At 42.9% G+C, this 71,498-nt stretch overlaps 2 protein-coding genes and 1 long non-coding RNA gene across 11 annotated transcripts in view; 1 reads left to right on the top strand and 2 right to left on the bottom strand.

The window, feature by feature from the left end:
• Nucleotides 1–23,322: 23,322 nt before the first annotated feature.
• On the top strand, nt 23,323–60,537 carry PWWP2A (PWWP domain containing 2A). Of its 8 annotated transcripts, XM_035013502.1 has the most exons (5): nt 23,323–24,134; nt 42,473–43,437; nt 54,199–54,258; nt 55,921–56,040; nt 58,371–60,537. In XM_035013502.1, the coding sequence occupies exons 1-5, from the start codon at nt 23,551–23,553 to the stop codon at nt 58,382–58,384; spliced, it is 1,743 nt and encodes a 580-aa protein (XP_034869393.1). In that variant the 5' UTR covers nt 23,323–23,550; the 3' UTR covers nt 58,385–60,537. The 8 variants fall into 8 exon arrangements, with proteins under 8 accessions (XP_034869393.1, XP_034869402.1, XP_034869429.1 ...); XM_035013511.1 differs by lacking the exon at nt 54,199–54,258 and having other exon boundaries at nt 23,326–24,134; XM_035013538.1 differs by lacking the exons at nt 54,199–54,258; nt 55,921–56,040 and having other exon boundaries at nt 23,326–24,134.
• LOC118016193 lies at nt 47,260–48,502 on the bottom strand. Its single transcript, XR_004680775.1, has 2 exons — nt 48,139–48,502; nt 47,260–47,358 (listed from the first exon to the last, which is right to left on the bottom strand). It is a non-coding gene; the product is annotated as an uncharacterized LOC118016193 (long non-coding RNA).
• Nucleotides 60,538–68,126: 7,589 nt separating the features above from the next.
• TTC1 (tetratricopeptide repeat domain 1) overlaps nt 68,127–71,498 on the bottom strand; it is a 51,004-nt gene continuing 47,632 nt past the window's right edge. The window contains exon 8 of one of the 2 annotated variants that reach the window (XM_035013561.1): nt 68,127–68,760. In XM_035013561.1, the coding sequence (XP_034869452.1) occupies nt 68,627–68,760 (134 nt within the window). In that variant the 3' untranslated portion in view covers nt 68,127–68,626. The remainder of the gene's footprint in view (nt 68,761–71,498) is intronic. The other variant, XM_035013550.1, reaches the window with a different exon arrangement.

Raw genomic sequence — 71,498 nt, 5'->3', positions numbered from 1 at the left:
CGGGATCCAACCGAGCCAGTCAGGCGCCCCTAAAACTATAAAACTTTTAGAACAAAAATAGGTGAAAATTCAGTATCTAGGGCCAGGCAAGGAGTTCTTGGACTTGACATAAAAAAGTGGGATTCAGGGCCACCTGGGTGGCTCGGTCGGTTAAATGTCTGCCTTCAGCTCAGGTCATGATCCCAGGGACCTCAAATAGAGTCCTGGAGTCCTGCATTGCAGCTCCCTGCTCAGCAGGGAGTCTGCTTCTCCCTCTCCCTCTGCCGCCCCCCTCACCCCCCGCCCGCTCCAGCACTCTAGTGCTCTCTCTCTCTCTCTCAAATAAATAAATAAAATCTTAAAAAAAAAAAAAAGCGGGATTCATAAAAAGAAAAACTGGAAAATTAGACCTTGTAAGAATATAGAACTTCTGATCTATAAAAGCCCATGCAAAGACAATGAAAAGACAAAACACCCAATGGAAGAAAAAAAAATTTTTTAAAGATTTTATTTATTTATTTGAGAGAGCGAGCGAGCACATGAGATGGGGGAGGGTCAGAGGGAGAAGCAGACTCCCTGCTGAGCAGGGAGCCCGAAATGGGACTCAATTCCGGGACTCCAGGATCATGACCTGAGCGGAAGGCAGTCACTTAACCAACTGAGCCACGCAGGCACCCTAGAAGAAAATATTTGCAAACCACATATTTGACAAAGGACTAGTATCTAAAATATAGAGAGAACTCTCAAACCCAGTAGTAAAAAAAAATAAGCAATCTGCCAATTAGAATCTAGCTAAAAGGGGCACCTGGGTGACTCAGTCATTGGGCGTCTGCCTTCGGCTCGGGTCGTGATCCCAGGACCCTGGGATCGAGCCCCGCATCGGGCTCCCTGCTCAGCAGGGAGCCTTCTTCTCCCTCTCCCACTCCCCCTGCTTGTGTTCCCTGTCTCTCTGTCAAATAAATAAATAAAAATCTTAAAAAAAAAAAAAAAAGAAAAGAAACTAGCTAAAAGCCATGAAGAATAATTTCATTAAAAAGGAATACAGATGACAAGCACATTTTATATCTAATATCATTAACTATTAAGAAATGCAAATTAAGGGGCACCTGGGTGGCTCAGTCGGCTAAGCGTCTGCCTTCGGCTCAGGTCATGATCCCAGGGTCCTGGGATTGAGCCCTGCATCAGGCTCCCTGCTCAGCAGGAAGCCTGCTTCTCCCTCTCCCACTCCCCCTGCTTGTGTTCCCTCTCTCGCTATGTCTCTCTCTGTCAAATAAATAAAATTTTTAAAAAAATGCAAATTAAAACTACAATGGATGGTTCAGTCAGTTAAGCACCAGACTCTTTTTTTTTTTTTTTCAAGATTTTATTTATTTATTTGACAGAGAGAGATACAGCGAGAGAAGGAACACAAGCACGGGGAGTGGGAGAGGGAGAAGCAGGCTTCCCGCCGAGCAGGAAGCCCGATGTGGGGCTCGATCCCAGGACCCTGGGATCATGACCTGAGCCGAAGGCAGACGCTTAACGACTGAGCCACCCAGGCACCCAAGCACCAGACTCTTGATTTAGGCTCAAGTCATGATCTCAGGGTCGTGAGAGTGAGCCCTACATCCAGCTCCATGCTGAGTGTGGAGCCTGCTTAAGATTCTCTCTCTCTCAAGGGAGACAAACCATAAGAGACTCTTAATCATAGGAAACAAACTGAGGGTTGCTGGAGGGGGGGAGGGTGGAGGGATGGGGTAAGTGGGTGATGGACATTAAGGAGGGTATGTGTTGTAATGAGCACTGGGTGTTATATAAGACTGATGAATCACAGACCTGTACCTCTGAAACCAATAATACATTATATGTTAATTAAAAAAACTCTCTCTCTCCCTCTGCTCCTCCACCTGCTCTCACTCTCTCTCTCTCAAAACAAAACAAAACAAAACAAAACTACAATGAGCTATCACTACACACCCATCAGAATGGCTACAATAAAAACTGGTGATGACCCCAGATGCTGGTGAGGATGCAGAGAATCCTCACTCTTGTATTAATGGTGGGAATGTAAATGGTATACCCACTGTGGAAAACAGTTTAGGGATTTCTTGAAAATATAATCTAAATATTCAACTACCATATAACCCAGCAGTGGCACTCCTAAGTATTTATCCCTAATAAATAAAAACTTATGTTTACACAAAAGCCAGTATACAAATGCTCAGGGCTTTTGTCTATTACGTGTAATAGACAAAAACTGGAACCCACCCTGATGTCTTTCAGTGGATGAACAGTCAAACAAACTGAAGTACATACCCCTCATGGAATACTACTTAATAACATAAAGAAATAAACTATTGATCCATGCAACAGCCTGGATGTATTCCAGGGAATTTAACACAATTCCAAAAGGTTGAATACTGTATGATTTGATTTATATAACATTTTGAAATGATAAAATTTTAGAAATGGAGGACAGATGCATTGTTGCAGGGGTGAGGGATGAAAAGCGGAGCGAGTGGGTGTAGTTACAACAGGGCAACACAAGGGATCCTTGTGGTGATGGAATGTTTTGTATCTTGGCTGTGGTGTGGACACAGGAATTTATATAAGTGATACATTGTATAGAATTAATACACACACACAAATAAGTACAAGTAAAACTGGGAAATCTAACCAAATTGAGTAGATTGTGTCACTGTCAGTATCCTGGTAGTGATATTACACTATAGGATTTTTTTTAATTATGGTAAAATACACATAAAATTTACCATGTTAACCATGTTTAAGCACACAGTTCAGTAATGTTAAGTACATTCATTCATGCTGTTATACAATCAATCTCCAGAGCTCTTTGTATCTTGCTGAATTGAAATTCTGTACCTATTAAACCTGTTTCCCCTCCCCTCCACCCTGCCCTGAGCCCCTGGCAACCACCATTCTACTTTCTGTCTCTCTCAATTTGACCACTCTAGATATCTCATATAAGTGGAATCATATGGTATTTGTCTTTTTGGGACTGGCTTATTTCACTTAGTATAATGCCCCTCATTTTTTTTTTTAAAGATTTTATTTATTTATTTGAGAGAGAGAGAGCACATGAGAGGGGGGAGGGTCAGAGGGAGAAGCAGACTCCCCTCCGTGCAGGGAGCCCGACGCATGGACTCGATCCAGGGACACCAGGATCATGACCCGAGCCGAAGGCAGATGCCAAATGACTGAGCCACCCAGGCGCCCCAATGCCCCTCATTTTTAAGGCCGAATAATATTCCACTGTGTGTGGATACCACATTTTGTTTATCCATTCATCCATCAGTGAACATTTGAATTGCTTCTATCTCTGGCCTACTGTGACTGATGTTCCTATGAACATGGGTGTACAAATACCTCTTTAAGACCCTTTTCAATAGACATCAATCGAAAATATCAATAGATAGAAGCACCGGGGTGGTGCAGTCGGTTAAACATTGGACTCAATTTCAGCTGAGATCATGATCTCAAGGTCATGAGATCTAGCCCTGCATCAGCGCTGAGTCTGCTTAAGACTCTCTCTGGGGGCTCCTGGGTGGCTCAGTGGGTTAAGCAACTGCCTTTGGCTCAGGTCATGATCTCAGGGTCCTGGGATCCAGCCTCACATCGGGCTCCCTGCTTGGCGGGGGGTCTACTTCTCTCCCTCCCTCTGCCTGCCTGCTTATGCTCTCTCACTCTCTCTGTGTCAAATAAATAAATTAAAAAAAAGAAAGACTCTCTCTGCCCATCACCCCCTATGCTTGCGCTCTCCCTTTCTCTCTCTCTAAAATAAAGAAATAAATCTTTAAAAAAGCATCAATAGATAAGGAATTGCTTATGCATAATTATTTAACTATAATTGTGAAAAGTGCCATAAAGGAAAATTATAGGCATATAACATGGCTGGCCAAGGAAATAACATTTGAGCTGGTATCTGAAGAATGAGTAGGAGTTAAAACAAGAGGGAGGGGCGCCTGGCTGGCTCAGTCAGTGGAGCACGCTACTCTTGATCTTGGGGTTGTAAGTTCGAGCCCCACATTGGATGTAGGCATTACTTAAAAAATAAAAAAAAATCTTAAAAAAGACAAGAGGGAAAAAGATTTTTGTGAGTTTTTCAATTCTTTTGGGTATATACACCTATACCACAGTTTTGTAACATGCTAACATTGAAGTGTACAAGGGATTTTTTCTGCATTATTTCTTTAAAAAAAATTTTTTTTTTAAGATTTTATTTATTTGCGAGAGAGAGAATGAGAGACAGAGAGCATGAGAGGGAGGAGGGTCAGAGGGAGAAGCAGACTCCCCGCTGAGCAGGGAGCCCCACGCGGGACTCGATCGCGGGACTCGATCCCGGAACTCCGGGATCATGACCTGAGCCGAAGGCAGTCGCTTAACCAACTGAGCCACCCAGGCGCCCCTTCTGTATTATTTCTTACAACTGCATGTGAATCTACAGTTTTCTCAAAATTTGAATTTAAAAAACCAAGCAAATAGTTCTCATCATGTTAGTCCCTATTCTGCTACCTCATAACCTCTTTGTGCTTAGATAAGGAACCCAAGATAGGGAGAAATTGTCAGCTTTCTTGAGGACCCACATTAGTAAGCATTTAATTCCAAACTACATTTCCTCCACTTCCAGCCTCATGAAACCTTCCAACCTGGCTCCTAACCCACCTGAGGACTCTTCTGCTCACCTGGCTTGAATTCCATGTGGTTAGTCCTTGTTTCATTTGTCTATAGTTTATTTTTTCAAGTAACTTCTGGAAGGTTTTTGATTTCTCCAAAGTGCTTGGTACAGGGCCTTGTTATGGTGACAATTCTGGAAAGCTTTGGGCTGGTTGCCAGATCTTCCAGATTGCTGGCTGAGTCAGCCTGCCTGCCCTTAAACCTTACCTCACAGCCCACTCTCACTCTGTGCTGTTATGCCTGCCTTCCCCCAATCCCTCCTGACAAACACCTTCCCTCTGCAGGACTTCTGCATATGCTGTTCCCCCTGGCAGAACACTTTTTCCCTTTTGTTTTTACTCCTACTCATTCTTCAGACACCAGCTTAAATGTTATTTCCTTGGCCAGCCATATTATGTGCCTATAATTTACCTTTATGGCACTTTTCACAATTATGGTTGAATAATTATGCATATGCAATTACTTGTCTATTATGCTGTTCCTACACAGCCTGTAGGCCCCTGAGGCCAGGGACTGTGTTTGCATGCTTATCATGGTATCCTCAGTGTCTAGTCCAGTGTCTGATACGTAGAGGCTCCATACGTATTTGGCAATTGACATAATTCATGAGAAGGGAAATGCTTGGACGAGGAGATCTGAAGGTATGTAATACACTGGCTGAAAGAAGACAATAATCCTGGGGCACCTGGCTGGCTCAGTTGGTAGAGCATGCGACTCTTGATATCTCGGGGTTGTGAGTTCGAGCCTTGAGTTGGGCGTAGAGATTACTTAAAAAAAAAAAAGAAGACAATAGTTGTTCCCAAGAACCTGAGGATTGGGAGGGAAAGAAGGCTTACCTTTCACTCTACTCTTCTGAGTGGTCTGAATTATTCATTATGTGCATGTGTTCATTAGAAAAAAATTTTTTTTTAAGATTTATTTATTTGAGAGCGAGCAGGGGAGGGGCAGAGGGTGAGACTCTTAAGCAGACTCTGTGCTGAGCTCAGAATCCTATGTGGGGCTTGATCTCACAATCCTGAGATCACGACCTGAGTCGAAACTAAGAGCTGGACACTCAACCAACTGCTCCACCCAGGTGCCCCAAGGAGGGGACATTTGAATTTAGATCTTTGCCTAGAATCTTTCCATGTGCCCATCCCCCTTGTTCTCACTGGAGCTCGGGAGGGACTTCAGAAATAAGTGGCCCTAGCGGGTGAGGTTCTGCCAGTTGCCTTCATTGCCAAGCAAACCAAAGACCCATGAGGAATTACTTTTTATTCTGATTTTTCCTTATGCTCAAACATGCCACAATAGCCTGCTCCTCCCAAGATACTGTTCTTCCTAGTTGTTCATGGGTCCTAGTCAATATCAGGTCATCTGGAGTCCCAAATCTCCAGTCCTTTTAAAAACACTGACTTTTATTTAGAAAGAAAGAAAGGGAGGAAGGGAGGGAGGAAGGAAAGAAGGGGGGGAGGAAGGAAGGGATGAATGGGAGGAAGGGAGGAAAGAAGGGAGGAAGAAAGGGAGGGAGGGAGGAAGGAAGGAACGGAGGAAGGGAAGGAAGAAGGTAGGAAGGAAGGATGGATGGAAGGGAAGAAGGAAGGGAGGAAAGAAGGAAGGGAGGGAGGAAGAGAGGGAAGGGAGGAAAGGAGGATGGGAGGAAGGGAGGAAAGGAGGAAGGGAGGAAGGGCGGGAGGAAGGGAAGAAGGAAGGAAGGGAGGAAGGAAGGAAGGAAAGGAGGAAGGGAGAAAGAAGACCCTCCCTTTTTCTCCCCTTTCTTATTCTGAGCTGCTGTCAGGGCAGAGGGCATGGTGGGCCTTGCCCTTATTCTCAGGACAAATTTGTTTCTACTGATGCTGTCATTTTCAGCTTCTCCAAGGGCCACCTGCCCAAGGCCCTGCTCTGGCCTCCACAGGGAATTCAAGGCCAGGCCTAACAAGTCTGTATCCTAGCTACCTTGGAAAATAGGAAAGGACCTTGATGAGAGAGGAGCTAGAAATAGCAGGGGAGTGTTCTGCGAGGGAGCAGGCAGACAGGAGCAGAGGACACAGCTGCCTCTGGATCTCAGCTGGAGAGTGTTTGTTGGAAAAAGCTACAGCCTTATTAGAATTGGCTTTAGACTGAGATGACAGAAAGACAGATTGATTAAAGAAAGGAAACAAACGTGTGGTGAACCCTCTGCCGGGTGTGATACATCATGTTAGATTGTTTCATCTACACTAGGTTGTCTCATCTTCCTAAGATTCTTGAGGGTAGCAATTACTAACCCATGCAGCGGATGGGAGAACTAAGGCCCAGAGAGGTAAATGATGGAACCAGGATATAATCTCAAGGCTGCACCCAAAGCCTGTTCTTTCCCAGGGCACGCTGCATCTCTGAGGGCTGGTACGCTGGACCTGTGGCTGGGATACTCTGATCAGCCCTCCAGCGTCAGGCATTAGCTCTGGTCTCCAGCAGGTGAACTGGGGGTGTGGCAGCTCCACAGGCCTTTAACTATCAATCAGTCAACCACCATAACATGAATTAATCAAGAGTTTCAGCTTTAGAGTTCAACTGCCTGGGTTTGAATCTGGGCTTTTCCATTGACTAGTTTGGTGTATTTGAGGCTTTTAGACATTGAAATGCCCACTTGGTCTTTCCATGCCTTCATGTGTTCATCTGTGCAATGGGCATCAGGGTGTTGTAAGGATTAAGTGAGTTCGTATATATGAAGTGCTCACTACAGACTTGGCACATGGTAGGAGACCTGTAAAGGTTAGCTGTTATTTATTAAGTGCCTACTACATGCTAGGGTTTGAAGATGAGCAAAACAAGGGCTGCTCCTTGCTTTCTTTGGTCGAATGCAAGGGGAAACAAGTAAATAGTCACCCAAATAAACAGAAAAGGCTGTGTGGGGGGAGCGGGGTACATAGTTCATAAGATTAGGCAGAAGTTGTGATCTGAGAGATGAATTGGGTGGATGCAAAGAGGCAGGGAAGAGGGCATAGGGTTCCATCCAGCCTGGGTGAAAGGCATGTACCTGGGCTCAGAAGATCGCCTTTTTGATTCCGTTAGAATCCTCTGAGCCCGAGTGCTTATGTCTATTACTCCAAGGACAAAGTCATGTCTGGAAAGCTGATCATTGGACCAAAGTCTTCACAAAGACCATCAGTGGTTCTCCCAAGCAAAGTTCTTCTGGGACAGTAAGAAAACATGATTAGTGCTGGGTCCAAGACATGTGAGAGGTTAAAAAGATGGGTTTGGGGTTAAGACTGAACTAGGTCTAGGTCTTCTACTTTTGGTGGGTTTCAGGTCACCTGTGGAGACATTTCAATACATCCCAGGGGCGTACTCTAGGGAGTCCTGAGTTGGTGACTTAAAGGAGGTCTGGAAATCTCCATTTTCTTATGCTTAGCCAGGAATGAAAACCATGGCACTGACTCTGAGTCCTGGCTCCACCACCCACCTTGGGTAAGTTATTTATTTATTTATTTTTAAGATTTTATCCATTTGTTTGAGAGAGAGAGAGAGAGAGACAGAGAGAGAGGGCAGGAGCAGGAGGGGAGGAGTAGAGGAAGAGGGAGAAGCAGGATCCCTGCCGAGCAGGGAACCCGACGCGGGACTTGATCCCAGGACCCGGAGATCACAACCTGAGCTGAAGGCAGACGCTTAACTGAGCCACCCAGGCGCCCTTGGATAAGTAAGTTATTTAACCTCTCTGAGACCTAGTTTCTTCAATGAAAATAATAGTATCTATCCACAGGGCCATTATGAAGATGAAATAATATTAATACATGAATCCTTGGCAAGTAAACATTCCAAATATGGTAATTATTTTTAGTAGCATTTTTGGCTAACAATGGAATAATCTTTTGGTAAGGTTGGCAATGGGAATGATTGATTATAGGTATCCTGACCCTTCGCAGGCTGGTAATGGTTCTTCTATGGGCTGCCAGGTGGATCAGGCATATTTTCAAATTAAGTTCTTGTCCTTCACTTCTCAATTTCTCTTTTTTGAACTGTTGATTTTAAGTGAACCTAGCAGCACTTTGACCTTAGGGGAATGTCAGGGTAAGAGTGAGTTCATTCCTCCTACAAATCTTTATTGAGGCCTACTGACTACCAGAGACTGTTATAGGTACAGGGGTGGGGGCAATGTGGGACTTGTACCAAAGGGACAACAATTAAGTAAGTGTATAAGTAAATAAGATCCACCATTTCATAGAGTGATCAGTGATGAAAAGGAAGGAACAGGTGAAGGGGTAGAAAGGAGAGGGGGAAGTGCAGAGTCTGGATAAATTATCATGTTCCCTTCAAATTACTCACTTTGAGCTGCTTTACACTCATTCCAAATATATTGACATTATTCTTTATGATTTTCCTTCTCCTGGAATAGCTTGCAGAGACCAGAGCACATACTTTTTTTTTTTTTTTTTAAGATTTTATTTATTTATTTGACAGAGAAAGACACAGCAAGAGAGGGAACACAAGCAGGGGGAGTGGGAGAAGGAGAAGCAGGCTTCCCGCAGAGCAGGGAGCCCGATGCGGGGCTCGATCCCAGGACCCTGGAATCACGACCTGAGCCGAAGGCAGACGCTTAACGACTGAGCCACCCAGGTGCCCCCAGAGCACATACTTTTGAATACTCTTTATAGTGGCCAATATTTACCCATTAAAGGAAAAATATCCTTATGGAAAATTTTAATCATGCAAAAATATAGAAGAAAAATAATAGTGGTTTTGATTTCTAACATTCAAACATGACCATTATTAATATTTTAGAGTATTTATTCCCAGGATTTTGTCTTTTTTATTTTTATTTTTTATTTTTTTAAGATTTTATTTATTTTTTTGACGGAGAAAGAGACAGCGAGAGAGGGAACACAAGCAGGGGGGAGTGGGAGAGGGAGAAGCAGGCTTCCCGCTGAGCAGGGAGCCCGATGTGGGGCTTGATCCCAGGACCCTGGGATCGCGACCTGAGCCAAAGGCAGACGCTTAACAACTGAGCCACCCAGGCGCCCCGTCTTTATCTTTTATAAAGATTTATTTATTTGAGAGAGAGAGAGAAGAGAGAGAGATCTTGAGTAGGGGGAGGGGCAGAGGGAGAGGGAGAAGCAGACTCCCCCACTGAGCAGAGAGCCCGATGCTGGGCTTGATCCCAGGGCCCCGAGATCATGACCTGAGCTGAAGGCAGACGTTTCACTGACTGAGCCACCCAGGTACTTTGTCTTTAATCATTGTTGTAATACTTTCTATCCTTTTAGACTAGGTCAAACATTTTTTACATTAATGCAAACCTTTACAAACACAACTTTTAAAGTTGTGTAATATACCATGGAACAGTCATATTATAATTTATTTACCAATCCTTGTTGGTGAAATTTAGATTGTTTCTACCCCTGCCCCTTAATAAAGTATGTAGTGAAAACTTCCTTATACATAAAGTTTTCAAAAAATTATTTCCCTAGAAATGGAATTGAAAAATTATCAAATTGCTTTTCTTTTTTTTAAGTGTTTTTTTAATTTTTTAATTTTTATTTTTTTAAGATTTTATTTATTTATTTGAGAGAGAGAGAATGAGAGAGAGCACATGAGAGGGGGGAGGGTCAGAGGGAGAAGCAGACTCCCTGCCAAGCAGGTAGCCCGATGTGGGACTCGATCCAGGGACTCCAGGATCATGACCTGAGCCGAAGGCAGTCGCTTAACCAACTGAGCCACCCAGGCGCCCTTAAGTGTTTTTTTTTTTAAGATTTTATTTATTTGAGAGAGAGAGTGTGGGCACATTATTTGAGAGAGAGAGTGTGGGCACACAAGCAGGGGGAGGGGCAGAGGGAGAAGTAGGGCTCCATCCCAGGACTCAGATCATGACCTGAGCTGAAGGCAGATGCTTAACCGACTGAGCCACCCAGGCGCCCCTCAAGTTGCTTTTGAAGTTGCTTTTCAGAAGGGAACTATCAAATTGCAGAGGTTTGAGTGCTTGAAAGAATGTTCATCTCTCCTCACCTTGACTCATTTTTGGTATTATCATTTTTAAATCTTTTTTTTTTTTTAAAGATTTTATTTATTTATTTGAGACAGAGAGAATGAGAGACAGAGAGCATGAGAGGGAGGAGGGTCAGAGGGAGAAGCAGACTCCCTGCCGAGCAGGGAGCCCGATGCGGGACTCGATCCCAGGACTCCAGGATCATGACCTGAGCCGAAGGCAGTCGCTTAACCAGCTGAGCCACCCAGGCGCCCTGTTTTTTTTTTAATAATTTTTTTTTTTTAAGATTTTATTTATTTGACAGAGAGATAGCGAGAGCAGGAACAGAAGCAGGGGGAGTGGGAGAGGGAGAAGCAGGCTTCCCGTGGAGCAGGGAGCCCGATGCGGGACTCGATCCCAGGACCCTGGGACCATGACCTGAGCCGAAGGCAGACGCTTAACGACTGAGCCACCCAGGCGCCCCTCTCATTTTTGTTTTAACTGGAATTTTGGCTCTATCATTTACCAGCTATGATGTGACCTTGAGCAAAGTAAGTCACAGTTCTAAGCTTTGGAGTCTGACAGTCTAGGTTTGGGGTCTTGGCTCAGCCATTAGCAGCTGTGTGACCTTGAGCAAATCATTTCACTTCCCTTAGCCTCAGTTTTCTCCTTTGTGTGATGAATGAGACCAACCTTGTAGGTTGCTATGAGGACTAAGTGATAACCATGTTTGCAAAGCTCCTAGCAAGTACTAGTCATTATAGTTACAAAGCCCAGCATGCCTGGAAAACATGATTATTATGGCCTCCTCTTATTCTGTAGCTTTAAAATGCCAGCTTCCCTAATCTTCCACCCTGCAAATCTGCAACTTCGGGATTTGAATTTGGACTTAGAGAAGGTTAATGCTGAGCAGGTTTCCCCTCGGCTTTAGAAGTCAGGCGTGATCTCTGGAAGCAGAAAGCTGGGAGGTGGCCAAGTCAGACATGAATTGGAACTCAGGCAGGGGAAACCTGGTTCTAAATCCCCTGTCAGGGGGAGAAGGGGCTGAGTAGAGTGATGTCCCCCTCGTAGCACCTGGTCTCCCACTGGGTGGAAGATGCCGATCAAGCTGTGGATGAGCAGGAGGCAAGCAGCCCAACTACATCCTGGTCCTCACTGGACCTGGGGCACCAGGGCTTTCCCAGCGGGCTCACTTTGGTCTCCAGAGCTTCCTGGCATTTCCCATTGGAAGGGAAAACGAGAGGGGGCTGGTTAGATAGAAATCCCTCTTCCATATTCATGCAGGATGAAGGTAGATGTGTTGATTTCCTTTTAAATATGTGTGTCACTTTGACTGTAATTATCTTTTCCCAAGTGCAAGTACAAACTGGGGTGGGGTTGAGAGGGAAAGGGTATGAACCTATAATAGAATTCTAAAAACACAAAACAAAACAAAAAAACACCTCATCAAACTTTTAGCCAAATGCAAACTGCAGTCGCTTCCTGGGACTGTTATGGGGAGGCACAACTGATGGAGAACGGCCTTCAGAGTTTACCAGATGTGGCTTCAGATCCTACAGCCTCCACTTATTAGCCGGTGGGTCTCAGAGCCTCAGTCTCCTTATCTTTTAAATGGGGATAATAATGGTACCGACCTCATGGGTTTCACAAAACTGAAAGAGCTAAAGCATATATTAGCCTAGTGCCTTTAAAATAATAAGCTCTTGGGCGCCTGGGTGGCTCAGTCATTAAGCGTCTGCCTTTGGCTCAGGTCATGATCCCAGGGTCCTGGGATCGAGCCCCGCATCGGGCTCCCTGCTCAGCGGGAAGCCTGCTTCTCCCTCTCCCACTCCCCCTGCTTGTGTTCCCTCTCTTGCTGTGTGTCTCTCTCTGTCAAATAAATAAATAAAATCTTTAAAAAATAATAATAATAAATTAATTAATTAATTAAAATAATAAGCTCTTGAGAAATGCTGGCGGCTTTTATTATGAGGCAGTTGTGAGGGGCAATTTATACTCTTTTATGCTGTTGAAATCTTCAGTGATGTTGGGTATTACAAGTCTTTTATGAAATGATGGTAGCACATAATAATAGTGGGTTTTGGTGACTTACCTGGCAAAATGAACGGTTGGCATCCTTAAGTTCGCCCTTCAGGAGCAAAATGTAGATAACAATATCTTCCAGACAATACTGTGAGAATTAAAGGAGAGAGACCCACACAGGTGGGCTGAGCTGGAATTCCATGTTTCTAGCTATAGCAGCTCTGTCTTGTAGAAATATAATATGAGCCACATACAGAACTGAAAATTTTCTGGTAGCCATATTAGAAACATCAAGAGAAACAAGTGAAATTAATTCTAAAAATGTTTTTAAAATTTTTCCCACTAAGTCTTCAAGATTGGTATGTTTTATACTTACAGCACATCTCAATTTGGACCAGGTACATTTCATGTGTTCAGTAACCACAAGAGGCTGGAGGCCACCCTGTTGAAGCATAGTTCTGGAGAGTATTGGCAGCAAAGCTATAGGGAGACTTTGATTTCAACTTTTCCCTTCCCAAGTCTGAATCTTCTAAAAATGCAAAATCAAGCTATGAAAAGCATCTTTCAAATTCACTTTCCTCTCTTTGGAAAGTCTTTCTTTTCAAGTACTCGGTTCCTTGGCTGACACAAAGGAAGGTATTGGGCTGTGGGTGAGCCTGGATGTGGGATGTAGATTTTTTCTTTTTGTCTGTGACCAGCAGTTCTAGCAGGAGAGTACTTTCTAATTTTGGAATAATAGAAACCACTTATTAAGTGTCCGGTACAGTGCTAAGTGATTTACGGGTATTGCTTTATTTAATCCTCACAATGACCCTGTGAAATAGCTTCTATTATGCTGTTTTTACAGATGGAAAATAGAGGCTCAGAGAAGCTAAGTAACTTGCCTAAAGTCACACAGCAGGGAAATGGCAGGGAAACTTGATCTCATTGAATTTGAAGTCAGCGTCTATACTGATGAGCTTTTATGCCATTCTTCATCATTAGCAAATTGCAGAGTTTAGGATTCAGATTCACCTCTGACTCCCAAGTTGATCCATACAGCCATTCTGAAGCCACAGGTTTCTCAGTTTAAAAGGGAATAATAGTCATCACTTTGCAGGGTAATTTTGAGGATTAAACGAGCTAATTTACTTGCAAATCTGTCCTGGAAATGGAAGTACTTTGTCTCACTATGGGAGTTCTAGTTCTGGGCTTTCACTAGAGGCTCACAATCTGGTTACTGTAAATTTTTGTATCCTTTAGTGACAGTCCCAGGAAGTGTGGCCCCCGTGCTTGGCACAAAAGGCCAAGAAGTTAGAAAACTTGGGATGAGACCATGGCCCTGCACATCTGTGTGTGATGGAGTGCAGTGAGCACTAGGCAGAGTCAGGGCACTCATGTTCCAGTAGAGCGTCTCTCGGAAGGGCTGAGAAATTTTGGGCAAGTCACTTCTCTGTAAACGATGGGAACAGGACCAGAGGGAATCTCAATTCTTTACCAGCTCTGACCCTTCTCTCTGCACAGCAGAGGACCGAGCCATGCGGTGCGTGCGGGCGCCCGCGCGCGCCCGCGCACACACACACACACACACACACACACGGTTTAAAGGCCCAGCGCATCAGCCATGTGACTGCAAATGCGTGCAGAGCTCTGTACACACACACACACACACACACACGCAGTTTAAAGGCCCAGCGCATCGCCATGTGACTGAAAATGCGCGCGGAGCTCTGTTCCCCAGAAGGCGGAAAACGCAGGGGTGGCCTTATTATGAATGAATACCGAGCAAAAACCACAGGGTTGAGGCTTCAGAGAGAAGTCACTATGGTGACCAAAGCAGAGAAAACGAGCACGGGCTCCAAAAGCCCTCCAAGGTCTCTTGCCTTTCATTCCAGCACTCTGCCGGGCTCCCTGCACGGCGGGCTCTGCTGCGTTAAGTGCCTCAAGGTCAAGGGAACAAAGAGAGGACGACAACTAAATTGGCTTGTCTATTCCCTTCTTCGTCAGCATCCACCGACCAGGGTGGAGTGGGCTAAGCCTGGAAGGAATTCGAATTTGGATAGGAAGCCAACTCGTACAGCGGGGGGTCATCTCTGAAGGTTCACTGACGGGTGGGGCGGGGTGGGGAAAGGCACCCCCCTCCCCCAATTCCCTGGCCTCAGCTGCCGGAGAATCATTTAGACTAGTCCCTTAAAAAATTCTTCTGAGACTTGCTTCTCACTTTCACCCAGCAAACACATCAGAGTAAAATATGATGTGTTGTGACCCAAAGGAGAATGTTAACTGCAGGCTGGTGAAGCCTCTGTGTTCTAGGGTGTGGACTCTCTTATCCTTCCTCCCCCATTAGATCCTGGGCAACCCACTCAGGCCATGCTGTTCTGCGCACCATGTCCAGTGATTCCGTGTTTGGAATCCTCCCATTACAAGACTACCTAGGCCCTATTTTATTCACTTACTTATGTATTTATTTGTTGAAGTAAGGATTTAAACATTTCTTAAACAGATGTTCATTATAGAAAAATGAGAAAATTGGGATAACTGGGACATCCAGATAAGCGGAAAGAAAACCCACATTTGGGCGCCTGGGTGGCTCAGTCGTTAAGCGTCTGCCTTCGGCTCAGGTCATGATCCCGGGGTCCTAGAATCGAGCCCCGCATCGGGCTCCCTGCTCCGCGGGAAGCCTGCTTCTCCCTCTGATCCTCCCCTCCTCGTGCGTGCTCTCTCTCTCTCATTCTCTCTCTCTCAAATAAATAAATAAAATCTTAAAAAAAAAAAAACCCCACATTGATTCTACCCCCTAGAAATAACTCTTCGCTTATTTAGTCATTTGCTTATGAATTGTACAGATATGTTTTGAAAGCCTGCTGTGTGCCAGGCACCGCGCTCCACGAGCGAGGTGCAGTGATGAACAAGACAGACATCACAAGATTTGTTGTTTTCTATGTATAGCTATACACACATTCCTTCCGAAAACAATCTTGGCTGTTTTTAAAACAAACAAATACAAATAAAACAGAGAGTAGGAATTTGGCATAAAAATGAACCAAAGCAATTTAGAACTGTATTTGCATATGTAGTCAGAGGAATGTCCAGGGGTAAACGCTGGAATAGCTGATTGGAAGTGAAAAGCCATGAGATAAATGCTAAGACTAGTGCCTGGCCCCAGCTTCTGGCTCTGAATTTACATCTTATGCACCGAATGACTTCCACGCTCCCACCGGGCCTCTAGAGTTCTGGGAGGGATACTAACTGTTACCACCTCACCGACATGATCCAATTTAATGTAACCTTCACAGCAACTGTTTGAGGTAGAGATGATGATTATCATGCATATGTTACTGATGAGGAAACTGAGACCGAGAGAAACTGTCCTGACACAGCAGCAATTCTATCAAAATATCGTGGGGTGGTGGCTTTTCAAGGTTGGCTCTCATATCCTATGTACTTCTTTAGCTGAGGTTTTCACCTGTTTCTCAGAAAAGCTTCACTTGTGGGGTGCCTGGGTGGCTCAGTCGTTAAGCCTCTGCCTTCGGCTCAGGTCATGATCCCAGGGTCCTGGGATCGAGCCCCACATCGGGCTCCCTGCTCGGCAGAAGGCCTGGTTCTTCCTCTCCCACTCCCCCTGCTTGTGTTCCCTCTCTCGCTGTGTCTCTCTCTGTCAAATAAATAAATAAAAAATCTTTAAAAAAAAAAAAAAAGCTTCACTTGAGGTTATCAGAACAAATGATAGTCTTCCCAGAGAAAACACAGGAGCTCTTTATAATCAATGTGCAAATAGGTATTGCTCTCTAATACCTATTCTTTTTATTTGTTATTCTTTTTTATTTTTTTAGTAATCTCTACACCCAATATAGAACTGGAACTCACAATCCCGAGGTCAAGAGTAGCATGGCTCATCCAACTCAGGCAACCATGTGCCCCATCCATACCTATTCTTACTAGGACTTGGGCAATTTACGTAATCTCTGTGCCTTAGTTTCCTAATCTGTAATGGTGATAATTATGGAATGTACCTCATAAGGATATAATACGGTTTAGTTGATTTAATGCCTGATAGGAAGTAAGCACATGGTAAAGATTAAGTATCATGAAGTAGATAAGCACTATTCTAAGGAAGCTATAAAATGAAGTCTTTTAATATAAGAGTCTCACAGTCTAAGAGCCACCATATTTGAAATGATAGGAGAACACAACTGAGAGAAATGTCAAGTAAATAAATGTTCTTAGCATTTTTTTGAGAGGTGGGTACAATCAGGGGTGTTTAGAATCTAAGGTCAGGTTTAACCTGTGGGCTTGGAACTAGAAAACTGGACAAAAAATGCACACTTATATGCCATTTATCCAAGGATCCCGTCCCAGGGGATGGTGTAGGAAATGGAAGAAATAGCCAAGAGATCAAAGTTGCCAAGAGCACATTCTTTGGAGACTGACAGGTCCAGTTCCCATCCTAATCCCAGTTTCCAGCTTTGGAAGCTTTCTTTGACCTTTCTGAGGCTCCCTGTCCTTTTGGGTTGTTGTGAGGATCAGTGTTCATTTCTGCAAGACACGTAGTATGAATTCTGGCCAACCATCATGGCTTGCCCAGGACTGTACCACTTTGAATGCTAAATATCTTACATTCCAGAAAATCCTTCAGCCCCAGGCAAACTGAGATGGTCAACCTAGAACCACTCCCTCCAAAGTAGTGTTCTTTGAGGTCCATTTTAAGGAATTTTATTGACATGGCAGCTGTTGAAAAGATACAAAGAAGGGAGGGGGGAGAATGTGAAAAAACACCCAAGACTGTAGAGGAAGATGTCTCAGAACAGTGCCCACCTTTGATGTGCTTTGATACAAGAAAAGTCAGAGAGAAATGGAGCTAATCTTTGATCCTCCCCTGGCTCATCTGACTGTAGTCTTTGCCTCGCACATAGTAGGTACTCACTAAATGGTTAGATCAATGATGGCTCTCCGTATAGGGACTGTTCTCAATATTAGGATTGACCTTTGTAATATGAGGGCCTCTTCCACCTGCCTGTCTGAGGTGTGGATCTGTTACTGGGGGCAGGTGGTATGGGATGTAAAGCATCCACATAGAACAAGAGGCTTTAACAGAGTCTGTGGATGAGTGTGTGGGGGTGGGGGAGGATTTAGGGAAACATCTCAAATATTTTTCCTTTTCATTTTTTAAAAACCTTTAATTTGTGTGGTAATCAACTCCCAATGATCTCTGCCTCTTGGAACACATGACCTTTATAGTATTCTCTCCTTGTGTTTGGGCTGGACCTAGTGACTTACTTCTGAATAGAACATAGCACAAGTGATGAGATGCCTATTCTGAGATTAGGATATAAAAGACTGATTTCTCTGGGGCGCCTGGGTGGCTCAGTTGTTAAGCGTCGGCCTTCAGCTCAGGTCATGATCCCAGGGTCCTGGGATCGAGCCCCACATCGGGCTCCCTGCTCGGCAGGAAGCCTGCTTCTCCATCTCCCACTCCCCCTGCTTGTGTTCCCTCTCTCACTGTGTCTCTCTGTGTCAAATAAATAAATAAAATCTTAAAAAAAAAAAAAGACTCATTTCTTTCTTGCTTGCTCCATTTCTTTCTGACTTTTCATGTATGTTTGCTTTGATGAAGCAAGCTATAAATCATGAACTGGCTTATGGAGAAGCCCATGTGGCAAAGAGGTGAGGGCAGCCTCTGGCTAACAGCAACTGAGGAACTGAATCCTGCCAAGAATCATGTGAGTGAGCTTGGAAGTGGGCCCCTCACTAGTCAAGCTTTCAGGTGAGACTGCAGCCCCTGCTGGCATGTTGATTACAGTTTTGAGAGAGAACCTAAACAAAGGATCCAGCTAAGGTATGCCTGAATTTCTGCCCACAGACACTGTGATAAATGTATGATGTTTCAGACACTTGCAGTAATTGATAACTAATAAATCTATATACAGAAAATCACATATAAGTGCATGGCTTGATGAAATTTTATAAGCTGAACATACCTGTGTAACCAATAGGTAGATGAAGAAATAGAAAATTATCAGAATCTTAGAAAACCCCACTTATATTCCCTTTTAGTCATTAGCTGAAATGTCCCTCTTCCCTGGTCGAGAATAACCTCTATCCTGACTTCTAACAGCATAAATTTGTTTTGCTTATTTTGGTGCTTTATGTAAATGGGATCACACAATATGTAAAATAGCTTCTAACAGATTCTCAGAGAGATCCCTTCTTACATTGAAACCCCTGAGACACGGAGAGAGAGCCAGTGATTGACATGTTTGTCAGTAGTTATTCATCACAGTCTTGATCTGAGAGTAGGTGATCTGATTTTAGAAGAGAAATATTGGTTACTGGATAGAAATAGTCCTAGAAGAGGAGGAACAATTCATTTAGCCACCATGGCTTTGCAGCCATGTGCTGTGAGTTAGTTCCTTTTGCCCTGAGTCTCTGCTCCCCATGCTATTTTTTGTCTATAATTTGATTTCCTGAGAGACCAGGCCCAGAAAAAATAACCACAATTAGCCATATTTAAACCTTTCCATGAACCAACACCCCAGTGTTTGGGGTTTTATTTAGTCTTTCACAGGTTGGTATTGGGAGTCAGAGCCCCTGAAATGTTATCAACACCAGATGTAATAAGACTGAATTTCTAGGGGTGCCTGGCTGGCTCAGTCAGAAGAGCCTGCGTCTCTTGATCTCAGGGTTCTGAGATCGAGCCCCACATTGAGTGTAGAGATAACTAAAGAAAATAAATAAAACTTGGGCACCTGGGTGGCTCAGTTGGTTAAGCGACTGCCTTCGGCTCAGGTCATGGTCCCGGAGTCCTGGGATTGAGTCCCACATCGGGCTCCCTGCTCGGTGGGGGGTCTACTTCTCCCTCTGACCCTCCCCCCTCTCGTGCTGTTTCTCTCTCTCTCTCTCTCTCTCAAATAAATAAGTAAATAAAATCTAAAAAAAAAAAAGAAAAGAAATAAAACTTAAAAAAAAAAGACTGAATTTCTAGATCTAGTTGCTAACAGTGATGGAGATGTGCTTACTATGATTTAGGTTCTATCTTAAGCACTTTATATATTTATATAACTTAAAAACAAACATACCCTTACATAGTTATTATTAGGATATTTTATAAATGAGGAAGCAGAGATTAACCAACTAGCCTAAGATCATGCCTAGATCACATAGATAGTCAGAGACCAACTGGGGAGTCACATACAGGTTCATTCACTTCCACTCTGAGTTTCTAGCCACAAAACTATAGTACCCCACAGAGCTCAAGTTCAAAGTCTGCTTGTGACAGTGAGGATCCACTTGAGTAGTTAGTTGTATTCTTTATCACTGCCATTTATCTATGCACCCATCTGTCCATCCATTCAATGATCTGTCCAATCAACCAATTATCCATCTGCTATTGTCTGAATGTTTGTGTACCTCCAAAATTCATATGTTGAAATCCTAAATCCTCAAAGTGATGATACTAAGAGATAGGGGTCTTTGGACAGTGATTAGATCATGAGGGTGGGATGCTCATGAATGAGATTAATGTCCTTCTACAAGAGGCAGAGGAGAGCTCCCTTGTCCCCTCCTGCCATGTGAGTATTCCAAAAGTCTGCAACCTGGAAGAGGGCCATCACCCAGACTATGATGGCACCCTGATCTTGTACTTCCAGCCCCCAGAACTGTAAGAAATACCTTTCAGTTGTTTTTAAGCCTGTTCTGTTGTTTATAATAGCCAGCCTGTGGTATTTTGTTCTAGCTGACTGACTGGACTAAGACACCATCCAGCCTTCCAAACATCTATCCAAACCTCCATCCATTCATCTAATCATCCATCTAGTCCCAAATACCATGTGGCTATCCATTCCACAAATACCAAGGGCTCCTTCTATGCTGATTCTATGCCAGGAAGAGGCTGAATGCAGGGATGATTAGGATATAACAGCACATGTAAAAGCTAGGTTCCCACTACACTTGAAACTCCCTGAGGGAGTTTATTTTTATATCGGCAGTACATAAAATATGATTTGGCTCCTGTCTTCCTTTCCAAACTTATCTCACCTACCTATCTTCTTGCTCATTCCTCTTCAACCACACTGGTCTCTTTCTGTTTCTGGAATAAGCTAAGCCCTCTTTTGCCTCAGGAGTTTAGTAATTGCTGTTCATTTTGACCCAAATGTTCATCCAACAGTGTCAATAACTGGCTCCTTCATATTCTTTGCATTTTAACTAAAATGTCTTATCCTCAGAGGGACCTTTTCTTACCACCTTATCTAAAGAAGACACTCTGCCCCTCTGTTAGCAACAACTGCTTATCACCTCATCCTGTTTATTTCCTTTATGGCATTTCTCACAATCTATAATCATCTTATTTATTCATTGCTTGTTTTCTAACTCCCTAATTAGAAAAATAAGCTCCAAGAAGCCAGCCACTAAGTTTCTCATGTTCTTTCTGCATGCCTTTGGCCTGGCTAGCCAGTAACTGACACATAGTAGGCCTTCAACATTTATTTGTTGAATAAATGGATGAGAGATGCATGACCAGATTTTCCCAATATTAGCAAGCTTGAAGAATAGTAGAAAACAACCTGAAAGATAGAGGAGGAATGGAGAGGGCCTTGAAAGACAAGCAGAAGGGGTTATACTTGATGTGAACATAGTGACCCAGTAGAGGCTTTTTAGTTGCAGGATGAAAATGGTGATTTAGAAGGAGGACTTGGTACGCCACAATCTGCCATAAATCCTTAATTTAAGTGATTCGCTGCAGTGTCTTGCAATGAATTACTGCAAGAGTTAATCAGGTCCCAGGACCTGAACTATATTTTTTCCCTTCTGAGAGATTATACAGTGTGGGAACTCATCATGGCTCTAGAAGTTTCATAGGACTATATGTAATATTTAATTAATTGACTATGGTGAATTATATAGACCAAGTGATCATGGTAAAAGCCCTGTAAGGTAAGATCTGTGTCTGTTTACTGCAGGCATCTGGCCTGCAGGAGATAAATTATTTGTTCAATGAATGAGTGAATGGAATAGTCATGCACTTGGCAGAGTTGGGTTAGATAGGATCTGCTGCTAGCTGTGTGACCTCTGAGAGGATCTTTAACTTGGCTAAGGGTCAGTTTTCTCATCTGGAAAAGAAGGAAAAGACATAACTCACAGGATTTATTTTTATTTATTTATTTATTTATTCATTCATTCATTCATTCATTCATTCATTCGACAGAAAGAGACAGCGAGAGAGGGAACACAAAGGGGGTGAGTGGGAGAGGGAGAAGCAGGCTTCCCGGGGAGCAGGGAGCCCGATGCGGGGCTCGATGCGGGGCTCGATCCCAGGACCCTGGGATCATGACCTGAGCTGAAGGCAGACGCTTAACCAACTGAGCCACTCAGGCACCCCTTAACTCTTAAGATTTTAAATGGGAGCTTATGGGAAAATCTCTGACAGAGTTTAATTTCCTTCTGCTACTTTGGAGATGCTAAACCTGCACGGACTAGGATTCCCTATGGGAGAGCCCCGGGGCTTGAAATAGAACATATGGTGATAACTTAGTTTTTGCCATTTTCAGTCCTTTCAATGTAAACCTGAAATTCTGTCTCTGAAATCTACTAGCTGACTGACCTTGGGCACTGTCTTTGTGCTTCAGTTTCTTTATCTGTAAAATGGGTATAATAATATTACCTGTCTCGTAGGAGTAGTGTAAGGATTAAGTGAGATGCTATACTGTTTGTACTAGGCCCTCATACACAGAAGATGCTCAATAAATGTTAGCTATAATTATTTAGAATTTTATTTTTTACTCCCCTTAATGCTGTCAACTTTTCTCCCCTCCCTCCTGTTGGCATTCTCAGTTCTTATAATCTCTTCTGGAGAATAGGCTGATTCTGAGGTGCAATCTGAAATAAATGGGTTTGGTAGATTCTTCTGGACATAGCAAATCCAGAGACTTAAAGTGGGAAGGGAAGTAGGAGCATTAGGACATTGAAGAGAGACTTTTTGAACCTGTGGCATAGAAGAGGCCAGGAAAGGAAAGGGCTTACGCAAGGAACCAGGCGCGCCCACTTTTCCAGTCAATTTGGAGAGAGCAAATAATATCCACATGTAAGTCCCCAGTGCCTCAGGACTGCTCTCTGGGACGTTCATCAGCTTAATACAGTATGCATGGTGTCCCTCCTCTTTTCATTAGCATTTTCCTACTTTGAAATAAGTAAATTCATTGTTCCTAGAAAGTGGAGAGAAGTCAAGGAAAACACTCGTTGTGTGGGGGTTGGAGTGTCTGTCATGAGGTTATGCTGAATATCTTGCACATCATTCTATCCCCAACACCTAGCACGGTGCCTAGACTAGTAGGAGCTCAAAACATGTGTCTAGAATTATTTTCAAACTTTAGTTAGCCTTCTCAAAGAAGCTTGCCGTCCCCACACGCAGCCACAAGCAGGTCCGCGCCTAGAAATAACATTTATTCTAAGGCCCTCCGCGCACGGATTCTTGGGAAGCTGCTCCCCTCCCGCATTCTCCTGTTACTCCTCCCCTCGGTCGCCTTTGAAAGAACTGGCACGCCACGTGATTCTCTCCTTTATTCCCACCTCTGAAAGCCTGACTAATAATGGGCAAGAGCCAAAGCCAACCATAAAACTTTATTTCCTCTTCCAGCCAATAGAAAGAGCGATAAGTATATGGCTCAGCTTTTGTGACTTCCCCCGTCCCCTCACTCCTCCTCTAAGATTCAACATTTGACAATTCATCCGGCCAATGAGAAGTTCCTACTCTGTATGGGAGGGAGGGACTGACTGGGTGATAGACGCCCCCACCTAGCCAATGGAGTGTCACAATTGCGGGAGGGGTGTAGGACGGAGCCAATGGCGCGGTGCCAATAACGAGCGTCAGGGAAAGGGCGGGACGAAACTGTTCAAGGGAGGGAGGGGAAGGCCCAGGGAACCAAGCAGCGCTGCCGCCGCCGCTGCACCCGGAGCTGGAGGAGGGAGAAGCCAGGAAGAAAATGGCGGCTGTGGCTGCAGAGGCGGCAGCGACTGCAGCGTCCCCCGGGGAGGGGGGCGCCGGCGAGGCCGAGCCGGAGATGGAGCCCATCCCCGGCAGCGAGGCCGGCACTGACCCCCTCCCGGTCACGGCGACGGAAGCATCTGTGCCGGACGGCGAGGCCGACGGGCAGCAGTCTTCTCCTCAGGCCGACGAGCCGCCGCTCCCGCCGCCACCGCCGCCGCCGGGCGAGCTCGCCCGCAGCCCGGAGGCGGCGGGGCCGGAGCTGGAGGCTGAGGAGAAACTGCCCGCCCGGGTAGCGGAACCGGCGGCAGCCGCGCCTCAGGAAAGACCCGACCTTCCACCTTCCCCTGCACCACCGCCCGAGCAGCCCCCAGCTCCCGAGGAGCGCCAGGAACCGCCGCTGCCCCAGCCCGCAGCCCCGGCGCTCGTGCCGCCGGCGGGCGGGGACTCCGCGGTGTCGCAGCTGATTCCCGGCTCGGAGGTGCGGGTCACGCTGGACCACATCATCGAGGACGCGCTCGTCGTGTCGTTCCGTCTAGGGGAGAAGCTCTTCTCCGGGGTCCTTATGGATCTGTCCAAAAGGTACCGCGCCCGCCCCCAGGACGCCCCCGGGCCCGCTTGGTCCCCAGGGAGGGAGCGAACCAGGACGGCCCCTGTACCCCGGGCTCCCGCCGCCTGCACGCCCTGGGGTCCCGTGCGGGGCAGGGCGCGCGCTCCGAGGGGGGCAGGCGCGCGGGGCCGGGAGAGGGCGGTCCCCGCCCCAGGTGGGCGCCGGTGAGGGCCGGTGTGTTACCAGGTCGGGGGGCGCGAGGGCCTGACGGGCTTGCGGAGCTCACCGCTCACCCCCGGGCGCTCTCCGCGACCTGGCCCTGGCGCACCCACTCTGGGGGCTGGTGGGCTAATGCGAAATGCAGAAGGAGTTTTGCAGAGAACCTGGTGCTGGGCGGGGGACATTGCTCGTGAGGCACTTTTTTTTTACATGCACCTTTAACGAGGTTGGAGAAAGGGGTGTGCGCATTGGGGTTCCCAAAAGGTTAACTGTCACCCCTTATAGGGGGAAGAGTATTTGTTAGAAATGAACCTCTTGACTGTTAACTGTTAGAACTAATTACCCTTAGATAACTGTGCCTGAAGTAGGGAAGCACACTTGGCTAATTAAAATGATACTTAAGCCTAAAGAAGAGAGAGAATTTTTTTCTTTTACCCTTTAGTATCAGGACGAAGTGATACAGAAATGTCCAAATATTGATTTCTAGTACTGTAGATACAGTTTATGTATTAAGGGCAAGAAGGTGGAATTGACGCGCAAGCCTTTGGCGTAGCACATTTTCATCTTTGATTTAAAATGTGGGCATTGCTTTAAACAGGTAAAGAAGGTATTCTAAGTCTAGAGTTGAGTTAACCTTTTTATTCTCTTCTTTTGCAGATATGAAGTGCAGAGACTCCCATTCACGGCTCTCCATTCTGTTTCCTGCAACAGCACACACTCTGATGGGTATCTCACCTGTTTGGAAATGGCTTACTTTAATATGTTTTATTTTTTATTTAAAAAATTTTCTTATCTGAGAGAGAGAGATTGCGAACACAAGCATGAGCAGGGAGAGGGACAGAAGGACAAGCAGACTCCCCTCTGAGCAGGGAGCCCTGGGGATGGATCCCAGCACCCTGAGATCATGACCTGAGCTGAAGGCAGATGCTTAAGCACCGAGCCACCCAGATGCCCAGTGTGTTTTATTTTTAACTCCCTGTCCTCGCATGAAGGCACCAGTGTCGTTTTTCCATTTTGGGGGAAAAATTTTTAAAATACATGTGGAAGGCAGTTACAGGGCAGCAGAAATGTGAAAAAATAAAAAAATACATGTTGAAGTAGGGTGTTTGGGCAGGGGGGAAGATGGGAGCCTTTATAATTCTTTTTTTTTTTTTTAAAGATTTTATTTATTTATTTGAGGGAGAGCAGGGGTGGGTGAAGGGTCAGAGGGAGAGAAGAATATCCAAGGAGACTATTCCCTACTGGGGATGCCCCTCCATCCCCCTAACAGGGCTTGATCTCAGGACCCACGAGATCAGGACTTGAGCCGAAACCAAGAGTGGATGCGTAATTGGCTGAGCTATCCAGGTGCTCCACTTTTTTTTTTTTTTTTTTAGAGCAAGCATGAAGGGGGGAGAGGGTCAGAGGGAGAGAATCTTAAGGAGACTCCCAGCTGAACGTGGAGCCCTACACTGGCTCCATCTCAGGACCCATGAGATCCTGAGCCGAAACCGAAGAGTCCTTCCGTTAACCGACAGAGTCAGCCGCGTGCCCCTGTAATTGTTTCTGTACATTGTTTAACCTCCGCAGTTTTTTTAGTTTTTCTTTTTTGAGAATTTTGGATTAGGAACTTTGCACTTCTGTTTTCATAGTTAGCAGATAAGACCAGTGTGCTTTCTACTGATGTATTTAATAGTGGAGAGACTCAGTAGTGTGTATGCTATTGAATCAAACAGAAGTGAAGGCCAGTGATTGTGTGAGAATCTGGATTTCAAATCTGCAAAAGGAAGGTGGAAAAAGGTAAGTTGTTCCTGGAAATGGAATGGATAGTTCTTTCCTCTGTTGAGGTGCTCCTTTTTTTTTTTTTTTTTTTAATTTTCTTTGATAAGAAATTGCAATTTATTTTTTGAGTTTTGTTCTACTTTGCTAACCCTGCTTCTTATAGACAACAATTTCTTTGGTGGAGGGAGCTATTTTTATTATGAACCTTCTGCAGTTTTTTTTTTTTTAAAGATTTTATTTATTTGACAGAGACAGCAAGAAGGGAACACAAGCAGGGGGAGTGAGAGAGGGAGAAACGGGCTTCCCGCTGAGCAGGGAGCCTGACAAGGGGCCCGATCCCAGAACCCTGGGATCATGACCTGAGCCAAAGGCAGACATTTTAACCGACTGAGCCACCCAGGTGCCCCGCATTTTAATGTTTTGAAGTGAAAGGTCTCTGTCATTAAAGTCTTTTTTAAATGTTCGTTAAGGAAACCATATCAGCTTTTCATTTAACAATATTTATTGAGCATATCTGTGTGTAAGGCATCCTTCTAGTATTTTGAATGCTATGAGTTACAGTCCCTGCCTCTGGAAGCTTATATTTGGGAGGTAAGAATTGTGGAATTGGTGAAGAAATAACCGTGTTTTTTAAAATTTAGCACTTGAAGAAATTATTATTGGACTAATGATTGACTAGTTGGGTATCACTTTTTCATGCTATAATTTGGAAAAACGGATCTGCCTATATATTTTGTAATCTGCCCTTTACCTTGATTGCATACTTGATGCACAGTTTGGGGGTTAAATGATGATCCAGGAGATCCTCTTTATAGATTCTACCATGACCATGACTATAGTAATCAGCTGCTTTATTTTTTTTTTACTTTTTAATTTTTTTTAAAAAGATTTTATTTGACAGAGACACATTTAGAGAGGGAACAGAAGCAGGGGGGAGTGGGAGAGGGAGAAGCAGGCTTCCAATGAGCAGGGAGCCCGATACGGGGCTGGATCCCAGGACCCTGGGATCATGACCTGAGCCTAAGGCAGACGCTCAACGACTGAGCCACCTAGGTGCGCCAGTAATCAGCTGCTTTAAAATTGGACATTTAATGAAACTTTGGGTAAAAATAACAAGAGCTTCCTATTATGCACCAGGCATTCTACCACTTGCTTTAGTCTTTATAACCCTGGTGGTATTTTTCATTTATATAGGAGGAAATTGAGATTCATTTAACTCGGCCAGTTATTGAGTTTATAAATGGCAAAGTAAGGAGTCAAATGTAGGTTGATCTGATTCTAAAGCTTATACTTTTTCTACTTTTATATTAGAAGGTTGGGCTGGCAAATTTTCTTTTAAACAGTAAAGAATTGCATATTTCTGCAATTTAGTGCCTATCCTGATTTCAGTAGCTGTATGGGATAATACCAAGGGTATTAGTGTTGGAGCCAAGCAGATTCTTTACGCATTTGCCATTCTTCACCTTCCTGCCATTGTATTATTTTTTGCCTTATTCTTAGTTATTTGATTGAAGAACACATTTTTGAGGAGAATCTTTTCGTGGAGAAAAGGAACAGGACACATGTGATTTAAAAAAAAAAAAAGATTGATCTGGACAGAGTGTCAGGGTAGTTGGGGTCTGACTTCTGGTGCCAGGCTCTCCAGTTAACACTGACTTTGGGCAAATCTCCATGCCTCTTTGGGCTCCAGTCTCTCTAGGTCTTATGAGGCGAATTCATTTTGACTTTAGGCAGTTCACCAACCCAAACAAGCAAAAAAAACTTCATGCCTCACTTTATATATAAAGTGAATAGGGTGACAGGTGGTCTGGCTTTTCTGTACCATCCCAGTGTGAACTCACGTCTTCAAAGTAGCTTGCTTTGGCTACTATACAAATGACATGGTCACCCTAAAAATGAAAATACTTGAATATCTGATTAAAAACTGATTTATAGGATTTATTTGAAAAAACCCTTTAAGGCATTCTTTTATTTAAAAAAAATTTTTTTAAAGATGTTATTTATTTACTTGAGAGCGAGCACAGAGGGAGAGGAAGAAGCAGACTCCCTACTGAGCCAGGAGCCTGATGTGGGGCTGGATCCCACGACCCTGAGATCATGACCTGAGCCACACAGGCGCCCCCATTTTTTAGTTTATTCTAGGCTCCTCCACTGTTGTTTTATACCCAGCTCTCTTAGGTAGTTTGAATTACCTGCCTACCCCTGAATTCATTAGCAATATGTAATGACAGTAATCTAATACTAGCAGATAAAAATAATCAGCTAACCCACAAATTCAGTTTGGTTTTCTTACTTCCTTTTCTTCTTTAACTTAGGCTTTTGAAATTTTGACCTAAGTGCATTTATTTCTTTTAGCATTCTATAATAAGCATTCCTTCACATTGCTAAACTGTCTTAATGATTATTTTAGAGAGGATAATATTTTTTTTATAATTTTTTTGTTTTATTATGGGAAATGAACCTCAATGTATGTATTATCCTTGCTTTGACATTTATCAACTATTAAGACTTGTTTCATCATATGCCCACCTCCACTGGATTATTTTGAAGCAAATCTTAAACATATTTCTTCACCATAAGAATTTCGGTATAGATCTCTAAAAAGATAAAGATTTTAAGGCCATAATGTACAACTGTTAACTGCACCTAAAATAACTGCGGCAGTTCCTTTCTATCATCCTATGGCCTACCTAGTCAGTGTTAAAATTTCACAGTGTCTGAAGATTAACATCTCAATCAACATCTAAGTTTTGTTTAAATTAGGATCCAAGTAAAGTTTATACATTGCAATTGGTTGATGAGTTTCATAAATTTTTCATTTGTAGTTTTCCTGCCATTATATTTCCTTGAAGTTTATTTGTTAAGCCATGGACTTCGGCAGAATTTCCCACATTTTAGATTTTTTTTCCAATTGCATCCCATTGGAAGTTTTAAAAATAGTTTTTTTCCTTCAGGAGCAAACCGAAGGGGCAACCACAGCCCTCTGAGGGCCTCTTTTGAAAGTCCCATATTTTGGGTCTGTAGAAATGATACGGACATCTCTTGCCTGCTTGCACACTTTAGACCTATCCCTTAAACACACATCCAACTTTAATAATTCCAAATATAGAAAAATTTAACCAGTCAAGATTATCTGCAAAGGGTAAAAGTCTTCAGCCCTAGTTTTTTTCTTTTCTTTTTTTTTTTTTTTTTAAGATTTTATTTATTTATTTGACAGAGATAGAGCAGGAACACAAGCAGGGGGAGTGGGAGAGGGAGAAGCAGGCTTCCTGCTGAGCAGAGAGCCCGATGGTGGGGCTCGATCCCAGGACCCTGGGATCATGACCTGAGCCGAAGGCAGATGCTTAACGACTGAGCCACCCAGGCGTCCCCAGCCCTAGTTTCTGAAAAGGTACTGTCAGCTTTCTCGGTCAATACCTGAAGGAACAGTATTTACTGGGACCTGTGGTTTCTAATTACACGGAGGGATCATTTCAACTGTTTATTCCTGTTCTCCATCATCTTGAAAAGTAGTTCTAAAGCCACTTTGAAATCCTGAAAAATCTGTCTTGAATTCCTTTTTTTGGATCTGATATGAAATAAGGAGTCATGAAGTAAATGTTTATGCATAAAAACCCTTGTGCATTTTAATTTTGTGGTACATGCTTAATAAAGGTTGTAGGTAGTTCTGTTTCAGAATTCACCTTTTACAAATACTGTGTGTGTCTATGGGGTATGGTTGCATTAAAAAGAATTGAGGTGATTTCTTTAAAAAACTGCAGGTTTCACTAAGTTCTTAAAACAATTTGTAGAAAAGTTGTTTGTTTCTTTTTTTTTTTTTAAGGAAATATAAACCAAGACAATGATTTTTTTTCTTTACAGAGACCATGAAACGTATGGTGCAATAGCTCTACTTTTGGTGGGAAAAATATACAGCCATTCTGGTGAAGCAGTGAGTAGTGGTATTAGTAGCTTATACTAAGCATCCAGGTCGAGAATTTAGGTCCTCAAGTAGTATGCTTGAATGATTGTGTTGAGTTGTACATATTTAAAACACATTTTTTTTTGGTAATTAGTCTGCTTATATCCCAAGGTGTTGATAAAGAGTTCCCACAGAAGATAGCACAGAGGCAAGTGCCACTTTCTGATCCAGACAGTTTTAGGACACCCACTACTAAAGCAGTGTATACGCTGTATTGAGAGTGCGCTCTTCCCTCTAACATGTTGGACTGCCATGTGTGTGGGTTTTTTTTTTTTTAGGTGATGAATTGTTGGACGTTAAAAACCTAGTTTGAGTGTAAAGAATCTTGTAACAAACATCATGGTATTAAAAACAGATTTTAAAACTAAATTTTATAAACTAGATAACTAGATGTTGTAAACACAAACTGTGCCAGGCATGTTTTAATGGACTTGGTGCTTCTAATGAGGTTAATTTTCAGCCTTTTATGTGTAAGACAGACCATACTTCACTGTGTATTGTCTAAAGCAAAGTTTTTTTTTTTTTTAAGATTTTATTTATTTGACAGAGAGAGAGAGAGAGAGAGAGAGAGACAGCGAGAGAGGGAACACAAGCAGGTGGAGTGGGAGAGGGAGAAGCAGGCTTCCCACTGAGCAGGGAGCCCGATGCAGGGCTAGATTCCAGGACCCTGGGATCATGACCTGAGCCGAAGGCGGACGCTTGAACGACTGAACCACCCAGGCGCCCCTAAAGCAAAGTTGTTGATGAAACTAGGCTTAAGCTTCCTAAGATCCATTTTTCTGTAGGGGGCTGTTAAAGGGTTTGTGTAGTATGTGCTCATCTCTGTTATCTGTTAGGCTGAGTTAATGACACATTGATAAAAAACAAAAGATGTTCTTAGTACTTACTTGTGCCTATGAAGTGCATTCTTATTTCTTGATATTTATTGGCCCTTTTCTCCCTAAATTCCCTGATTAATTCAGGCACGCATTACCAGCAGAACAGAGCTTGCTCTAGTGGCAGATCTTGCAAGAAAGTAAGTGGAGGTTAAGTTACACTTTGGGTGGATTTAATATAGAATGTTTTTACTAAACACTTCAGGTAGTGGTCCTCTAAACAAATGTGCTTAAGATTTATGAGCTCCACTGCAATTTGCAGTTTTAACCAATGATTCTGATGCAGGTGATTCTTGTACCATATTTGGAGATAAGTAATTTTTAGGGCGTAGTTTTGCCAAAATAGTAGGACCATAAATTTGTTAAACCTGTTTTAAAAGTTACTGGTTAATTTTGATTGGGATGTAATTACAAAGTAAGCAATACATGTGGGGATGGGCCACTTGGGTGGCAGATCCAGATCCTTATTATAGAACTGGTAATTAGACATGCAAATAGGTTTCTTTTTTTTTTTTTTTTAAGATTTTATTTATTTATATGACAGAGACAGTGAGAACAGGAACACAAGCAGGGGGAGTGGGAGAGGGAGAAGCAGGGAGCCCGATGTGGGACTCGATCCCAGGACCCTGGGATCATGACCTGAGCCGAAGGCAGACGCTTAACGACTGAGCCACCCAGGTGCCCGCAAATAGGTTTCTTAAATTTGGTTGCCTACTAGGAGTTCAGTAGTTCATAACTTTCATCTTTTTCCCTTGGACCAATTTTTTATACAGTCACCTTATACCTTACAATAGAATAGTGGTTTTTAGCCTTTTAAAACTCATACCTCCAGTAATAATTGATTTTCACTTTCTGCATATTCCCACCATCTAGGAAGGTTGCCAGTCTTCACTGTAATTAACAATAGCTACTATATTTCTCACTCTTAAACTAGTCACTGGGACAAGCATTTTGTATACACTGTTCTCAGTTTACTCTCTGGGAAGTCTAGTAAATTCCACTAATCCCCATTTCACAGATAAAGACACTGAGGCTCAGAGAGATTAAGTAAATTGCCTGAAATTACATATTTTAAATTTATATTAAAATATTTTATATTTCTTATATTAAAATATAAGCTATTAGTAGATAAAAGATACCCTTTTTGAACAATATGCAGTTGTCTAAGATTTGAAAACAATCCTAAATCTAATATATTCTGTATTTTTACCGTTATCATTTAGCTTATGATTTTGATGGGGAGTTACCTTGGTAGGGTAGAAATGATAGAGCTCTTTGTCCTCTCTCAACCAGGCAATAGCTGCTTGCTTTTAAAATAGGAATTGCTCTTCAGTTTAATTTAGTGAACACTTGGGGCATTTTTGGAAATGGGGTTTCTTCTTTATATATGGTCCTGGGCTGTTTTGCCTTGGTTGGCCTGGCCCTGGCAACAGTGGAGTCCACGTGCTGAGAGAGCAACCACAAAATGTCAGATTTGAAGCTTACTGAGCACAGATCAGCATATGTTAAGTGCCGGATGGCTGAATTGGAAAATAGTTTATAAAGATTAAAACTGTAAGTTGTTGAACAGCCGTTTTTGGTAAAATAGGCATAGAGAAATAAATTGAATAAATTGTTCTGTTTTGTTTTTTAAAGTTAGTCGTTGAGAAATCATTTAGGCCTCTGTGTAGTGGGCCCCATTAGACATAATACAAAAGAAATATTAAAAGTACTTAGAATTCATAATGGAAACAAAGAAAATGTAAAACTGCTTATTGGTATCTTGGAGCCAGGACCAAGGGAATTCTGTTCAAGAATTTGCAAACTGGGGGTGCCTGGGTGGCTGAGTCATTAAGCGTCTGCCTTCAGCTTAGGTCATGATCCCAGGGTCCTAGGATCGAGCCCCACATCGGGCTCCCTGCTTGGCAGGAAGCCTGCTTCTCCCTCTCCCGCTGCCCCTGCTTGTGTTCCCTCTCTCGCTGTGTCTCTGTCTGTCAAATAAGTCAATAAAATCTTAAAAAAAAAAAAAAAAAAAAGAATTTTCAAACTGATTGTTTTCTTGATGGTTATTTTTAAAAAGAATTTACTATTAAGGAGTAATTTGAATACCATACAGATGGCACACAGATGTTATTACTATTTGTACTTTTCAAAAGACTGAAGCATAAGTGTTTTCTCTATCTATAGGTGTCTCCATTTTTTATTTCCAAACCCAGTTAGCCAGGTAAGTTTTTAGAGGATGGTTTGAACGTACATGATTGGGAGCTTAAACTCTAAATTATTAGTGTTTAACCCCCTGCCCCCTTCAAAAGCTATCCATGTTATAAAAGAGGATTGGATAGACTTTTAAAAGATGGAGTACATTTTTATGGTTAGATGTTATTTTTTTTTAAAGATTTTATTTTTTTGACAGAGACACACAGCGAGAGAGGGAACACAAGCAGGGGGAGTGGAGAGGGAGAAGCAGGCTTTCCCGCAGAGCAGGGAGCCCGATGCAGGGCTGGATCCCAGGACACTGGGATCATGACCTGAGCCGAAGGCAGACGCCTGAACGACTGAGCCACCCAGGTGCCCCGAGAGATGTTATTTTAAAACGTTTATGCAGCCTCCCTCCCTGTCAGTTACTTTTAAAAGGTATTTCCTGGTATTCCAGTTCATAATTGGTACATATTTTGTTTTTATCTTGATAAAGTCATCCTTCCTACCTCCGTGCCCATTTGGGTACGCATAGTCTCTGCAAATTGCTCTTGTAATACTTGGAGTTTTTAATTAAAAACATCATCCATATTCACTTGTTAATAAAATTGAACACATTTTAACTTTTTTTTTTATTTTTTTAAAGATTTTATTTATTTATTTGACAGAGACAGAGACAGCGAGAGCAGGAACACAAGCAGGGGGAGTGGGAGAGGGAGAAGCAGGCTTCCCGCTGAGCAGGGACCCCGATGCGGGACTCGATCCCAGGACCCTGGGATTATGACCTGAGCCGAAGGCAGTCACTTAACCAACTGAGCCACCCATGCGCCCCTGAACACATTTTAACTTTAATAATTACCATATATTGTGCCTACTTCCTGTGTAGTAGGACCTGAGATGAACAACTACGCATGTTTTTTTTTTTAATCTTTTTAAAAAGATTTTTAAAATTTAAGAGCTCGCAAGTGCCTGTGAGTGGGGGAGGGGAAAAAGGGGAGAGAGGCAGAGATTCTCAAGCAGACTCCACCCTCAGGTGTGGCGTGATCTTCCGACCCTGAGAACATGACCTAAGCTGAAACCAAGACTTGGTGCTCAATAGACTGAGCTACCCAGGTGCCCCTTTTTATGCATATTCTTAATTAATCTAGATGACAATTCTTTGAAGTTACTTAACTATAATTCCAGTGTCCAAAAGCTCTGAAAACTGAACTTTTTATTACTTTCTGGTGGGAAAACCTAACGTGACTGAAATTATGTGAGATTATTATTATATCTGTATATCCCATTTAGTGTGAACGTTTTTTCATTTGATTGTTGAAGCATTAATGTGCTTGATAATAGGCTGCTTATTATCTCAAAAAGCCAGAAAAATTCCAAATTCTGAAGCCTGTCTATCTGCACGGGAGAAAAGAGCATGTGGACCTGTCCGCACGTGCACTCCCTTGGTGGGGAAGTGGAGGTGGTTGAGAGGGCTTAAGTCACAAGTCACTGGATGAAACAAGGGAGGCAGGAGCAGCAAAGAACCTGGCTTCCGGGTTGACCGCTTGAATTCACAGCCTGGCTCTACTCCGCTTGAATTCACAGCCTGGCTCTACTCCTTACTAGCTGTGTGGTGTTGGGAAGGTCACTTACCCTCTCTGTAAAATGGGGGTAGAACAAATAACTTTCCTAAAAGGGTTGTGGTCATTAAATGAATTAATGTGAATAAGTACATACTTAAATAGTTCCTGGCACACAGTAAGTGCTGTATGTGGTAACTGTTAGGACTTTCAAGAAGTAGCTCCTAAGTGGCAGGATTGATTAATACGGGTTTGCTTGACTGGCCACTAACCTAAATCCTGTTGTATTGCAGTATAGTCTGTATCTTCAGAATACCTTGAAATGATGTGTAGAAGCTTCAAAGTATAACTTTACCCTTTTATAAACAAGGATGATACTTCTATTTTACTAGGGAATGAGATAACTAGGAGATGCTTGGATAATGTATGGTATAGAATGTTTCTTAATCTTTTCTACCCAATAACCCCTTAGGGCGGATGGCTTGTGAGGAAATTATGAGCTGTGTCATGAAGAAAAAGTTATAGTCTTGGAGAAATTTACTGGATTTGACCAGTAAAGCAAACTTTTTAGCATTTTGCCATGTTTGCTTTATTGGTCTTTAAAAGTATTTTTTCTTGAACTGTTTTGAGAGTAGGTTGCATACATCATTCTCCTTTACCCCTCCATACTTGTGCATTTATTTAAGATCAATATAGTTTTCAAATCCAAGAAACGGAGTACTTTAGTTTGTAGCCCATATTTCATTATTTTGTCAATTTTTTCAATAATATCCTTTTAAAGTTTTTCCTCCCCCAGTAAATGATCATGTATTGCATTCAATTGCCATAGAATATATGTAATAGGCACTATTCCTCAATTTAGGTTTCTCTGATGGTTGCTCACAAGAGGTTCAGGTTATACAGGTGATGCAGTGTTCTCAGGGTTCCACATCTGCCCTCATTGCTGATGTTCACTTAGATTCTCAGGTCAGGTCATTGTCCTGTTACTCCTCAGTGTAGTTACTGTTATTTCCATTGTACTAATCATTCCTTTACTACCATGAAAATAAACTGCTTTTCATCAAACTTTCCCCTCAGTGTTAGGTAGATATACAGTTAAAAATTTTTAAGAATTGTGGAAAAAGACACACATGCTATCTTAACCATTTTTTCAAAAGATTTATTTATTTCGGGGGGGGGCAGAGGGAGAGAGAGAATATCAAGCCGACTCCCCGCTGAGCACAAAGCCCGAAGCCCAGCATGGGGGCTGAAATCATGACCTGGGCTGAAATCAAGAGTCGGACCGCACCACCCAGGCACTCCCAACCTTTTTTTTTTTTTTTTTTTAAAGATTTTATTTGAGAGAGAAAGAGAGCATGAGTGGGGAGGGGCAGAGGGAGAAGCAGGTTCCCTGCAGCTTGCAGAGCCCGACGGCAGGGGGCTAGATCCAGGACTCCAGGATCATAACCCTAGCGGAAGACAGATGCTTAACCAACTGAGCCACCCAGGTGCCCCAAGGTACCTCCCCCATCTTAACCATTTTTAAGTGTATAGTTCAGTAACTAGTGTTAAGTACATTCACATTGTTGTGAAACAGATCTCCAGAACTTTTTAATCTTGTAAAACTAAAACTCCAGACGCATTAAACAACTCCCCATTTCCCCCTCCCTGCAGTCCTGACAACCACCAGTTCTACTCTGTTTGTCTGATTTTGACTACTTTAGATCTGTAAGTGGAATCATAGAGGCTCTTTTTGTTTCTGGCTTATTGTACTTAGCATAATGTTCTCAAGGTTCATCCATGTTGTTACGTGACAGGATTTCCATTTTTTTTTTTTTTTTTAAAGATTTTACTTATTTATTTGACAGAGAGATAGAGAGACAGCACAAGTAGGCAGAGTGGCAGGCAGAGGGAGAGGGAGAAGCAGGCTTCCCGCTGAGCAGAGAGCCTGATGCGGGGCTCGATCCCAGGACCCTGGGATCATGACCTGAGCCGAAGGCAGCCGCTTAGCTGACTGAGCCACTCAGGCGCCCCCAGGATTTCCATTTTAAGGCTGAATAGTATTCCATTGTATGTACATACCACATTTTATTTATCCATTTGTTGATGGGTGCTTGGGTTTCCACTTTTTGGCTATTGTGAATAATGCTGCTAGGAACATGGGTATGCAAATATCTCTTGGAGACCCTGTTTTCGATTATTTTGGATATACATCCAGAAGTGTTGTGTACTGGCTTGAATTTTTAATTTTGATGTGCTTAGATACACATTTTTATTTATGTAAAATTTTCTTCTGGGCACAGTTTATTGAATTAATTTCATTTATCCTGAGATTAAATTTTGACATAACCAATCTCCAGAGATGGAATGTGAACCAAAATAAGTTTGCTTTATAGTTTTCCCTCCTTTATGATTTAACCTGTTGCTAATTTAAGGAAGAAGTAATTTCTGAAAACAACTGCTTGAATTGAAATGAGTCTGGATTACTATTTTTCATGTGGTTAATTGCATTTAAATTTTTCTTACTGTAGATTCTTTAAGAGAACATAATTTTGGGAAAGAAAGGTTTCTTTTTGTTTTCTGTTTATTGGAGGGAGGTCTGAGCCAGCCAGAACACTGGGGCCTGTCTCAACTAACCCTCCTGAATTTTTTGAGTGTCAAATTCTTCAGGATCTCTGTTTGCTTGCCTAAAATACGAATCCTTAGTTTCTTTATTTTTACTGTACAATATTTTTAGAAGAATTTCCTTTTAAAGTAGGAGCTTGGCAACCAGAATTTGAAAGAAGAAAATGAGAATCAGTTGTGCACTATTAAACTATTGTAAACAGGAAGGAAAAGAGTATAATCCTAGGTCAGAGATAAGGTGATTGAGGTTGCTGTGAAGTTAATGTTGATAAACAATATATCAGCCTTAATTTTTTTATTTTTTAAAATATATCAGCATTTAAAAAATACTTTCAGCATAAGAGGTAAGAGTTGTTGGTAAACATTTTTTATTTTGTTTGAAGTATTCCTGTGGAAAGGGAATTTTGATGATAGTTTTCACTCTAAGAAGTGATACATATCTAGGTATAGGATTGATTGGTAATGCTAGAAATCTTAAGCAAGTACCATAATTTTATCAGTGGGTGAATAGAAGCTTCATTTAGTCAAATCTAGAATCATCAGTAAAATTCAGACCTCTAGAATGGAACCTAAATACCAGAAAATATTCTTATCCTTTCTATAATTATAAGTCACTTTTTGAATTCTAGCTTATTAAATACTCTGTATTACATTTGTTTCACCTTTACGTTAGGTGAGGATCCTTTTTCTCTTTCTCTTGCCTTGACACAAAATAACTATTAAGCCCCAGTATTCTCCTCCTCAAAACTTTGGCTATCATTACTCCTAAATTACTAAGAAGGTAGCTAGTTTTAAAACTTTATTGTATAGATTCACAGGAATTTGCAAAGATAGTTCAGAGGTCTCTGGTACTAAGCTATTTTTATTTATATTTTTTAAAGGTTTTTTCCTTTTTTATTCATTGATTTTTTTTTTTTTTTTTAATTTTGGGAGGGAGCCCACGAGTGGAGTGGGGGATGAGGGGCAGAGGCAGAGGGAGAGAGACTCTCAAGCAAAATCCCCATTGAGTGGGGAGCCCAACACAGGCTCAAACGCACAACCGTGAGATCACGACCTGAGCTGAAACCCAAGTCTGATGCTTAACTGACAGCCACCCAGGCGCCCCAAAAGATTTTTTATTTTTAAGTAAACTCTGTACCCAACATGGGGCTCAAACTCACAACCCCAAGATCGAGTCACATGCTTCACTGACTGAGTCAGCCAGGCTCCCCAGAAATTTTTATTTATTTAGTTTTTAAAGATTTTATTTATTTGACAGAGAGAGACACAGCGACAGAGGGAACACAAGCAGGGGGAGCGGGAGAGGGAGAAGCAGGCTTCCTGCTGAGCAGGGAGCCCAATGTGGGGCTCTATCCCAGGACACTGGGATCATGACCTGAGCCAAAGGCAGACGCTTAATGACTGAGCCACCCAGGCGCCCCTCCCCAGAAATTTTTAATTAAGCCATAATACCTGAATATTTTTCCTTTAGAATTTTTGGGTAGTGGTTAAAGAATACTGAAAATAGGTAAGGGTTAGGATGAGTCACTGATATGCTTTTTTTTTTTTTTTTTTTTAAGATTTTATTTGTTTGACAGAGACAGCAAGAGAGGGAACACAAGCTGGGGGAGTGGGAGAGGAAGAAGCAGGCTCCCCGCTGAGCAGGGAGCCTGATGCGGGGCTCAATCCTAGGATTCCGGGATCATGACCTGAGCTGAAGGCAGACGCTTAGCAACTGAGCCACCCCAGTGCCCCAATAAATACTTTCTTGTTGCCTGAAAAGGGGTGGAGAAAAGAGGACAGATGCTTTTGCGTCTTATTGCTCAAGTCTTCAAGAATTTGTGAAAAGTTCTTCTCGAAAAAACTCAAGCAAGGATACTAGTCAGGCTTTCACCTCTCGAACGATTCAAATCCTCCTCTGCTGAGGTGAGCATTCACATGAGACATAAATACCTTCACCTTAGAAAAAGCTAAAGCAAAAGTGTTTGCTAAAAATTTAAGTCCTGTGTTTCCCCCTGACCCAGGGGAGGGTCTTATGATTCAGTCTTGGGGTAGGGCTTAGGAATCTTCATTTTCAAACACCACAGAGTGTTGCAGATCTCTAGAGAACACACTTGAGAAATTAGATTTTGGGATTTTTAAGAGAACATAGTTTTTTGTTGTTGTTGTTGTTTTTAAATAGGCTCCATGCCCAGTGTGGGGCTTGAACTCACCACTCTGAGATCGAGTCACATGCTCTACTGACTGAATCAGCCAGGTGCAGGAAGAGGATGTAGTTTTGTTGCTACTTTATATTCTTATTAAGGTTACAGTTTCATAAATTGATGGTTTTCAGAATTTTGAGCATAGTTACAAATGTATTTTACATGTGGATGTGTATATACATATACATATGAAACAGTTCCATTGCAGTTACATATATTTAGACTCTGATTTTTAATATTTAAATCATAGTTGTGATCCTGGAAATTGATTTCACAACCAACATCTTCACCATTAGTTTGAAAACACCGTTATAATACTAATAAGTATTGTCCATGTTAGGGAAACAGCAGGATTACTGAGATGGAGTAGTACATTGATATCCCTTTTCTTCCTAAGGTGATTTAATCTTTGTGATCCTTTGAGGAAGTTTTATTATTACTTAAAAATATTTTTCTACTTTTGCCAAATTATCTACCACCCACAATTACCAGCTTGGCTTTTCCCCCCCGCTTTTGGTGCCTTATTACTGCACAATGAAGTGCCTTCCTATGTTACTAAAGACATTTAATGTTTGTATTTTGTATGCTTCAGAGGGAAAGGCAAGGGAAAAAACCCCCAGAAGTGAAATTAAAGTTTTTATTAAACTCCCTGAGGGAAAACATAATAGATTCCACAGCTTATTTGGTATAAAGTTCTAAAATAATTGGCTAGATCGTCTTCACTTTGAGAGTATAAATTAAGATGTAGAAATGATCTGAAAGTTTAGTAAATTAGTTGAAGATAAGATCAAATGGGGCGCATGGGTGGCTCAGTTGGTTAAGGGTCTGCCTTCAGCTCAGGTCCATGATCCAGGGTCCTGGGATCTAGAGGCCCCCTCCTTCTTGGCCCCCCACCCCTGCTCAGCAGGGAGCCTGCTTCTCCTTCTCCCTCTCCGCCTACTTGTGCACGTGGGTGCTCTCTCTCTCTCTCTCTCACAATAAATAAAATCTTTTAAAAATTATTAAAAAATCAGATTAAATGAAGTAAAGTTTAGTCAAGAAAATGGCTGGCATTTTCCTGTTAATCCTTACCTGAATCCTTTAAGGTAGGAAATAGTGTTAGCCTATTTTACACATAACAAAAACTGCATCTAGAGATGTTTAGTAACACCATGGATACAAAGTTGGTAAGAACAGGTGTGAAACTTTACCTCAGACATTAGGATGATTATAATTTTAGTTATGCCTAATAAGAGGATGGGCATTTTTTATTCAGCTGTGAAAACAGCATGTGAAAGTGCAGTGGGGCAAAAGGATAGCTTCTTAAGGGTTAGAAATTTGATTGCTCTGTATCAGTAGTGGTCTCGCCTCAGATAAGTTACATGATTTTATGTAGCTGTATGTGAAGATCCAAAAATCACCTCTCGTTCATAAAAGAAAAGGCTAAATGCTCAAATCGCCTTGCCAAGTAAATAGGACGCAAACATTTAAGTACCAGATGCTGTGCTAGAATAGATTCGAGTCTGTCGCACCCTGGGTAAAAGCTTTCCTCTTCCTTTGTGGTTTGTACATACTTTCTTACAAGCTGTTGGTTTGTGGTCACCAAACTAACAGAAGACTTCAGGGAGAAAATAATTTAGGTATCAGAAACAGAACTGGTGGTATTGGCACTTACTACATCCCCATCTGAGTTTAGGTGTGTTTATAGCCCTAAGAAATTGATGTCAAGATTTCTTCCCAACAAAGATATTGGGGACCTAAGGATATGTTAGAGAATGAGAACGAAGACTCATTCTCTAGAAAAACAGACATGCAAGACATTTGCATCTTAGGAGTTCTGTCTGAAGCCGATCCTTGCTGCCCGAAAGGATTGACTTTAGAATTGTGTTCACTGCTGTTCAGACAGCATCAAACAGTGCTTACAATTAACATGTTAACATGCACATGATGAAATTATTTGGTAGTGTGGTTTTATTTTTATGTGAAGGAATCTGAGTGTAGCAGGTTTAGCTTTAAGATGTTTAGCCCAGGAGGATTAAATCACAGTGATTTCTAAGTCTACATGAAGAACAGGGTTATGTTGACCCTTGTTTTATTAGAAACTGAGAATTGTAAAGATTTGTGTTCTCTACCAGTGCTTTTCAAACTGGGTCTGGACCAGTTTTAAAATCCATGTAATGAGTCTGACCAGCATTAAAACAAATGAAATAGACCAGAGTAGGGGGAAAATATCATTATGTATCACATAATAGAAGGTTAAACATTTAGTGAAACTTTGGCTTAAGTGTGTGTATTTATATATTTATATATGCATGCACGTATACATACATAATATTTCTTAATGTGTGATGTATTTTTTAAAAAGGTAGCCACGGCTCTGTACTTATCTGCTTGTGTGGTAATTTGGGCATCTGAATTACTCATATTTTTGTGGGTTTTGGGGGCAGGAGGTAGATGAATGGCTTCAAGAGTTAGGGTACAAGAGTAAGGGAGCAGCTGGTCTTTGAATCTTTAGTGATTAAGTGAAGTTGAGGTGGAAATTTACCTATTCAGTGTTTTTGGGTAGTTAAGGCTGAATTTGTTTTGTGAAGCTTTTGAAAGCTCTTATAACCAGAGGGAGATGTGTATGTTGTATATTTATAGTTGCATTTACTGGACTTGTCCATAGTCCAGCAAATATAACCTCAAATGACATATAGTGTTAAGCTATCTGATAGAACACCTTTCTGATCTAAGACTGAAAGGTCTGTTTTAAATAATGTCAGCTTAAAAAGAAAATAATGTCCGCTATTCTGGTGCTGCTTAGAACAATCATTTGAGTTTATACCTAAATGTATAATCTGTTTATACCTAAAATGTAGGACCAATAAAAAATGAAGGGCTTTGGGATTTTGGTGGGGAGGTGGTTAGTAGGTTTTTGTTTTTATTTTTTAATATGGAATAGAGTTCAGGAAAGGTCATACGTACAAACACTAGGTGGTGTTTCAGTGTAAGAAACTGAATCATAGACATTAAATGTTAATGTCTTCTTTTTTTCTTTGATTTCTTTCCAAGGTTTGGGCCCCATGGGATCCCTGTGACAGTGTTTCCCAAAAGGGAATATAAGGAGAAACCTGAAGCCATGCAGCTCCAAAGTAATACATTCCAAGAAGGGACAGAAGTCAAGCGTGAAGTGAATGGTGCTGTTCCCGATGACCCTTCTCCCATCTCTCCTCCCGAGCGGGGCTTGGCTGAAAGCCTGTGGACTTCCAAACCACCGCCTCTCTTCCATGAAGGAGCACCTTACCCTCCCCCTTTGTTTATCAGGGACACCTATAACCAGTCAATACCTCAGCCACCGCCTCGGAAAATTAAGCGACCCAAACGAAAAATGTACAGGGAAGAACCTACTTCAATAATGAATGCTATTAAACTGCGACCCAGGCAAGTCCTGTGTGACAAATGTAAAAACAGTGTTGTTGCGGAGAAAAAGGAAATTAGAAAAGGTAGTAGTGCAAGTGACTCTTCTAAATATGAAGACAAAAAACGGAAAAACGAAAGTGTAACTACTGTGAACAAAAAACTGAAAACTGACCATAAAGTGGATGGGAAAAACCAAAACGAAAGCCAGAAAAGAAATGCTGTGGTGAAGGTTTCCAATATTGCTCACAGCAGAGGCAGAGTAGTCAAAGTTTCTGCTCAGGCAAACACATCAAAAGCTCAGTTAAGTACTAAAAAAGTGCTCCAGAGTAAGAACATGGATCATGCAAAAGCTCGGGAAGTGTTGAAAATTGCCAAAGAAAAGGCACAAAAGAAGCAAAGTGAAACCTCTACATCCAAAAATGCACATTCAAAGGTCCATTTCACACGTCGCTATCAGAGTCCTAGCTCAGGTTCCCTTCCACCCCGGGTTCGTTTAAAACCACAAAGGTACAGGAATGAAGAAAATGACTCTTCTTTGAAGACAGGACTTGAGAAAATGCGGAGTGGCAAGATGGCACCCAAGCCCCAGTCTCGCTGCACCTCTACCCGCTCAGCAGGTGAGGCCCCTTCAGAAAATCAGAGCCCCTCAAAAGGCCCTGAAGAGGCCAACAGTGAGGTTCAGGACACCAATGAAGTGCTTGTGCCTGGTGAGCAGGATGAACCACAGACACTGGGCAAAAAGGGCAGCAAAAGCAATATCTCTGTTTACATGACCCTAAATCAAAAGAAATCTGACTCTTCCAGTGCTTCAGTGTGTAGCATTGATAGCACAGATGATTTGAAATCCTCCAACTCTGAGTGTAGTTCTTCCGAAAGCTTTGATTTTCCTCCAGGCAGTATGCATGCACCTTCCACCTCCTCCACTTCCTCCTCTTCAAAGGAAGAGAAAAAGCTCAGTAATTCCTTGAAAATGAAAGTCTTTTCCAAAAACGTCTCTAAATGCGTCACACCAGATGGCAGGACCATATGTGTAGGGGACATTGTTTGGGCCAAGATCTATGGCTTCCCTTGGTGGCCAGCCCGTATTCTCACTATAACTGTGAGCCGGAAAGATAACGGCCTTTTGGTCCGACAGGAGGCCCGTATTTCGTGGTTTGGCTCTCCAACAACCTCTTTTCTTGCTCTTTCGCAACTCTCCCCCTTTCTAGAAAACTTCCAGTCACGCTTTAATAAGAAGAGAAAGGGCCTGTACCGCAAGGCTGTCACAGAGGCGGCTAGGGCTGCCAAGCAGCTGACCCCTGAAGTGCGGGCTCTGTTGACACAGTTCGAAACGTGAACGTGGACAGTAAGGTAGGCAAGAACCACTGGAAGGCACCGCAGATTTCCTAGTCTAGTTAGGAGTAACTTCTACGAAATAGCGTGGCCAAATCGGAGGGAGGAATTGTACTCCGTTGGCTGCTTTTTTATACTTACCCGATAGCCATTTTTAGACTGAGAAGCTTAAACCGAACAAGCAATCAAATTTTGTCTTAAGGAAGTGAGATTTTAGCAGTATTTTTCAGTTTTGAAGTCAAACCGTCCCAAGGCATAGGAGCCATAGCCTCAACTGAAAATGAATTTTTGCAGGGACTGTTAATTGCCATTTGTACCTAGTACTGTGTGTATGTGTGTATATTTATATATATGCACATGTACGTATATGTGTGTAGATGCAATACATACATATATATAACCTAGCTTGTCACCGTGTGACATAGGTTGCATATTTGGGATTGCAGTAAGGGCTGGGTGAGCTGGGTTGGGGGTGGGGATGGGGAATAGTGTGGATATTTAATGACTACTTGTTTTTTAATTAATGAATACTTAGCCCTTCTATGTGCACAACGGCGCAAGAGTTTGATACTTAGGTGTTTGACAAACTGAGATGCTTGCTATTCAGTTGTGGACTGGGGAAATAGCCCAGTATTTGGGGTTAAGACTTTTTAAGGCTGACAAGGGTTGAATCGTCACTCTTGTTTAATGGGGATTTAACAAAAACTTTCAAAATTCTGGTTTGGGAGTTTAGGTAGGTTTGTCTTTGGATATGTAAATAGTTGATTGCTAAATTTGGTCAGATTTCTCCTGACTGGCTGTTCCTAAATTCTTAGGATACGTCCTGGTAAATTACACTTTGTGAATTAATTGTCATATGTGTAATTGTTGCATTTTGGATGTACCTAATTTGATAATTTAAAAAAAATATTTCCATTTAAGGTATCTGTTTGCAGGTCAGAAAATGAGAAAATGTAATTGTGTAATGCTCTGAAATGTAAAAAAAAAAAAAAAAGCTGTAAATAAAATCAACTAAATCCAAATTATTTGTGTGTGTTTCTCAAAAAGCTTTGAAAAATATCAAGATGGTAGAAAGTTACTCTTTGTAATAGTGTATAGAGGAGATGAAAATTATCAAACCTTTATTTTCCTATTTGTCCTATCAGAATATATTACCTGGCCATAGATAAAATTCAAGTAAGTGATTAATCCATGTATTCTAAAATGAGGTTTTATAGTGTAGAGGTCTGATAACGCTTCTAGATTTGAGACCCTCCTCCCGCCAATTTCTCATATATGTGTGGGTTTAATTTTCCTCATGTTTAGCCTTAATACTTCATCACATGGCTCTTTTTTAATATTTGGGTAGTTACAACCAGTCTCTCTTTAGCCTGGTCTGCCTCAGGTATCCTTGCTTTTGGGGCTAGTAACTTAGATCACTGTTTTTCTACATGGTCCGTCTGTCCCTCAGATTTGACTTTCCATTTTTAGCTTTTTATTGTTAGTGAAAAATAGATCTGATTGCCCGTGGAGGCAAGTTTATCCCAAGATTTTTCAAGTTGCTTTCATATTTTTTTGTGTCTAACTACCTTTTGAATTTCATAGAGTATCAATTTGACACATTCAGAAACTTGAAAATTTTCAAGAGAGCAACTTTCTGTGTAATTCTAAGTAATCCAATTTGAAATGTCTTAGTTACCTATGGAATTAATGATGAAAAGATAAATGGAGATTAAAATCCATAATCTCAGCTTCTTTAAAGTTACGGACTTTTATGATTTATGTACTGATTTCTGCAAAAGCAAGTAGAATTTCATCTGGGGAACTCAGTCAATGCTTTTTGATTATAATAAACACACAATTAAAAAAAGTTTCACTTGAGTAGAACATATTCTTTCCTGCAAACAGAAACAACTATACTACTTTTAAAATTCTTTGATTATAACAGGTTGAAAGATGTTCACGGTGTGACTGAGGGGTTTTAAGGAAGTATCTTAAATTTTTGAGTACTGTTTCAGATTAATGAACTTGTTCAGATAAAATCTAAGGTTCAGAAAGATTTAAGCGAGGCAGAGCAAAAAGTCACTTAAAATAATTTAATTCTAAGGCTTCATGTAATGATCCAGGTGAGTTTTATCTTAACATAGTGGGTTTGACAGTAGATATTGCTAATAAGTTGAGTGCGTTGGCAAATGCGCTCTGTTGGCATAAACCAAATTTGATTTGTTTCAGAAGCCCTGATTGGGGGTGGGTGGCGGGAATAAAGTCATGATGAGTACAAAAATAACATTAAATTTTATGTAGTCCATACCACGGAGGGAAAGGTTCAAGCATAATCACAAATGTGCATGATCTCTATCATGCCAAATGATCCCTCCATTTTATTTTTTTTATTTTTATTTTTTTAAAAGATTTTATTTATTTATTTATTTGAGAGAGAGGATGAGAGGAGAGAGAGCACATGAGAGGGGGGAGGGTCAGAGGGAGAAGCAGACTCCCCGCCGAGCAGGGAGCCCGATGCGGGACTCGATCCCGGGACTCCAGGATCATGACCTGAGCCGAAGGCAGTCGCTTAACCAACTGAGCCACCCAGGCGCCCCGATCCCTCCATTTTAAACTGGCATATTTCATCTGATGTTTCAGTAAGGAAAAATTTTAAAGAATTCCTTAATCTTAAAATACATACTAAACACTAAATCCAGTAGCTGCATATTTGTGTTTCCAATTTCAAATGGAAATTTTTAAATTTTGAGTAAAGTTGACATAATGTTACATTAGTTCAGGTGTACAATAATAGTGATTCAGCTTCTCTACATTATGCCAAATAGAAATTTCTTTTTTTTTTAAGATTTTATTTATTTATTTGAGAGAGAGAATGAGAGACAGATAGCAAGAGAGGGAAGAGGGTCAGAGGGAGAAGCAGACCCCCCGCTGAGCAGGGAGCCCGATGTGGGACTCGATCCCGGGACTCCAGGATCATGACCTGAGCTGAAGGCAGTCGCTTAGCCAACTGAGCCACCCAGGCGCCCCCAAATAGAAATTTCTTAAGCAGGTAAATTTATCCAGTATTTACTGCAGATGGAGGAGATAGAGTTGAATTGGATAGTTGCAGCTCTTTTCCTTTAAAGTGGTCAGAGGAGGCATTTACTCTTTGTATGGAGATAACCAAATGTGTTTTTTTTCCTTTTGCAGAGAGAAAACTAGGCTTAGGCCAAATCTCCAGCGATCTAAAAAAAAAAGAAAAAGGGTAAAACAAAGGATTAGCAAGGGGAGAAACCAAGTGAAAGTAAGCTGTAACAGCCAGAGAGGTCTTTATTTCTAGAATTGCTCAGAAATTTAAAGCATCAGAGTATTTTTCTTAGTTTCCCAGAATGTATTGAACAGAATGCTGACTGTTCATTTGAAAGGGATATCTTTTCGACTCATTTATAGATGTGGAACTAGATGTAAAAAAGATCAGTGAGATGGGGAAAGTAAAATTCATTAGTCTGCCCCATTTGCATGATTTGATGTATCCTACGTGGTTTTGATGGAAAATTCTATAAACAGTAATTTTAAATTAGTACTAAGTAGACAAGGATATAGATATGAAGACAGATTTCAGGCAGTATGAAAGTGCTGCTAAAATCAAATGTGTATCTTGTTAGTGGGTCTGAGTTTGTAATTTACAAAATACTGACTGGCACTGCTATTTTGAGCAGGTTGTACTTAATACTGGTTATGTTGAAGGAAAGATAACACATTTGCATTCCTCTATATACATAGAGGATTCCTTTACATAGAATAACTGAATTGGGAATTGGAAATACAGGCATACCTCAGAGATACTGTGGGTTTGGTTCCAGACCACCACAATAAAGTGAATATTCCAATAAAGCGAGTCATGAATTTTTTGGTTTCCCAGTGCATATAAAAGTTATTTATATTGCAGTCTATGTGCAGTAGCATTGTGTCTAAAAATAATGTATATACCTTAATTAAAAAAATTTTACTGCTAAAAAACTAACCATCTGAGCTCTCAGTGGGTCGTAAATCTTTCCCTGGTATGCAGAGTCTTGCCTCGATGCTGATGGCTGCTGACGGATCAGGGTGGTGGTTGCTGAAGGTTGGGGTGGCTGTGGCAGTTTCTTAAAGTAAGACAGTGGTGAAGTTTGCTGCATCGATTGACTCTGCTTTTCATGAACAATTTCTTCTTTGGCATGCAGTGTTGTTAGATGGCATTTACCCACAGAGGAACTTCTTTCAAAATGGTGTCAGTCCTCTCAAATTCTGCCGTTGCTTTTTATCAACTAAGTTGATGTAATATCCTAAATCTTGTTGTTTCAACAATCTTCACAGCATCTTCATCAGGAATAGATTCCATCTCAAGAAATACTTTCTTTGCTCACCCATAAGAAGCAACTCCTCATCTGTTAATGTTTTATCATGAGATGGCAGCAATTCAGTCCCATCTTCAGGCTCCACTTCTAGTTCTCTTGTTATTTCTACCGCATCTGCAGTTACTTCCTCCACTGAAGTCTTAAAAAAAACCAAAACAGTATCTGCGAAGCGTAGTAAAGTGAAGCACAATAAAAAGAGGTATGCCTGTACCTTAAGAAATCTATAATTTGGATCTAAAATTAGATTTTTCCCTTTTAAATTGTGTTTTTTCCTGTGGTTTGTGCTGTATCAGTTCATTTTTGTTTAGTACTCCTAGCAGAGAAGGGACTGACAAAGGTCTAGAAAAGTTGATCAGATTTTTTTTTTTTAAAGATTTTATTTATTTGAGACAGAATGAGACAGAGAGAGAGCACATGAGAGGGGGGAGGGTCAGAGGGAGAAGCAGGCTCCCCGCCGAGCAGAGAGCCCGATGTGGGACTCGATCCAGGCACTCCAGGATCATGACCTGAGCCGAAGGCAGTCGCTTAACCAACTGAGCCACCCAGGCGCCCCTGATCAGATGTTTTGATTCAGGATATTGTTTTGATTTGGGCCCAGTGAAGGCCTCTGATAGGGAATTTGCCAGAGAGAATGAAGACCCTATTTCTAAGTTTGGTCAAATTTAGCATTTGCCTTGAGATTGTATTAGTATGTTGGCTGCTAAGACCATCTCTAATTGAAATGCCTGATACACAGGCAGTTCAGAAAAGAAGAGGCTGGCACCATGCCATTTGCCAGGAGAGAATTAAACCACTAAGCTGAATGAGTTACTTTCACCTGGTTCTGAGTTAATAGGCTCTTTATATTCTGTACCTGTAGTTTATATACACCTGCAGTATGCCTTCACTCAGCAGTGTGGAGAATTAGAAAATGAAAGCCTTAGTAATTAATAGGCTCTATTGTGCTATTTTCAATAAAGGAATAGGAAGTTTAAAGTCCCAGTGATAGAGATGCGCTCTCTATTTTCAGTTTTCCAGGATGTCTTCGTTTCTCTACCATGGATAGTCAACACTAAGATCAGAAGAGAAACAGGGGCACCTGGGTGGCTCAGTCATTAAGAGTCTGCCTTCGACTCAGGTCATGATCCCAGAGTCCTGGGATCGAGCCCCGCATCGGGCTCCCTCCTTGGCAGGAAGCCTGCTTCTCCCTCTCCCACTCCCCCTGCTTGTGTTCCCTCTCTCGCTGTGTCTCTCTCTCTCTGTCAAATAAATAAAATAAATCTTTTTTTTAAAAAAAAGAAACAGCTCAGGGCGCCTGGGTGGCTCAGTTGGTTAAGCGACTGCCTTCGGCTCAGGTCATGATCCTGGAGTCCCGGGATCGAGTCCCGCATCAGGCTCCCTGCTCTGCAGGGAGTCTGCTTCTCCCTCTGACCCTCCCTCCTCTCATGTGCTCTCTCTCAAATAAATAAATAAAATCTTTTAAAAAAAAGAAAAAGAAACAGCTCAACTCTCTGTTTAATCTTTTTTTTTTTTTTTAAGATTTATCAGAGAGACAGCGAGCACAAGCAGGGGGATCAGCAGGCAGAGGGAGAAACAGGCTCCCTGCCGAGCAAGGAGCCCAATATGGGACTTGATCCTAGGACCCTGGGATCATGACCTGAGCCGAAGGCCGACGCTTAACCCACTGAGCCACCCAGGTGTCTCTCTTTATTTAATCTTTACTCAAGAGACTTAATATTTATAGACTCAACGATTTTTTTCCCTTGTGACTTCAGGTGGAAATTTCTTCCTGTCATATTAATAGAACATTGTAATTTTTTTTGTATTTTAAAGTGTTAAGTACACCTAATATACAATTTAACCATTTTAACCATTTTTTTTTTACAAAGTGTACAGTTCTGTCATTAAGTACATTCACATGTGTACCCGTCATAATCCTTCCATCCTTCCAATCCTTCCAATTGGATTTTGATAGAAATCTTTTAAATTTGTGCTGATAATGTTCTAGATAAAGTCACGGGAGTGTTTTTCTTAGTCAAGCACGGTGATTGGAACATACACCTGGGCTGCCTGGTTTCCAGGCATTCCTGCGTAATCAGCTTGCAGTCCTGTGCTAATGGTGCCCCATTTTTATAAAGATTTTATTTATTTATTTATTTAAGAGAGAGAGAGAGAGAGAAACAGCATGAGGGGGGATAGGGTCAGAGGGAGAAGCAGGCTGCCTGCTGAGCCGGGAGCCCGATGCGGGACTCGATCCCGGGACTCCGGGATCATGACCTGAGCCGAAGGCAGTCGCTTAACCAACTGAGCCACCCAAGCGCCTGCCAATTAAAGTCTTTTACGAGTAGGTTTTAAGTTAAAACCATCCCCTCCCAGTGACAAAAACAATTGTTTTGGACAACTTTATGAATATGGAAACCACTTAAATTACTTTAGTAATGGAATTAATTAGCTTCCAAAACTTAAATTATTTATACACCATCATACTTTTTGTCATATTTTCAAATTTGTATATTGTTACTCACTTTTTCACTTTTTATGTCAGTATAGTTAATGGCAAACAAATATTCCTTGACATACATATGTGTTAAAATTCTCACATTATCCTGTGTACCACACTCTGGTAGGAAATGCTAAATTTTTTTTAAAGATCTTATTTATTTGAGAGAGCAAGCACAGAGAGTGAGAGGGAGAAGCCGGCCCCCCCACCCCCAGCAGACAGCCCGACTTGGGGCTTGAGCCCAGGACCCTGAAACCATGACCTGAGCCGAAGGCAGACGCCCAGCCGGCTGAGCCACCCAGTCGCCCCTAAATTTTTTTAAAAACACGTAGAGCATGAGTGGGAAGGGCAGAGGGAAAGGAGAGAGAATCTCAAGCAGACTCCATGCTGAGTGCAGAGCCCAACTTGGGACTTGATCTCATGACCCTGAGATCACAACCTGAGCCGAAACCAAGTCGGAAGCTTAACCAATTGTGCCATACACGTGCACACCTTAAATTATTATTATTATTATTTTTAAAGATCTTATTTATTTATTTGACAGACACATAGCAAGAGAGGGAACACAAGCAGGGGGAGTGGGAGAGGGAGAAGCAGGCTTCCCGCCGAGCAGGGAGCCCGATGTGGGGCTCGATCCCAGGACCCTGGGATCATGACCTGAGCCGAAGGCAGACGCTTAATGACTGAGCCACCCAGGCGCCCCTTAAATTATTTTTATATCATGTCTTTAAATCCATCTTGGGATGGATTGAGTCAAATTTTAATGCATCTAATCTCTGGAAAAAAGTAATGGCTCAACTTGAATTTTTCTTATAGATTCCTGTTATTCTGGCACAAATTAAGATTGGTTATGGGGAGGTGTAAAGGAAAAGAGATGCAGACTCAAAAAAATTACAAGGATTTATCAAAATGCCAAATTTCTGAGTCAAATTCTTATTTTTCCACTGAATAAATTAGATGGCTTGTAATATATGTTGTCTAACTTACAGGCCTTCTATTGGACACTTTTATATTTGTACAACAATTTCTTAAAACTTTGATGTTGAAAAAGATCAGTTAAAAAATACATGGTCTTAAAACTTGGTTTATTTTTTTAAAAAAAGCAGGTATGTGTATATGTATGTATGTATGTATCTTTCTGTCTTAGAGAGAGAGAGAGCACAAGCAGGGGGAGCGGCAGGCAGAGGGTGAAGCAGACTCCCCGCTGAGCAGGGAGCCCAATGCGGGACTCGATCCCAGGACCCTGGGATCATGACCTGAGGCGAAGGCAGATGCTTAACTGACTGAGCCACCCAGGCATCCCTTAAAACTTGGTTTAAGTGTGAATTAAAATTTTCCTCGAATTCCTAATAGTTCTATAAGGCCCCATTAAAAGTAACTTGAAAACATGGCTGTAATATAAATATGGAATCTTCCTTGTATCATAAGAATGTGACAGGTAGCTTTTTTATTGACTTAGAAATCTAAGTCTTAACCAGAAATTATGATTTGAAACTCATAGTTTTTTCTATGCTAGTGCCTGTATCTAGAAGGAAAACCACATATGCCATAGCTAAAGCTGTTATCACACTTTCCCCCTTTTCATTTAAACTAAAAACTTGTAATAATATATATCAAGTTTTAGCAAAGGCATTTTAAAAAAGAAATGTGTAAGATAGCTTTGTAACTCCAGTGTCCCTCATTAGTTCTCTCCAGCACAGATTCCCTTAAAAGTTATTGAAAAAAGAGGTGCCTGGGTGGTTCAGTCGGTTAAGCATCTGCCTTCGGCTCAGGTCATGATCCCAGGGTCCTGGGATCGAGCCCCGAATCAGGCTCCCAGTTCAGCAGGGAGCCTGCTTCTCCCTCTCCCTCTGCTGCTCTCCCTGTTTGTACTCTCTCTGTCAAATAAATAAATAAAATCTTAAAAAAAAAAGTTACTGAAGAAGGCTAGAAGGGATATAATTTTTCCTGAGTAAAACAAGAGTTTTTTGCTTGCTTGGGGAGAATGTTTTTGGAGGAATGTCAGGGTTCTCCTGTTGAGTGTAAAATATAGAAATGGATACTTAGGAGTATATAACTTAACAGTGACCAGCAGTGTTCCATACTAGGCTTTTATTGAGCAAAGAATCTTTTTTTTTTTAAGATTTATTTTTAAATTAATCTCCACACCCAGCGTGGGGCTCGAACTCACAACCCTGAGATCAAAAGTTGCACACTCTGACTGAGCCAGCCGGGCACCCTGAGCAAAGAATCATTCTTTCTCACTTTTCAGGCACATGATTGAAAGTACAGGGTCTTGAGCCAGATTTCTTCCTAGATTCAAAGGAAGACTTGGATCTGACTCCTACAAGCTAGCTGTGTGATCTTGGGTTACCTCAGTGTCCTCCTCTGTGATACGGGGAGAATAATAGTACCTCATAAGGTAATTGTGAGAACTTAAATGTTTAAAGCAGTGCAGTGCCTGGCATAAGACCTAGAGAGAGAACTTGCTGCCATTGCCACAACCACCACTTTCTGTGTGTGGCATAGGAATTTCCTCCTGGTGGCTTTCGAAATTATCTTTGTGCAACATATACACCTTATAAATGAAAAGTGTTACAATGTATTCTTATCTGAGATTACAGTAATCATAGTATGATTGTCCGGAAACATCTAGAAGGCGGCATTAACTACATTCAACAGACATTTGTGGAGGGCGCTGGGTTTGGGGGTCATGGGGATTACAGTGAAGGGAGAACTGCATTCATCTCCTCTTTCAACTCTTGCCTCATTCGTTTATGTATTGCATAAATTCCAGTCTATTCCTCTCCCGTTTCTACTCTCCCTTATGCCAAGCACAGGGCCTGACAAAGGAGAAATGATGTTTACCTGTGAATGAATGAGGAAGAGTAACTCTGGTTCAGACAGTTACGTACTAACGACCAGTTGCCATCCCAGAAGCCTGGCACATCCCAAGTCCTTTCAGAGAGGCATGAGAAGTATCTGCGCTGGTGGGGCTCAGTGGAGTAGAGGTCCTCTTAGGAGAGCTTTACAAAGGTATTAGAAGCACAAAGCTATGCCTGTCAGCCTTTAGGTTGCATCAATTAGCCGATTTGCACAAATGCTGTATTCCCATGGGACCCTGGTGTTTTAATATTTTTTTGCCAAGTGATGAAAAAATGGATATTGAACATTGCTTTTTATTTTTTATTACTACTGGTATGATTGAGTAGATTGTTTCCACTTTTTAGGAGGGAAATACACATTCTACGGCCTTGATCTTTGTGCATCGTGGCCGTATTTTCCAGAAGGTAGTCCTCTTTATCCATTGCTCATTTTTTAGATGCTGTTAACTACAAACCTATGATTGCCACCCCCACTTTAGCTTTTATCAAGGAATCCGGCTGGGAGGGGCATCTTGGTAGGCTGGGAAGAACTATTAAAACCTTATTGGAATAACTGGTTAGAAAAAGAGTACCAAGGCTAGAAAACCAGAATGAGAAGAACGAGGCAATGTGCTTTTCCTGCTCATGTTGCATGATACTACACTGTATCAGGGAAAACTTAGTGTTCAGCAAGATAACTGGTACCTGTCTATAATCTTATATAATCTTAACTCTTTATTTTTAATGCTGAACTTCCCTCAAAGAGCATGACCTGCTTCCTTTTTTTTAAAGATTTATTTATTTTTAAAGATTTTATTCATTTGAGAGCGAGCAAGAGAGAGAGAACACAAGTGGGGTGAGAGGCAGGCGGAGAAGCAGACTCTGCTGAGCGGGGGAGCCCGATGTGGGGCTTGATACCCGGACCCTGGCATCATGACCTGAGCCAAAGGCAGATGCTTAACTGACTGAGCCACTGAGGCGCTCCCAAAGAAGAGATACAGAATGACTGTTGAAACCTAACAAGTTTTACTTATGGAGGGAGAGGTTCAAAGTTAAATTGCTTCATGCACTTGGATTACTTTTTTTCTTCTGTGATTGCTGTTGGATTACAGTTAATAGTATATTTAGGTATATAAGATATACTTACATAGTATATCTAAGTTTTCCCATGAACAAAAGGGTGAATAATCTCATTAAGTCTCATTTAAGAAAATTGTTCTCCTTTGAGTTAAAATTCAGAAGTAATTATTTTTATAGATCATGTGTATGACCTTTCTTTCTCAATGTCAGAAAAGCCTTTTTAAAAAGTTTTGATTATATGTTACTGTTTCTGATGTACTTTAGTATTCTAAAAATCATTCATTATAAGGACTGAAAATCCCCTAAATCAATGATCCCAGAGTTGACTACCCTGATGTGATGAATTGTTTATACTTAAAATAGGGGAGTAAGAAGACAAGGAAATATGTTAAAAATAAGGCTTAAAACAGCAGTCTTTCATTTGAATCATTCTTTCTATTTGAAGTCTCTGTTCCGAAAGCCCAAGTGAGAAAGCTTATCTTGTCAAACTTACTTCAAGCAGGTACTGACTCACACAGGAAGGTCAGGTCCTAAGTTAGTGTGCAAAGGAGAGGAGGCGTCAGGTAGTTTTTGGTCATTCTGCAAAATAGGGTCTTTGAGCTCACTGATGCAATAACGTGGACAAGGAAGACAACTTCAGCTCTCGCCATATACTGAGAAGATAGGACTACTGCAACCCTCCGTTAGTAGTAGGCTAGGAGAAGTTTTTTAGCTGGAACATTAACGTGGGAGTTAGCCGCTCAGTGTGGGCGTCCCAAGGCGTGTCGCTGCTGATCGGACTGGTGCCGGAGAGTGCCCTCTCCTGGCTAGCGCTGGTGTGTAGACACACCTCACGTCTTGTCTTTTCGTACCCAAGCTTCACTTCCTGTGAAGTCAGCAAGTTATCTAGAATACATTATGAAAATTCAACTGAATTTTGGTCTTATTTTTAAAATTTTTTTGTAAAGTGGATTTGAAAGAACTCAAATGACTGCTCTCCTTTTGTTAACTTGGTTTTTTCTACCATAGGTCTCAACAAATGGCAGCTATTACATCAGACAGTGACGAGTCCTGCTGCTCCCTTACAGTGTCTGACAGACCACTGTGGATTCAGACTGGGAGCATTGAAGTTAACAGTGAGACGGGCAGGTCTGTCTGTGCTAAGCCCTGCCGCAGAGTGAAGAGGGCGTCATGTCATCACTTAATCATTCTGAAGTAGATCAGGCTAGACCTCAAAGAATTCATTCGTTCTTTTTCTGTAGTTTTCAGTGACCTTGGTAGCTGGGTGTACCTCATGTAGGTGACAGTTTTAACGAGTGACAGTAACTGAGTCGTGCTAAGAAAAGTAGAGCTAGCCGCCTGTGAGCTTCTCTGAAAGGAGTTTCTCCTAGGGCGCTAAAAGTTGGCTATCAGGTTGTAGAGTTATGTCACATAGCAACCGAGTCACCGTGGGAAGTCAAATAGTGGATTTCTTGTCTTTTCCCTATCAGTCTTTGTCACTTTTATATCCACTTCTTAGTCATTCTTAATGTGTATCTATAAGATTATATATATCCATATGAACATATATATATATATATTTTTTTTTCTTAGTGAATTAACCTCAAAACCATTGTCATTTACATCAGGAAAGCCTAAACTCAGAGGGGCCGTAATCTTTACATTTATTGAGACCTCTTTGGATAGCGCCTTAAAGGCTTCGTTTGGGCTCTTACACAGCTGAAAAGGTTTAAGGTTTCTGTTGTGCTGCCGTTTAACTTCTCTCTCTTTGCTTCCTTGAATTAAGGCTATTTAACCCTGTGGTGGTTGCGAGCTGGGTCAGAATGGCACAGTTGGGATCGGAGATTGAGGCTGGGAGGTTCTGGACTCGGAGCTGTACTGTAGGGATGGCAGCGACGCTGATGGTGATTTCTTGAGGGAACGGTGTGTTAGTTTTCTGCACCTCTCATAGGAATAGTAAGACCTGCTTCAACCCTGGGCTTGCTTGTCCACTTGAATAGGCCTAAGGTTGAAGCCAAATACTGAGTCGTAAATAGAAGGAAATGGAATTGTGCATGGGATTGGCTGTTTTCCTTTTTTTCTTCTCTTTCAGTTTACTTCCCAAGCTTTGTGTGGGTCTAAAGAGTATTACAATACTAGTTTTAAAAAATAAACGTTTCTTAGTTCAATGTCAGATTTAAAGGTGTTAATCATTGTTTCTTCAGAAGCGAAGACTATTCACCTTCTATTCTGATGTGTGGGGTACTTACAGCTAGAAGCCACTGTTCATTGCTTGAGGAAAACGTGATAGAATATCCGGTTACTGTGTTTTATAGGCCTCGATCCAGTAAGTCAGGGAGGCAACCCAGGAAGCTAACAGGAGATCAAGAGTTCTAGCAAAGAATGGCAAAGATTCCTACTTTGAAATGTTTGGAAGTTAAATATTGGGAAGGACGAGGGTGGTTTTTCTTTTTCCCTTTTTGCATTCTGTGTTTATTTTGTCAGTTGTTATTCCACTGAACACGCCACAGATCTTTGGTTTGGTTTAAAAATACATTGGACACACAAAAAAAATCATCATTCTCTCCACGATCACTTCTTTTGGAATTTGAGCTCTTAACTGTTACTTAGTCTACCGGGTCCGAGAGGCATTAACCAAGGATGATAGAGGATTGCAGTGGGGTTTTTACCACTTGGTATTAAAGGGAAGTCGATAATGTTGGGCAGAAATTCCGGTCATGCTGGCAGTAATTTTTCTAAGCCTTACCCTCTATAAATGTTTTGCTCAGTCTCGCTTCTTGTTGGAGGTTTGGTAAAGAGAGCCTCTGCTCATGATCTGGTGTGCTGGTGTAATACGGGACACTAGTCAGTCCACCTGGTGTGCAGAAGTTGTCTTCGAGTAGCAACATGGCGCTCTGGACGCCTTCTGATGTGCTGTGTGTCCCTCTGGGAAGGCACCCTCCACCCCCCTCGTTTGCTCTTTGCGCATAGCAGATGGTACGGTCTGCAGCTGACCCGCGCCTAGCTTGGTTTCCGGTAGGAATCGGCTCCCGTCTGGAGGCAGCCCGCGCAAGGAAGGCCACTGGTGCCTCCGACTGGCCCACGGCAGGCAGCGGTGTGGACTTCCAAAGGTTAACATGGATGCCGGCGAAGGGGCAGCATAGAGAACGAAGCTAAACGCCCCCCCTTCCCCCAAAGGCAAATATTCATCAACAATGATTTTTAAAAATCTACTCAAGTGCAGACTGACTCTGTGAAGGTGACAACAGTTTTGTGTTGGAATTTGGCCAGATGCACTTTGGAAATACAATGAATGCTTCTGCTGGTTTAGAGTGGAAGTAAATGGTTTTTTCAAGTGTCAGTTAAGTTTAGCTAATTTAAAAGAAGTAAGTGTGACCCCATAATCTACATAGGGCTGAATTTAAACAACGAGGACATCATTTTTCTCCTATTTACTTGTGCTTAACTACATTTTCTTCCTTTTCTTTACTGTATTTCAGCACAAAGACATTAGCAGGCTGCTGGTTTCATGGACCCGTCCCACAATGACCCCACACCAGAGCATCAGGACTGAATGACATTGGAGACTCAGATTTTTAAAGCTGCACTAAGAAGTAAATGTTAAGGCAGTGGTTAAAACCGAAGTCTATAAAGGGGCACTTGCAAATTGTGCCGTATTAAACCGAAGAAAAGGTATTAGGGGAATATTTTATAAAAAATGAACTATTGCAATAAATTATGCATGAGAGGAGGAGAAAAGTGATATGAAACACGCAAAGAACTCACTTGAATTTTATATATATGAAGAATCACTGACCGTAACTTTTTCTGAATGTGAAGTTCTTTCAGTACAGTTTGGACAGGCCTAAAAGGCATGGGATGATGACAGAGACGCTGAATTAATTATTTTTTAAACTAAAACTGTGCTTTCTCCAAGGTTTTGTTAATCAGTTCAGATATGAGCAAAGGCATTTCTAAGATGGCTCTCCTGTAACAGCAAGAGTCACGGCTGCCTGGGCAAGGCCAAGGTCTCCTTCAGGGTACCAGTGGAAACAACAGGAAAGATGCTCTAACATCCTACTGAAAGGATGGCAAAGTGCCCCACCCCACCCCGCAAAGAGAATTTGGATCTTTTCTTTCTTCAGTAAAACAGGGCTGTATTATCTTGAATATACGTTTGCTTGTTAGAACATATTAAGATGTATTTATTTGCCACCAGTATTTAACATTTTGTGCACATTTTCATAACTGCATTCTTACCTTTTAAATTCTGACTCAAAGCGGATAGGCTAGTGTTGACCTTAGAGTGAAAATTTTTACTCCAAGAGCTATTTCTTAATTCTACTGAGGTGGAAAGGCTTTTTCCCTGAATTTTGATGTGGACCTCTCTCATGGAGAGCCCCTTCTAAGTGCAAGATATTCTCCCAGGTGTCAGGTGGGACTTGACCCTGGGAACAAGCAGTAGGAACAGACCCATAAAGAGCTTTCATGCATGGAACATGAATTCTTATTAATGGAGACCATAATGTTTTTCTTGTCTTTGGAAATACATATTATGAAAAACCTTAATTTTTCTTTTTAATGAATGGAGAAAACTTTCATGAGAAAACCAGATGGACCTATTAGTACTACATTTTTAAGGCGTTTTATATTTGATGGTGCAGTACTTTTAATAATAAAACAAGTTTTTTAGTGGCAATACTGATTTATTTTTTAAACCAGAAAGATAATCCATATTGATTACTTAATACAAAAAAAGGGGGGAAAACGCCAAAAAATAAAATACAAAATTCATTTGAAGCAACGTAACAGATAAGTGAGCATTTGGCTCAAGTGTTTAAACTTTCCATAATCTTACTGTACAGGTTTGGGATTTCTTAATAACCCCACACTCAGGATTAAGAAAAGGTTCTGAGAGCTGGAGAACAGTTGATACATCTGACTAGCACTTGTTTTAAAGGAAGACAGTCTTCGATGAGCTTAATACAAATTCTAATTGCACTGCAAGTAATTAAAAGCTTGGAGCACATTCTAAAGTCCTTTGGGAAATCTTCATGAAGTCATTATGCACATTTGATCCAATCTGAAAAAGTCAGCTCAGAACCTGGAGCAGCAGGGAGCTCTAAAGATTATGTGTACCTCCACGGCCCCCTCCTCTTCCCGGCCCCAGGGCTTCGGGTGGGGTCCATCTAGTTCTTTCTGAGATTGAACACCAGCAGTACCTTTCAGGCTCACTTCAAGAACCAGACAACTCCACGCCATGGTGGACTGTACAATACTTTGCGCAGAGTGATGGAAGTGACCAAGAAATAACACAAAGGCAAAATCTGATCTCTCCCAATTCTTTTAAGTATCTAATATTTTTTCTCATGACAAAATTCTCAAAGGTGTTTTGTTATAAACCACATTTTCATTTCTTAATAAATGAAATTTGGTGGTACTTAAAATCTAGACATACCATGTTGCTATTTCACTTTTCATTGCTTTAGTTGCTTAATATTTAAGCTCTGCTTCATGCTACCTTTGTATTTCACATCTTCACAAGCCTCTTTCATTCTGTAGACTTGAATGACAAAAGTTGTTTCTCATCTAAAGTATGCGAAGACTTAAATGTTAAAGAATGTTGTGTAACATTTATCCAATAAAGTCTTGATTTTTTAAAATTTAGTTATTTCAAAACTTTTGTTTACTTTTTAGGAATTAGGCTTTTAAAGGTTATTTTTTATATATTAAAGATGCAACCACTAGTTGTTCTTTAGGGAGCTGTTTTAAGTAACATTGCTTCCTTAGGAGAACAGCCTGTTTTTCTTTAATCATTGGGAGATTTTAATGGGACCCTCTATGATCAAGAAATAGAGGAAGGGTGAAGAGTTTAATTAGGATCCTGTGTACAAACATGACTGTTTTCTGATGGAAACAAATATGCTACCCTTCAGAGTTGGATGTAACTGAGCAAATATCTTTTTTTTTTTTTTTTAAAGATTTTATTTATTTGACACAGAGAGAGATAGCGAGAGCAGGAACACAAGCAGGGGGAGTGGGAGAGGGAGAAGCAGGCTTCCTGCCAAGCAGGGAGCCCGATGTGGGACTCGATCCCAGGACCCTGGGATCGTGACCTGAGCCGAAGGCAGAAGCTTAACGACTGAGCCACCCAGGCGCCTTGAGCAAATACCTACTGGTAGGTTTGTTTTAGTTTCAAGAAGTCCTGCCTTTATGGATAAATGGTTGCTTCTTTAAAAGCCCAGCATGTCTGATGTGTGTGACCAGAAACACTCCGTTGTCAGGAAAAAAATGAGCCTCTTAAAACCTACCAGACAGCTGAGATTATTTTTAGACTGACCCAGAAACTTAGGTTAGTGTGCCTCCCTCGCACCCCCATTTGAGTAAAGCAATCCTTCTGAAGGCTGCCTGTTATTGCAGAGTATACATGGAATCTTCACTCTCAAATGTACTCTCATTTCAGTTTATCTGGGTCTAAAAAGGCCGTCACTGGAGTCTGGCTCTGTTAGTATCTTTTTCCCCCCTCAAGTTTCCTAGTAATGAAAATGGTCCTAGAGAGAACCAAGGTAGTAGACAAGCCATGTGCACATTATCGGGAAGGCCTCCACGTGACAGCCACCCCGCCCCGATACACTCCCGATCATGTTATGTACGTGTGTCGCTAGGCTTATAGACACACCTCCTAACAGGAGAGGGAGTGAGCGATGAGACCAGTGGCTACAACTTAGGATCTTTCTGGTGCTGTCTTCATGTGAGGAAATCGAAGTTTGGATTCATGCCCCGAAATAATGTATGGAATGTACCAGTTCCTTCCTGGACATGCTGGGCATGTCACTGCAAATATGCACTATAGAAAAAGGTTAAGCTGTTTTCCTGCTTTTATACCTGTTAACTCATTTCTCCTTTTTTAAGTAATGATTCTGACTCCTCCCTCAGTGCTTTGTAGAGCGCACACTATCTTTAAGCATACCTTTCTCTAGTGATGACTATCATAGTGAAATTTCATGGCCTAACTCCTTTGCTCTGATACCAAGAAGGCAATGAACCTGGAATGAAAGAATATACGTCAGGAATACTGTGCGAGAAGAAGAGCGAGCCGGCCAACCCCAGTGGCTAACCATTTTTTTTTAAAGATTTTACCCATTTATTTGAGAGAGAGAGCACATGAGAGGGGGGAGGGTCAGAGGGAGAAGCAGACTCCCCGCCGAGCAGGGAGCCCGATGCGGGACTCGATCCCGGGACTCCAGGATCATGACCTGAGCCGAAGGCAGTCGCTTAACCAACTGAGCCACCCAGGCGCCCTAGGTCACCATTCTTAAGAGTTAAGAATACTTGTAGGATTAGCCCCTTTCCTGATTCCCCTGTGACGCACATCTATTGAAGCAACCTAACGCAAAGGAAGCCGAGTGAGCTGGTGATACTTAGGAGGAGGATGCTTCTATACAGACGACCTGCTTTCATCTACAGATGTGCATTCTGAGTTCTACCAGTTACCTTCCTGACACAAGCACACAGCCGCACTGGTCCAAGACGGAATTTGTTTACCTTGAGTGAAACAGTCTGCGATCTTCTGCTTCTGAATTCTAAGCTCAGTCAGTGCCTAACTCCTGTGGGCCCTGAGTGCACAGCTCAGACCTGTGATCCAAAGGCGAACTGTACCAGCAGCGTGAAGTACGTCAGGGCGAAGGAGCGCCGGCTGTGGCACTGTTCTAGAACAAGCACAGCTGGGGCTTGGGAAGACACAGAGCAGTGTTGTAGGAGCAAGGGGGTGGAGGGGATCCTTCACATATCTAAATGCAGCTTCTTTAACACCTGTGGAAAACGAGGCAGGCTGGAAACACTTGCAGCGCAAGCTGAAGCTCTAACTCTTGGGTCTCTGATGCCAGCTCTGCCAATGGCAGGATCTAATCCGAGTCTCACAGCCCCAGGAAATGATCCGATCTGTCCTCCCAGTTAACTTCATGAAGCAAAGTTGCAAACAGCGCTGTTATTCTACTTTGGGGTAGTCAAACTCTCTCTACAAAACAATATATTTGAGACCAACTACCAGAGACGGTCCACCAAAGCCTACATTCCCTGAAATGTAAACTGTTCTCCCCACTTTACTCCATTCCCTGGCTTCCCATTCCTGGCCTCCTTGAGGATTTCTGTCTTTAGTCTGTTTGAAGACTTGACCCTTTGTAGATTTCAGACTTGCTACATTTGGGGAGTTGGAGGGCACTTGGGTGCTCAGGCGATGTGACACGGCGTGAGGCGGCTGCCTAACGTGAGCCCCGGTGGAGTGCCTGCGGTAGAAGTCCCCCCCGGGGGAGCTGTACTCTCAGCAAGCTAGAGCTCTAGGAGCTGGGACTGAATCATGGCCCTAAATTATTAGCTATGGGCTTCCTTGGCAGGGGGACGGCAGGCCATGCCATGCTTTAGCTAAGAGGGAAATGTGAGCTTCCAAAGTTTCCCCTTGGGTGAAAGGAAAAAGGTCAAGAGTCATATTTCTAGTTCTGGCCAAAAGAACTTAACTCCTACGTGGTGGAGCTTATTCCTAGTTTGCAGACCTGAGAAGGTCAGAAAATGAGAAGATGGCAGTATTCTTCTAAGTATTCCAAACATTTGTAAAGGCAGACTGGTATAACCAACAAACCCCATGTATCCACCCCGAGCTTCACCAATTACCAGCTTGTAGCCAGGAGGACTGAAATGTTTTGTGCTTTGAAGTATGAGGCCATCCTCACTAGTTTTCATAAACTCATGATTTTGGTTTCTCTGATTGCCCCTTGAAGGATTTGAAGCAATTATTCTGAGGCTCTAGGGTGATTTTAGCTCCACCTCTTGGGCTGGTTGGTGGCAAGTAATCCATTTCTCATTATCAGGAGCATTATTGGGCTTGGTCTAGTGTGGACTCAGGGCAGCTCTGCAGAGAAGGAAGCAATTGGAAATTACCACCTCCTTTTTCTGAACAGTTCCCTGAAGGCACAGATTTCCTAGCCCCTTCTGCCATACTCTGCATATACTTCCTCATTAAAGGAAATGAAGGTGACAGAAGGACTAGGCTTGTTACTATCGCAGCACAGAGGGTGCAGGCTGAAAAGGGGTGGACACATCTCCCTGAAATTGCTCCAGGATTTTACTAGGGCTTAGGGGTAGGTATCAGGCACATGGTAATAAAAGTATTAGAGGAAGAGTTCAAGGCCTTAAGAAATAAGGGAGGGATGAGGTGAAAGGATGGCAGGACAAGTGATCACAGCAATAGGAACAAACACAACAAATGGAGCCGAGCTGGCGGCGACCCCTGGGCTGCAGGCCCACAGGCTGCACCCAAAACACCGAGCTCCTGCGGCTCAGCCCTGCCTTTCAAGCCAACAGTGAGCTTAAGGAAGAGCTCAGATACCACAGGAAGAGGGACAGAGGGCTTAAGTCATGGATTTTTCCTGTCCTAGGCGGTTTCTCAGATTGGCACTCTGGTTTTAGAGGGTTACTGGACCCTTCCCTTTAAAGATCTTTCTTAAGGAGATTAAAGCAGCCATTCACTTGCATAGCTGTTCCCTTCCTCCTCGGTCTCCTATCAATACCTTCCCCTTTGACATTCCAACTTTGGCCAAACCAGTTGTAAAAGACAGGATCTGCAAGTCTGGTTGGCTCTTAGGATCAGACACACAACCCTTGCAAAGACATCTTCCAATCAGGTTTGCATTTAATACCTGCTGCCAGTTTCCCATCCCGCAGTAGTCTAGTCAGAGAGTAAAATGCCTCCACAAAGTTCCTGTCTGATCTTTCTGAATCAGTCTGAATTCCAGCATGAGAGCCGTGTGAAATGTAATTCAGCAACAGTCTTAGAGGCCAGCTCAGGGACCCACGGAGCACCAGAAATAATCACCAAGCCCAGTATTTCCAAAAGCAGGTCCCTACCTTCAACGACACAAAATGTTGCAGGAAATAGGACTTTCGTCATTTATAGACTAAACGAACATTCATGCCTTTGATTATACCTGAGTAACTCTGAAGGTCCAATGTGTGAGGTCTTGACATTTTACTGAAGCTCAAATGTAGGCCCAGTGCCGCAATGTTCAGGTCATTAACTAGTAGGCTCGGCCACTCCCCAGCCTCCACATCTCAGCATGGTGTAATAGTCTCTATTCCTACAAGCACAATAACTTGTAATAAGATATGGCATTCTGGGGGGTGGGACAAGGAGCAAAAGGATACGGGGGAAGAACCCAGGGGCAGTGCTTGTGATGCAAGGCAAACCTGTATGGAAAGTATTTCTTAGAAAAAGAAGGGGATCTTAAGAATAGAATTTAACCATAATTCAGATCCATGATGTGAGGAAAAGGAACTAATCCACAGTGTACTCCCCATAGAAAAAGCACTAGACGAGCAGGACTTTGTTGCAGAAATAGTCCCAGTTTCCCAGGTGAACCCCTCTGCAGGAGGCTCCGGTGAACAGAAGTCGCTCAAGTGAAAGTTGGAGGGGTGCTTAAGACACAGTGTGGAGATACAGAGAACACAAGATTCAGCGGAAATGTGATCTGGGAAGAAGGTGGAGAGGCTGAAACGAGAGGACAAGGTGGGGATTTCTGAAAGTCTCAGGACAAATCCTTGCATATATCTAAGATGCAAAAATGAAAATTTAAAGACCAGGAGACACAGGCTTACTAGCCAGGTTGAATGCTCAACCTCTGAGGGCATTCTACATGGCGGCACATGATGGGCTCGACTGGTTTAAAGTGATTCTTTTTACAAAGTGTCTAGGCTTTATGTGTACAAGTACTGGATTCACTGTTGAGAAATCCTAGCTGAGCCCTCTAAATTAGCCAGAACCTCACATCTACTCAAATAAAAACACTACTGTAGAAATTTAACTGGGACCATAAACTGCAGGGTGCCGAGGCTGTTCTGGGCAATACACAGGGAAGTCCAGATCAATACACTGGTCCTTGCTAGGTGAAACCAAGCTGTTGTCTTTCACTGCCTCCTACCACATTCTTTGGAAGGTGAAAAGTAGCACATAAACCTCCTAAGCTGACATTTCAATCACTTGCTGGGTCTTAAAATTTTGAGGAAAATGACTAGTTTCTAGTTATCTTGAGATAACAGATAATGGTTAGCAAAGGAGACATTTTAAAAACCAGGGACTGACCAAAGGGTACAGAATCTGGAGACTTCGGGATAGTGATGATTATTCACACTGAGAACACTTCTTGTAGAATGCCAATTAGGTTTCAAGTAGAGGAGTAGGTGTTGGTGCTATTAAGAAAATAAATATGGCCCTTACCTTCTAGGAGCTCATGGAGGCAGACAGGGGATAGTAGATCATAGTAATTAAATAAAATGTGTCTTAAAGTCTTCAAGGAAATTCTAGAAGGAGATCCAAAATTATTTTGATCCATTGCAATATTATTGGAATAAGAACATACGCAATATCAAACATTTCTATTCTATTCTCAGACATTTTCAAAAGGTTTGAATCTATTTTTTCTTCCAGATTTGTAAGTAGAGAAATAACTGTGGTTGATTAAAAAAATGCCCAAAGCAACACTCTTTGCCTTAAGAAAATTGACATCTAGTTAGATTCCCTTCCTTTCCTTTCCAGATGCATTACTTGGCCCACTGTGAGATTTCAGTGTGGTGGAAATGGAGGTCGTGGTGGAGGAGGTGGAGGAGGACAAGGGAGAGGACAAGGGGGAAGGCGTGAGAAGCAAAACCTCTAGAGCCCGCAGCAAGGGTAGCGTCTTAAGGCAGGCTGCATGGAGGCAAACACGGCTATTTCCCCACTCCCTGGGGAGGGTCAGCGCCCCGACCTCGTCCGAGTTTCAGCTGTTAAAAAGTCAAAAAACTTTCAGCTGGAAGTCTTAGTCTGACAAAGTAGCTCTCAAAATGTGGTCTGAGGGGCGCCTGGCTGGCTCAGTCTGTGGAGCATGTGACTCTTGCTCTTGAGGTCAAGAGTTCAAGCCCCAGGTTGGGTGTGGAGCTTACATTAAGAAAACAAGTAGTCTGAGGTTCTCAGCAGTTCCTGAGACCCTTTCAGGTCTCCACGGGGTCAAAGCTATTTTCGCGACAATACTAAGGAGGCATCTGCTTTTCACACTGTCCTGTCACCGGTAGGCGCGGTGCAGGATGTGCCAGACTCCAGGACATGATACTGTGATGACCCGAGTGCCGGAGCAGATCTAAGAATCTTGCTATATTCTATCAAGCCACACATGAAAGGGATTTGCAAAAATGTAGAATGATGGCATTCTTTCCGAAATGTTCTTGTTTTGGGAGGTGTTTTTCTAAAAATAGTACTTATACTAATAGGAAATGTATTTGTTATTTTTAAAGACATTACCTAAATTGTTAAGAGAATCCTGTTTCAATTTCTCATCTGGTCAACATCAGTGGATATAATCCACAAAAACAAAGCACTCTCAAGCCTCCCTCGAGCGTGAAGGGGTCCCGAGCGGGGGAGAGCTGGCAGGGGCCCCCCGGCACCGCCCTCCGCGCGGGGCGCGCTTACCGCCGAGGCTCCGTCAACTTCCGGGATTGCGCACCCACACTTTTTTCTGGAGCGTCAGGTGCCAGATCTGCCATCAAGACAGCAAAGCCGAAGTAACCACACTCCTCCTCCCTCTCCTTTCCCTCGCTAATCCCATGAAGAAGTTCATTTCACCATCTGGAAGACAGGCTCAGCGTAGAGTCAGGACTGCACATGCTTCCGCTACCCACCGACGCTCTTGAAGGGGTTTCGAGGAACGATCACAGTTCCCGCTGGGAGGAGACCCGCAACGTGACTCACACCATGAGACCTGCGCTTCCCTTCTAAAAAGGTGAAACCTGCACGTCACTGCCTTTGACACTCCAAGCAGAGCAACCGGAAGCTTTTCACCAGTAATCATCAATGCCTAGGGAAAAAATGCTAAACCTACCTTTGAAACCTCTGGGTTCAGGTAGCCTAAACGATGACAGTTTGTTCCAGGATTTACATACCACCATACCTGACGGAAGCTGTTTTTGGTTGAAACTGTTAAGACTGATGCTTGGGCAAAAACACCCATTTTATAATGATCTGCACAAACCTGAAGAAGCCCGAGACAGTTTGTGAGGTGGAGTTTCTGCGTTCTAGCACGTGGTAGAACAGTCACTTCTTCAAGATCATCTTCGAGGTGGCAACTAAGACTTTGGGCAGACTTGTGGACTCCGGTAGCACTCAGCAACACTGCTCCCGAAGCCAGAGAAGCCTTCTGCTTTAGCTGTCATTATGGGGACAAAATTCACAAGCCAGCTCAGACCGTCACAGAAAGCGTTTATTTACCACAGGAGAAACCAGGAGACGCCGGAGCCCATGCCCGGCAGCCTGGGCGGTGTGAGTCATCAGGGACAGGGGACAGCAGGCGGGAACCCCAGGAATCATGTTCGGGCAGTCTCCGACCGGCAGGTCTGCTCGGGCCGGGGGATGCTCTGGCTGGGCTCGCGTGTATAGCTCAGGGAGGTCAGCTTTGACAAGCAGGCTTCGTCCCGGACAAAGCCAAGGACAGCCAGAACCAAGGGCAAGAGCTGCAGACACCACCTTAAAATGGGAATCAAATTAGGCTTATGACATCAGAAGTGCATTTCAGCCTGATCGGAAAACAAGAGGGAAAAGGGAACACTGGGCCCCAGTGGACAGCCTGTCTTCGAGATAAAATGCTTTTAATTTAGTTAAATATTGGCAGGGCCTTCCCCCTTGTTAATAGCAAGCGGCACACAATCTCCAAGCCAGCTTTACAAGCTACTGTTAACTCTGTTATCTGTTATTATTTGGATTTTGAACAAAATTGATGGAGTAGGAACCAGTAGAGGAATCCTGTTTGATCTGGAAATTTTCGGTGGAGAGGCCAAAAGGTCGAAGAACCAAGTTCCCAAGATCTTTTAGTTTACCTGCAATGTAAAAGGGAAAATTCAGATAAATATGGGGAATAAACAGAAGCAGGAAGACCCAACCGATCCTGCCTTACTATCTGACTAGAAAACATAAAGAGCATCCCTCTGCAGTTAAAGAAAGTCCTGCTTTTAAAACTGTGAAACCTTTAGTCCCCTCGGCAATGTGGTCACTTCAGGGCTACCCATCTCCACGCCTGTGCTTTTGGAGACGACTGTGAGGGAGCCCTGCTGGTGCCCTCTGGGAAAGCAAAGCTTCCTGTCCAGACTGGCCAGAGCCAACCAAGGACACAAGCCCTGGGATGAGTGATGGCCGGACTGTTGCTCCTGGGGGGAGAAAGTACCCTGCCAGGCCCCAGGGCCTGACGCCGAGGGCAGGGGACCCTCTGAGTCTGTTCTTGGTGGAAAGCTGCAGCCTCCTGCTGAATCTGATCCCACTCGACAGACTGCTACCGAGCCTGGGTTCAGACTCAAGGAAAGCCTGAGCTTCTACACCAAAATCATCATTTCTCGGGAGATGGGGGACTCTTGTTCATTTGACAGCACTGCCCACCACAACAGTCCAGTCTCTCCTCCCTAGGATCCAGGCTTTACGCATTAATCACAGGTGAGTTCATGTCCATTAGCCAAAACTGAGACACATGGTATAACCAAGGATTTTTATGCCGATTCTACACATATGAGTGCCACAGAGTTTGTATGTCTCAAGCTGGAGTTTTCAGGACTTCTGAGAGATTTACAGGGGCAAAGGGCTAGAATATTTGAAACTAAGAGTGTTTTGGAAAATGTTGGCTGGGACAGGTGAATACACAGTTTTGACCCTCTCTGAACTGTTTTCTTGCAGGTCTGTTTCCAATGGAGAGGAGAATGGGGGTCAAAGGGAAAGAAATCCCTAATCGTCGGAGCTACAGGTTCCTTCCCGCCCTCCCACGTGTAGCAGCTTGATCCCTCTGAGGCCTCCCACCTTGAAGAAAAGCCCAGGTAAAGAACTTATAGACACATAACCTTGACATTTCAAGGCATTTTCTCATAATTCATGGAAAGAACTTTTGGTCTCAGTCTAAGATTTAGCTCCCAGAAGCTCACCATATTCTGAGGAAGCTCCCAGAACCCAGGCTGACCATTCTGCAGGCAGGCCTCCCAACCCTAAGCTGAACACAGGTGCCGGGCGCAGTCCATCCCTGCACACGGGTGGCGGCCGCCCAGGGAGGGGCCACACCAAGCACAGAGAGGAGCGGCGTCCTCGGGCAAGCGGGAGTGCCCCAGGGCCCTGGCAGTCTATCCTGGGGGTGACGAAGGAGGGCGGGAAGCCGAATAAAATGTCACTGATGGCACAAGCCTTGGCTCTTCGGAGTGAGCCAAGTGAGACTGCATCTCAAGCGGTCTTCACCTTGCGCTGCTGGAGGGAGCAGCGCCGCCCGCCTGAGCCTCTGTTCGAGGGGCCTCTGTTCGAGGGGCCGCTGGGAGTGGCGGCCGAGGCCGGGGCGCCCCGTGCACGGAGGCGGCCCCTACTCTGCGGCACGGTGGGAGCTACCGAGTAAAGCTGGCTCTCGGCCTTTGCGACGCGCTCAGTCCAGCGGCCGAGGGAGGCGTCCCAGGACAGCCTGCACGTCCCAGCGCTCGAGGGACCGGGGCTGACGGGGCGCGGCAGGGGCACAGACGGAGAGGGACAGGGAGGGCCTTTGGCAGCTTTTCCCTCTGCCTGACTGGCTGCAGACCCTGCCCGCCACTCTTCGCTGCACTGACTCTGTGGATGGCACTCAGGAAAACGTGCTTCTCTCACTGCGGGCGGCGCGTCCCCGTCCGTGACCCAGCTCGGGAGGGGCAGACCAGGTACTGTGACAGCCAACTGTGGCTCCTCGGTGGCTTTGCTGGAACTTTCTTAGCACTGCAGTGCTGTGTGAGACTTCCGTCTCTCCTCCACAGGCAGCTGACGGCTCTCCGCCCCAGGCCCCCCTGCAGGTGCTTCCCCAGTCAGTCTCTTGTACTTCGAATCCCATCCTGGCTTCGGTTTCCCTGACGACCCAACCTACACACGAGGCTATGGGTCTTTGTCCTTCCGTTCTCAGCCTTTTTACCATTCCACAATAGTTTCACTCTCTTATCTCCAGAACAGAACAGAAGAGAACAGAACACAGGAAGTTCTGCTTGCTCAGTGACACAACGGACCGAAGTGCCCGAGACACCTACTAAAGACACACAGTGAAAAAGTCTCTGCGCCAGGGAAGACCTGAGGTTACCAACGGTCCTAAGTTCTCATGTGTGGCATCTTGCTGTGTGTGGTGGGGACGCAGGGACCGGAGACGGCCACCGCCCCAGAAGAAGCTGCGATGCGATGGGGAAGACCAGCCCTACACACGGAAGCCGGAGGTGCAGAGGTAAGCGGAGACACAGTGTGCCAGGAGAGGTCGTAGGAGGTCCACTCCGTGCCCGGGGGCAGGGAGGACGGGAGAGCCGGCAGAGCTTCTCGGGGAAGCGTGTGCCCTGGGATCACCAGGCAAGGACAGACAGGACTGCAGCCACCTGAGGCAGAGGGAGTGAGCGCGCAGGCAGACATGGTGTGAATAAATGCATAAGAAGGGCGGGCAAGGGCGGGCAAGGGCAGGCAGTGTGTTCAGTGGGCTCAAAGGCAGGTGGAAGGGCACGTCCCGGTGGGTTCTTATGAGCCAGGCCAGAGGTCTGTGGTTCCTGTGCCACAGGGAAGAATGAATCAGAAGAGGAGACCCTGGAGTGAGTGC

Source organism: Mirounga leonina, unplaced genomic scaffold, assembly GCF_011800145.1.
Source record: "Mirounga leonina isolate KUSES-001 unplaced genomic scaffold, KU_Mleo_1.0 Mir_104, whole genome shotgun sequence".
Taxonomy (NCBI): Eukaryota; Metazoa; Chordata; class Mammalia; order Carnivora; family Phocidae; genus Mirounga; species Mirounga leonina.
Note: the sequence above shows the minus strand (reverse complement) of the source record. Positions and strands in the feature narration are given on the sequence as shown.

What these genes read in the sequence shown, in the direction of transcription:
- PWWP2A (XM_035013475.1), top strand. Translation starts at nt 23,551, where the DNA reads ATGGCGGCTGTGGCTGCAGAGGCGGCAGCGACTGCAGCGTCCCCCGGG. An exon ending in CTTATGGATCTGTCCAAAAG is followed by an intron (nt 24,135 to 42,472) that starts GTACCGCGCCCG and finishes TTTCTTTCCAAG; the next exon opens with GTTTGGGCCCCATGGGATCC.